The following is a 65,937-nucleotide window of genomic DNA, read 5'->3' as shown; positions in this document are numbered from 1 at the left end:
TATATATATATATATATATATATATATATATATATAGACACACACATGTTTATGTCAATGCACCGTTACTCAAATATTTGTAAGGGTTATTGGAATAGTTTCCTTCTCCAAAATTGTTTGCAGAAACAAATATTAAGAAACACAAAACAAAATAATATATTTTAATGATTCTAACTATCAATTTTGTCATGCTTAAATGTTTTCACTTTTCTTATAAAAAGTGATAAAATTATAGATATAAAAATAAATATAAATAATATTTATAGTTTAATTATAGATAATTTTATTTATTTTGTAAATAATTTTTATTTATTTAATAGATAATTTTATTTATTTAAATTTAAAAGATAATTAAATTAAAAAAACCATTAAATTTAAATAAAACGATAATATGATGTATCTCTTAAGAGTTATCTTTTTTTATTTTATTTTAAAAAGGTTAATATATCACATGGATTTTACACATAGATCCTTTGTTTATTGAACCCTTTCAGAACCTGTCAAATAATAATATTTAAATATAGGTTAAGTAAATACATAAGTCTTTTCAAATTCAAACTAACAACTTTTACTAGTAGATCAAGTTAATAAATGAACAAATTTATATGTTATTTTTAGCTTTTGACCGAGTTGTATTCGGTTTTATATGTTGATTTAGCTTTAAACATGTTGTATTTATGTTGCTTTTAGTTCATGACTAAGTTGTATTCGGGCATTTATATCCTTACACCTTTGAATGCTTAATTTATACTTAAATTTTCATGAGTTAGTCATATTTTTGGACTCATATAGTTACATTTTTTGAATGCTTAATTTATTCTTAGATTTTTTTAATAAGATCATAATTAGATGCTCGTAAGGTACTTGAAGTATTTTCTAAACTTATATGATATTTAAAGTATTTTTAAATAAATTCATAACTACTTGGAATGTATTTCAAATAATTTCATGATCATACACTCTTAAGATACTTGGAATATTTTCTAAGTAAATCCACAATTAGACACTCGTAAAATACTTAGAGTATTTTCCAAGTAACTCTATTGCATTGCTCTTAAAGTATTTTTCTTATAAGAGACCTCTTCCCCTACTTTTCCATAAAATTTTAGCTTCCTCATATGTTTTTGAAGGTCTCTTTTCATATTTTTCATATAAATTTTAACTCGACTATATATTTAACAAACTTAGATCCTTTATTAGGCCTTTTAGGACCTGTAAAATAATAATAATGTAATAGACTGAATAAATAAACAATAGATTATATTTCCTATGTTTTAATATGGACAGAGGTTTTATGGATTATTTAGTTACACTGTAAAAACATTTTTCTATTGACGTCTTTGACGTCTTTAACTACGGAGGTAATGATATTCAAGAGACTTTTAAGCGCCTGTTAAAGAAATAATGTTCTGCTCTATGAATATTTAGAATAATCTAATTTAATTGACTAAAACAATTTATATGTAAATTAGAGTAATTTAATTTAATTTACTAAGATCCCAGTTTAATTATTTAAATTATCGTACAATTTAATTTTTTTTAAATATTTTAGGAGTTTACTTTCATTTTATAATAGTTTAACTCAATATATATGTATTTTATTCATCTACAATTTAAGAGACAAGGAACAGTGAAGTTAATTGACAACAACAAAGATTTCACAAGGGCATTTAAAAGATGTGAAAAGAAAAATATGCAGCGATGAGAATTTATGAAATAAAAATGAAAGTGAAAGGCAAGATTTAAAACCTAGTTTACATTTCTTCTTATATGAAACAATACAACAAGATTCTTTTTACAATTATTCAATAAAAAATAACTGTAAAATAGTTGTTTTAGATAATCTAAATCAGTGTAATGTAGTTAATTTCAATTTGTAAAAACAGCATTGTATTGTGCTTTCACATCAATTATATTTGAATTAATGTAATTAAATTAATGTGAAATAAGAAATACAACATTTTTAAACTATTATTAATATTAAATTGAATAGTGTGATTTTTTTTTTATATTTATGTACTTTATTACCAAAACCAAATATATCCTACCCAAGAAGAGTATACCATCAAGTGAATTTTGAATTTAATATTTATTACATTTAAGTTTCATTTTTCTTTGTTAATGGGTTATAGTAAATAATGTAAGATAAGTCGTGCGACTATAATGGGGGCAAATTTCTCTATTTCTTACATTAAACAGATGCACAAAATGAAAAAGCCAAACAACTCCATGTTGATTGATGAAATGTTCTCCCTAAAGCAATATAAATTTGTCATCTTTATCCTTAAAAGTGATCATACATTTGCATACTCCTAGTTAAATATAGTGAAAATGATGTATGTGATTAATGTCTGTATTGTGTATGTGATTAATGTCTCATAATATGCACATAGGATCTTTTTTATTTATAATAGAATAAATATGAGCTAAGTCCAGAATGTAAATAAAAAATAATAACAAACTAACTAAATATAAAAAATAAATATAAAATAAAGATAATATATCCAACATTCTCCCTTAAGCTAATGCATACAAATCGTATGTACCAAGCTTGTTACTAATATAATCCATAAAGACTCTTCTAACAAATCTGAGAAGTTATTCCATGTAAATCTTTTCTTGCAAATCGTCCTAGGAATGCCACCAATGGATAAAGAGGTAATTGTTGGAGTGTCACCATGGTTATAAATAAACTAACAAAAACCATCTTTTCCATGAAAAAAAAAAGAATATATGGACGGGTCAAACGCAATGATGATAAAAGAAAAGTCAAAAGAGACAGCAGCGGAAGAAGCCATGGATGAATAGGAGAGAGAAATACTAAACAATCTAAGATTCTCCAATCAAGGCACAAGAGCAACCTTGATGCTCCAAATAGCTGCTTGAGAGGAGACGAGACGTGTGGCAATGCACGACGAACCAGAAAGAGGAAAACGAGCAACCTGGATGCTCTGAATTACTATTAAACATGCCACAATGCATGACGAAAAAAGGGAGCAAATCCATAACTTTCAAAGGCGCTAAGAGCGCGTAGGAGCTCCGGCGAAAGCATTGTTGATGGCATCAAAACCATGTAATTGTCAGTCGAAACTAGAACTTTGATAGTGACAGCGGTAGACTATGGCACCACCGGCAGCGGTAGACGATGGCACCGCCAACAGCAGTAGATGACACCTCCAGCGATAGATAACACTATCGCCGACAACAACTAGTATAGTGGTAAAGACAACAAGAAATATTAATCCTCCTTAGATTGAATATGCACATAGAGTCTTTTATTTATAATAAAAAAATATGAGTTATTTATAATTAAAACAAACTAAAATAGAAAATAAATATAAAATAAAGATTATTTATAATTGGTTTTCTAAATACCAATTAAGATAAAAAAAAAAAAAAAAAAAAAAAAAAAAAAAAAAAAAAAAAAAAAAAAAACACAAAATGTAACCAACTTGCTACACAGTTGGGCCCACCACATGTAGCAAAACTGCATGAGTTGCTCTGAATCGTTACAACCTAAACAGAAGTTGTGTGAGCCTTTTGAGTGAGATGGCTAACATCACCCCACATTTTTAAAGTCCAATTATCCTCACCATACAACTCAAAAACAGCGACTGATGTATTGTCTATTTTCCCTGCATAGCTTCCTTTTGCATTCGACCACTTGTACAGTGTTTCGATGCATGCACCATGAGTCACAACCACAACTCGTTTCCCTGCAATTCGTTCATATTACAGAGGGAAAAACAAACAACTTATTTTTAAACAATGTCCCACATGTTAGCAAAACCTTTATGTTTTCTTCCAATTCTGAGCAATGCAGATTTGCAGCGTTCAAACAGTTGAACAAAACTTTCTCCACCACCCTGCATGTGCAAAATCTAAGGCATTCATCATTCTAGTTATGTACTGATAACGCATACATAATCTGAATTTCACCATTTCTCTGCATAATCCAATATACCATTCATGTTTCTGTCAAATCTTTTCTTTATCTGAGGGTAGTTCAATCCAGCTAGAAGTTTCGTTGCATGTAATCAAAGGGTTTTATGCTAACAAAAAGATTTCTGGTGTACTTACAGGGAGTTCTCGCTCATCATCCTTTGACACCAAAGCCTCATAAGCTATGGGATTAGTCTTTGATAATTCACGATAACGAAGGCCTTGAAGATCCCCCATGTGTCTTTCCCGTAGGTCCAAATCCTTCACAACCTATACTTTCAATCAAAGTTAAATCGTGTTAGAACATAGATGGGTGGTATATATACCATGATTTTCGAAGGTGGATTTGGTTTCTATTTGTTGTACAAACGTTACAATGAATTTATTAAATATAAACTTATTTAGATAAAAAAAAACGTTTGAATTATTATGTAAATTAATTTAAAAGTTAATTAGAAATTGATATAGTTCTAATTATAATTTATTTTCATTGAATAGGTTATTTGAACTGGTCATTGAACTATTGTCCAAATTTATTGATCAAGGTTTTTAACAATTTTTATTTTTAAATTCTAATTACCCTCTAATGATTTTAGCGATTAAATTTTAAAATTTAGGGATTATTAATTAAATTTCTATAAATATATATATTTTTTTAGCGAAACATTGATGGTGTTGCATAAGCACAACTTACTGCAACTACTTGTTTTCTTCCAGATTCACTTAATTCAATATCCACTTGTCCCTGTATAAAAGTAAATGACTATTAGTGTGAAAATTGAACATGGTCAAGGCAAGAAAACTTCCATAAGAAGAAAGAATGAATAGGCATAGAAATATTAAGAGTTTAATTGGTATGTATCGTTAATAAGAATTTATGATAATTATAATTCTTAAGAAAATTATTATAAAAGTCAATGTACCATTCATATTAATTGAAAAAAGGATTGGGGATAATAAAAGGTCAACCCTCACATTTCTCACTGTGATAAATGATCCATTCCAAACAAGTTCATACGAAGTACCTGAACTCTTCCTTCAGAATTCCATGCTGTTTTACCATGACGCACGACAAAAATCTCTGCATAATCTGAATCTGGATAGCTATAACCACCAGCAGCAACATCTTACCAATTAGTTTGTGGGCAACAACTAATTAAGGAAACATATATCAAATTCGAAACAGCCTCCGATTATCTTCAAATAAGTTAATTCAATTGCACAAAATGTAGAGATAATTAAATTCATCATATGGTTTTCACCTTCACTTTTCAATTTTCAAACCCACATGCATAATAAGCACGATAAGTAGTGATATGTGAACAAAATTGAGAAAGGAACCTACCTGGGAAGGGAAACGGTGGAGGAAGACATGGCCATTCTGAGCGAAGAAGCAGCTACAAGAATTTGAAGCACAAATTAAGATGAAGAAGGAAGAAAAAGAACGTGGTATATGCGTGAACGTTAATGTGGTTGTTGTGTTTGTACTTTCCTTTCCTCGTTACTTCGCTTATGTTTCAATAGTTGCTTCACTTTTGTCGTTGCTAACATGTGTTAGGTTAGAAAGAACATTATTTTAATATATTTTCATTTTTTCAATTCCTAGTTGCTTCCTTTCTGTTATTGCTCTGTAATATACTATACATTTTGGGTTGACGTCTCACTAGTCACAAAATGTAATGACTATTATTATTGTGGGGCTAACTATTTAGTAGGAACTGGTTACGTAGAAAAATCAATTATTCCTTATGGTTACGTCAAACTCTACGGCAGCATTGTTAAGGATCATCAAGTTCACTCAAAAGCCACAATCATTCCGAGGTGATGAAGTTACTATATAAAAGTACTATAACGTAATGTGACTGCTACAACCGTCCTGGGTAAATTGGTCTGGGCTAAGACGACGCTCGGACGCTGGCCTCATCACGCAGCATGATATGCAATCAAGCAAAATACAAACATAGAAGACAAATGAACCGTCATAAACAATACGCTTCATAGGTATCTCATGAACATGCATAGTACCGACAACAGTCTTAGAAAAACCCAAATGACAGTTTAGTTTCAACATGTAATTGTCGCCACATTATAGTTTTAGCCACTCCCTGCAACCCATAAAAATAGCATTCCAAACCAAAAATGATTGAACATTATGCCCATCCAAGGTTTATCAAGTCAAACGTGGGAACATCAGAGTCATGTACAAAGAACCAGAAGGGAAAGGCAACCACGGAATTATTCTGGAGAATGCAAAAGCAGAGCTAGCCAAGGCAAAGGAAGAGCTCAATAGGGCTAAGGAGAGTTCCATGCAATCCTGGCTTGACTCGGAGCCTCTCATAGACGAACTTGAAAAGCAGAAAGCCAATCTTGCTGATGCTCAACTAAATGAAAATGCATCAAAAACTGCCACTGAGAAGCTGGAATCCCAGCTGGAGACCATCCACAGGAGCATCAAATCCAAAAGAGAGGAGCAACTCCAGACAGAATTGATGATCCAAGAAACCAATCAAACTTTGGACCACATGCGTAACGAAATGGAAAGGCTCAAACTCGAGAGAAACAAAGAAAAGCAAACACTAGCAAAACTGAGGCAAACCCTGCATCTAAGGAAGCAGTCAGTTCAAACTTTGCAGTTCACTCTTCGAGCTGTACTGCTGGAGTTAGATGCCGTGGAAGAATCTTCTGTCAAAGCTCTTCAACAGATCAAGCTTTCAGAAAATCACAGAGACGTTCTCCAGCTTACAAATGAAAAATACTATGCCCTAACAAGAAGAGCCAAAGAAAATATTTCACACACAAATTCACGTATTTCTGTTTACATGGAGCAGAAACATGAAGCTGAGGCTACCCATGATTTAATGTTATCAAGATTGAACAAGATTTATTCCAGTAGGTCATGGAGTATGAACAAAAGAAAAATAATGGGGCTACAGTATACAGAAAGGAGTGCAAAAGGCCAAGATACGATTGTTGAAGAGGAAGTGATGGCAAATGTTTCATCTAAATCCTCTGCTGAGGAATCATTACCAAAGTCTAAAGGGGGAAAACTACATCAGTCCAGAAAATCAGTAAGTAATCATGTTAAAATAATAAGGAAAAAATCATCCATTTTGTATAAGTTAAGAAAATGTCTATATGGAAGTTAAGAAATAAGGTCGATAATTCCATATTTTCTTAAATGGATCAATAAAGCAACCATCCTGTTACATCGAAGGATGAAAAGTTCAATTTTTTTTAAAACTTAAAGAGGAGTTCTACTGATTTGTTGTCTTGATATTAACACGCTGCCAGAAATGCTTCTGGTTGACCATATACCATTGGAGAATAAAAGCAAAGAAAAGCATGGCAAGTGAGTTGTTGGGAAGTCTTGTTATGAGATGTCTCAATCTGCCTTTCTCTTTTACACAAAAATCACCGGTTAGAGGTTGATGATCAAAGAGTTTGACAGAACAAAAAGTAAGATATGGATAGCTCTGTCACAACTTCACAATCTAGAAAGCATAAATTTGAAAGCATACACTATATCAGATTTTTTCAGAGACTACTGACAAGAAAAAACAGAAATTGTTGGCACTGTAATTGGCATTCCCCCAGAGATATTTGATTTTTCAGCCGCATGCACCATTACTTCAGGACCTCTACTTGAACATTTTAGAATAAGCCTTTTTCTCTCTATCACGTCTATCAGCAACCTGTAACCAAAAATTATAATCAGAATAAATTTCATTTGTCACAATGAAATAAACGGCATCATGATAGAAGAAATAAATAGGTGAAATGCCTGACCTTCTTCCTGGCAGTGGCATACTCCTTTTTAATCCCTCCTGAGAAACAGAGTGGCAAGTAGATTAAGCTTAATTAAAAAATACCATAGGCTAACTTCACAATACCAGTAAACTTTAAAAACAAAGACTCATGGTCTAATGATTAGTAGGATCTCTATATTTTTACTTGTTTCATATATAAGATTGAAAATCCTTATTTTTTAAAGCAAAGATTAATTTCATTCTCACAAATATTGTTACTTTCCTTTTAAGAGATTTCAAATTCAGACTCAGGTGATTGCAGAAAACATGTGATTCAGAAGATTTATTTGCTTAAACATGATTTTTTTTAAAATACTGAAAACTGAAAGCTACTAAAGACAAACAAAATGAAATGGAAATAGTAGTTTGCTAGCCAACTACACCATGATCTCATTTTAGTATTGTATCTCATCCTCAAGTACTTCAACCCTGGTATGAATAAAATAAGGTCCTAAATGAGAAAATTCTTCTTAGTCCGAACAAGGTTATCAAGAACCCAGGATGTTCATTCCTCGACAACAAATCCATTGATTTAAGATAACCATTTTTTACAAAGCTGGCATGACATGAGCTGAAGCAGGAATGAAATAAACACTCAACAAATTTAAATAGACAACTACCATCATTAGGCTCCAACTCTAATGCTTTCTTGAAGCTTTCAACAGCAGAATCCAGATCATTGAGTAACATATACGCCTGAGATTAAGCAAGCAAAACATGAACAACAAATTACAAGATATGAAACATGACACAATGATTCACCTAGCACAGTTCAACAATTATTTATCCCCTACGTAGTAGGTAGTGAAAGGTATAACAACTAACATATGCAGACATAATAAGAATGTGAACACAGTCCAGACACCTAATAGCATGGATCTAATCCAAATTAGCCAAAATCAAAACCGAATTGCAATAATTGGGAAGGATTATCTCAAACATAAAAGCAAAATGTAAAATTAAAACATTCTACAGAGCACAATTCACTAGTCCGTATCAATAACTTTCATCATCAGCCTATTATCTTCGTTGGTAGATGTCAACTAACCTGGCCTTTTCGAAACAGAGCTTTTGCATTAGCTCCATCATGCATTGCAAAGTCTGAATCCAGTAGTGCTCCTTGTAGATCACCTATTTTCAATTTACAAGCCTAAGAAATAAAACAACAGGACACAGAGCATTAGTATTAAGGTGACTGAAGAGTACGAGTACATGACATATTTTATGAAGGCCACACATTGGAAAAGTAAATAAAGAGGGTTGAAAGGCTTCTTGTTGATTCTAGCAGACCCGGACCCCCTAAGGTAACAATTTAAATACATTTTCATGGTTATATCTATTATCTCCATTCTCAAATCACCCACCCTTAAAACCTGAGAGTAAGTTTAATATAAAGCGCATGCACACACTAATAAAACAAGCATTCACAAGGCAGTAGCCTGATCCTCGAGTTAACAATAAATCACCACTCAGCCTGTTCTAAGATAATATGCATCATTAATGATTCCCCAAAACTATTAATAAGCAAAAGCTAGAGATATAAATCATTCCTGGGCCTCTAGCTAGATATCTTAAGATTTTTACTGAGCTGGTTCTTGACATTAAATAATATTTTTTAGTTTTACCAGTATTGGTTACTTACAGAACTATTGGTAAAGATTTGAGATTTTGTCTTCCTTAATGAAGCACTGTTCTCTGCATAGTAAAAAGAAAGAGCACAGACGTGAGAGATAGAAAGGATGAAGCAGAGAAGTACCAATATATTTCACTTGCCAGAGCCAAAATGCAGAGACACTGACCTTGGTCAATGTCGTCCTTCTCCCAACACACGTCCAAATAGCGCAACGCTTTGCGATACTTTCTCAATGCCATCTTATAATCTTGCTTCTGTTATGAGAGAAACAGGTAAGTAACAGTAAAACATTAGCTTGATATATAAGAATTATTAGTATAAAAGAAATTTACTGTCATCCAATTATAAAAGTTGTGATTTTCAAGATAAGTTTACAAATTTACCGTACATGTCAAACTGAGATAAGATAACAATAATTTACTTTATCCAGGATTATCTGATAGGAGACTAAAATACAAATGCATATACTTTTCACTCAAATCATTACTACCGTATATCATAACAATTACAGACACGATAAACAAAAGCTTTAACCTTGTACTGCTCATTCCCCAGAGCCTTGATAGAATCCACAGCACTCATCCACCAAGAAAGCTCATCAGGTTTGACATCAAGATCTGCGGGCCAATCCGGATAAGTGTCACCATCCTTAAAGAAGTTAACAACTCCATCATCTTGCCCTTCGGGAATTTCCCCACAATCCTCGATTACGACAGTCTGAGTGGGTCGGTCGTTTTCGCCAGTAACAACGTGTTCTGCTGAGCGAACAACGCCCATTCCTTTAACAACTCTTCCGAACACGACATGTTTACCGTCCAAATGAGGGGTGCGTGTGGTGGTGATGAAGAACTGAGAACCGTTGGTGTTGGGTCCCGCATTGGCCATGGAAAGCATTCCCTTCCTCTCGTGCTTCAGCTCCAAGTTTTCATCCTCGAACTTCAGGCCGTATATAGATTCCCCTCCGGTGCCGTCGCCAGCGGAGATGTCGCCACCTTGGATCATGAACCCCTTGATCACACGGTGAAAACATACTCCCTGCATTAACAGTAGCAGAAAAAGAATAACCTTTCAGAATTGGAACGATAATAAACGAGAAAATAAGTCTAAAGAAGAAAATAAAGGACCTTATAGTGAAGGGGGACATTGGTGTTGGGTCCTATGCCCTTTTCGCCAGTGCAAAGGGCCCTGAAATTCTCCGCGGTTTTGGGAACCACATCGTGAAAAAGTTCGATAACGATTCTACCCTCTAACTCGCCAGCGATACTAATGTCCAAGAAGCATTTAGGGTTCACCATTTTGGGAAGGTGAAGAGGAGAGAAATGAAAGAATGGAAAGAGGAAGATGAAGAAGTCGGTAGGGAAGTTGAGTACAAAACCCTAATCCCGCTTTTTAATTTCAAACTCCTTTGTTTTCGTGCCGGGAACGACAAAACTTATACGGTTAACCATTCCACGTGTCACTGATCGCCTTTTCTTCTCCAGTTTGTCTGCGCAACAATAAGGAAAAGCAGCAAATACACTACTTTAATTACTGATATTTTACTTCTCTTAAAACTAATGTCTTGCATTTGGTTTAGTTCAATTGTAAATTAATATAGAAATGCCAAAAGTGTACATTCATATTCTTAGATTGAAGGAAATGTTGATGAAATTTGAAAAGACATTAGCAACTCATGTCTATATTTCCTCATAAAGGAATGCAATGGAGTTTGCTGGCTTCGAAAGGATTATCTTTGTAAACAAGTTATTATTATTGTTTTGGATACGGAGTAAAACTCATCTTAATAATGTTTAACTTTAAATTGTTGAATTGTCATTAGATAATTTGGAAGGTTACATGCAGATGTTAAAAGTTAATATAAAGATTATCTCATTGACGTTGTATTAAATGTATTTATTTATCCTTTTATCTTCTATTTATATTTATAAATTTTGGAATAGATTTTTATTACTCAAAACCTAATTATGATTTAATCAATAGTAATTACATTTTGTCTTAAACTAGTCAGAATTAACATTAATCTTTTTTTTGTTTGATTGTTTGGTCTTGTTTTTTAATTATACACTCACAAAGGGAGCTTGTGTAAGAAAGTAGATCGTTCGGTCCATATCATCGACCAGACAGTCATATGATACAATTATTAATATTTCATTTTAGATTATTCTTGATAACAATTACATAATATGATTAATCAAGACATACTTGGTAACTTATTTTTAAATTTCTAGTTTTAGAGTTTTATTTTGATCAGGGATGAAAAAACAAATAAAGAAAGGAAAATGGATTAAAAAAAATAAAGAAAAGAAAATATTACCATGAAATTTAAAGAAAAGTATATGAATTATGCAAATTGCCCAATTTATCAAAAAAGAACTTCATAACAAAATGCGATGTGGAGATTGTAACATTGATCGCGTTTAGGCATGGTCGCTCGGTGAACAAGTTGTAGAAAGTGTTAGCCTCCACTAAGAGGTATCTCACTCACAACTCCTTACCGTCTCGCCAAGCTTCGAGCCTCGTCCTCAGGTCTACATACCCACAAGTGTTCATTGTAAGGTGCAATGAGGTTTTCTAACAAATTCACTTTAAGGAATGTCTCATAGTATAAGATGTTGATCGAGCTTCCTTGATCGATCAACACCTTATTGATCTCATAACACGTTATTTTCGCTGTTATCACCATAGGATAATCCTGCTCGGGATCGGGAGCCTAGAAGTCTTCATTCATGAATGAGTGGCATAGACTTGAGAGTTCTATCTACCGGTGGACAGTTTTTATGGTCTGAATATGGTGTTTTTCGGGCTGACGATGAAGATTTGCCGCTTGCGAATCCTCTTGATATTGTATTGGCAAGTCAACGTAATGGACAGTCCTGACTTCTACTTCTGCTCCTGCTTTGGCGTCGAGAGTCCTGAAGCCATTCGACCCTTTAAGGAGTGTTTAAATCGATTTCGCCTCTTGGGACTTCTTCTAGGAGGGGGACTCCTATCCAACCACTCAATCTTGATGTAATTCTGGAGATGACCCACGCATATCAACTCTTCAAACTTGTCACAAAGAGTTGTACACTTTTTCGTTATGTGTCCCATGTTCTGGTGATACCGATAGTGTTTCTTACCGAGACTTCTTTTTCGCTAATGAAAGGAGGTCAATAGAGAGCGACTCTTCCAAGATCTTGGCTTTGGATTCATTGAGAGGAGTATATTGGTGGAAATGTGATCCTCGAGGGAGGTCCTTCATATGTGAACTACTCCTCTTATCATTTCCACTATTCGGTTTCTTTCCTTCTTTCTTATCACTCGTTGCCACCTTCTACTGCTTCTTGCCGAACTCACGTATGTCTTCTACTCTCATGTATTCTACAACTTCTCCCTCAGCCCCTCCATTGTCTTAGTTGGCTGCATATACAAACTATCTGTGAATGGCCCCGGCCTTAAGGTCTTCACCACATGCTGCAATGCAAACTCCTAGTTGAGGTCTTTAATTTACTGCAAAGCTTACCATAGTGGCCCATGAAGGTCCGAAGGGGCTCATCCTTCTCTTTTCAAGGTTTATCAACACAAAGATTGTCAGGTGCTATGATTGGCTTATTGTAAACTACTTGTCAAAAAGCGAGCAGACAATTGTAAAACTATAGACAAAATTGTCCGACAACGAATTGAACCATGTTAAAGCTTCTCCTTTAAGGGGCAAAGAGAAGGCTCTACACAACATTAGATCACTCACAATGTAGAAGGTCATTTGGTTCATGAACATCCTCAAATGCTCTTTAGGGTTAGTTGACCTATCACACTTCTTAAAGGTAGGTGAGATCCATCGTTTTGGGCATAAGTGTCTCCATGCTGATTGAGGTGAAGGGTAACAAGCCAGTCATGTTCATCGTGTGGACCGAGAGGTTGTCTTTGCTTTCTCTAGAACTACTTTCTTAAGTAGTTTTGCACGGGTTCTCCCTCGGCTCGTAAGGGCAAGTTGGCTCAGTGAGTCGGGCATCAACTATTAAGCGGTCTACTCCTTACGGATGGTCGCATTCTTGAGCCTCAGAGGTACAATCTACTCCTCGTGCCTCCTTTACTTCTCCTACATTTGCTTTTGCATTTCTTTGATAATCCATCACATCTTACTAATTGTCTGATTTCTTAGGTGTGATGTTGCTTATGTTCCTGGTGGTCACCATAAGATCGTTGTGTTGAATTCTCAACCCGAAGGTGGGCGCTAAAATATTTTGGATATGGGGGTTAAGGTCAACGATATGGGAATAATGTCCAACTCCAAGTTTTCCAGTTGTCGTTCAGTAAAGTCATTCGATAAGTTGGAAGGTTACCTGTAGAAGGTACTTCAATGTCAAAGTTAATAAAGATTCAATAATTGAAGTATTAATGTTGTATTAAATGCAATAACCTATTTCCTTATTTCTTACTTATATTTATAGATTTTGAAACCAGTTTTTGATTAGTCACAAACGTCTCTTAGCCATATGGTCACAAAGGGAACTTGTGTGGGGAAGTAGATTATGCGGTTCACTTCATGGACCAGATGGTCATACAATACACTATTTAATATTTCATTTTATATTATTCTAGACAACGAGTACATAATATAATTAGTCATGACATACTTCGTAACTTGTTTTAAAATTTTTAGTTTTAAGGTTTTATTTTGATCAAGGATGAAAAAAGAAATGAAAATAGACTAGAAAAACAAAATAAAGAAAGGAAAATGATATAATGAAATTTAAAGAATAGTAGATGGTCAGAGGAGAAAATTGACATCTTCTCGTTACTATTTTTCATTCTCCACCCTTCCATATGCAATCCTCCCATACTTCCTTCTTTTTCTAAATTTCTTTCTCTATTTTCATCCATTTCAGAAATTAAGAGTATTTTGCATCAATCAATAGTTCAAAAAGAATTTTTAGTTACAAGTAACTAAATTATTGAGCGATAAAGTTTATATTCAAACAAGTTGTGTTGATGTAAGGGAATTATTTGAATTGTGATAATTACCTATCTTGCTTCAAGTTATAAGTTTACTTTGATGACATGATTATTTGATGAATATGTTGCTTTTGCTTATGAAGTATGAATTTGTTTGATTGTGGTTTTCTTGTTTATAATTTTTCTTATTTTTCTGTTTTTTGAGTTGTTTTGGTTATATCTCAATTTCATTTGGTCAACTGATAGATCAAGCTAAAAGTTTGATATATAGTTCCTAACACATACATCTTCATTATGAACGTAGGGATTTTTAATTAAACTTTCATATTTATATAAATTAGTTTCGTACTTTAAGGGAGTTGAATGCTACCATATCTCTGATTTTGTGTTATCTCTGTAAATCTTTAAATCTTACTTTGTCAACAATTATATTAGGCTTAAATTTCTATATGCAGTCCCTAAAACATATGTCTTCACTGAGCGTAAAGATAGTTAATTACATGTTTGGATTTAAAGAAATTAGTTTCACTATGTTTAGAGAAAATTCAATCATATTGTCTCGGTAAAATCTATTTTTCCACTTAGTTAACCGTTGGATCGACATGAGATTTAACATACATTTCTCGAACCGTAATTTTCCAATTTGACCAATGGAATTATAATTTAGAGGGTTATGGGTAAAGTAAATCCCTTTCACAATTTTGAGGGCGTTAGATGTCACCTTACTTCTATCTCAACACTATCTCAGTAAAATTAATACTTCTACTTCGTTAACTGTTAGATTGCATTGATATTTTAACAATGAGTCCTACACATATGATTATTTACTTTGACTAGACCGATCGTTGAGTGGAAGTCTTTAGTTTGAGCATTTTTTTTTTTTGCATAAAATTCATATAATTAAGGTTGTTGACAACTTTGATCTTTGTTGTTTGTTTTGTGCATAACATTTTTCGTACTTACACAATTAAGTTTATTCTTTTATTGCATTCTCGATTTGGTTATCTTTATTTTGAATGTAAAAACAAATTTTTGGAGTTTGGTGGTTAAAGAAATAATTTTTATCATGTTGATGTAATTAATAGACAACCATTGAGTTATGACTAATATTTCTATTAACTTAAATTTTATGTAGTGAGTCTGGACAAACAAAAACTTTTATTCTTTTATTTATGTATGGTTAATAATTTTTTAGTCCTTTAACTATTAGGCAATTTTGGTTTTATTTGCCTTTTCAAAATTTGGTTAAGTCCCTATCTTTTCAACGTTCATATAATCAGTCCTCACAACTAATGATGTTAATGTTTTCTTTCATGTGGTAAACGATAATCAACATCATTTGAGACATGTAACAAATTAATTAATTTAAATAATTAAATTAAATTTACAATTCTTCTTCTTTCTCAAGCGAGGCACATATCCCAACTTTCCATGTTCTCCATTTCTAGCATCACCACCTTTCATTCATGATCTACACATAAAACCTTCATCTTCACCCTTCCATTTCTCATGCATAAATCTGGTTTATTTTAACGAAAATATCCATTACACAACAAACATATTTATCTTCTTCCTCAATGAGATCACAATCTTTCTTCTCCTCACACAACAAATAGAACATGAGTTTTAAGGCCATTTTTGTTGGAAAGTTGTGGAAAGTCTCTAGTCTAGAATATACTTGTGTCTTCTGTGATTAGTTTTGATTATAAACTGCTTAGGTAACAAATACTACATCCACTTTTGTACTACATACACCACAACTAGTAATTCCTTCTCATAAGTTGATAAAGATTGCAACTGAACATTCAAGCTTCTACTTATAAAAGTTATAGGATGATGATCTTGCATAAGAACAACTATTACCCTGACGCCCAAAGCATCCACCTCCACCACAAATGATGGAGACTACTTTGAGGATGCTCCTTGAACATAAGATTATCTTCCAAGTGGGTTGATGATGCTTCTTCAAAGGGTGAACTCCATATGAAATTTGATAGTAGTGGAAGCAAATTGTTGAATATAGTGAAAAACTATATTTGGGATTAATCTCCCTTGTGTTAAATACACACATAGGGTTCTCTATTTATAATAGAAGAAATATGGGCTAAGCCCAAAATACAAATAAGAAATAATAACAAACTAACTAAAAAATAAAAGATAAATATAAAATAAAGATAATATATCTAACATTCCCCCTCAAGCTGGTGCATACAAATGTACCAAGCTTGTTACTAAAATAATCCATAAAAACTTAGTGAAAATATCTTCTTCTGCACTCGAGAGACACCAAATTGCTAATGATTTGCAAGACGACATAGAAGACAAAATACCAACTCAAAAGACTTCCCCTGAGCAACAAATTTGGGTGGTTGCTCCGTAATCTCTTCTTGCAAATCGCCCTTGAGGAATGCCATCAATGGATAAAGAGGTAATTGTTGGAGAGCCACCACGGCTATAAATAAACTAACAAAACCATCCTTTCATTGGAAAAAAAAAACATATATGGACAGGTTAAACGCAATGGTGATAAAAGAGAGGATAAAAGAGACAACGGAGGAAAAAGCCATGGATGAACAGAATAGAGAAACTATAAAAATAAAAAATTCTTTAGTAAAGACACCTGAAAAAGGAAAAAAGCAACATCGATGGTCTGAATAACTACCAAACATGCCACAATGCACAACTAAAAAGGGAGCAAATCCATAACTTTAAAAGAAACTCTGATGAAGGCGTCGTTAATGGCATGGTAATCACTTGGCCCAGACTAGGAATGGCAAAAAAATCAGCGCTCGCGGATATCCGCAGATAAAATCCGCAACGGATAGTTGATATCCGCGGATATTTATTACCCGCAACCCGCGGGTAGCGAATATTTTAATACCCACTTATAATCGGGTAGGGTTCGGGTACTACACTATCCGTACCCGCTAAAAAAATTGAAATTACATTTTTACCCTTAGAGTTAAATGAGGTTTTATTTGTTTTCCATTTTGCTTGTTTACTTTTTTAGCTGTCAACAATTTGTGGTGCTCGTGCGTGCTCGTGCTATGCCCTCCCCTTTGTGCCACAATCAAAGATTGGATTTACAACTAGATTGAGATTTGTCTGTGTCACCAACAGTTTAGATTTACAAACTAGAGAAATCGTTGCATACTCTCTAACGTGCACCAAGGTATTGCAAATTTCTTCCCATTACCTCTTTCGGGCTTTTTAGGGTTCGGTACTGCAGATTTTTCTAATCAAAATGTGCTTCATTTTTGTTGATTTCTTGAGTTCTTGAACTTGAAAGCAAGTGTGTGGGGTGATTTGGTGTGTCCCAGACTGTTTTCGCACAAGATTCAGCCTCACATTGCCCCGCGCTGCGTCGTCCCCTGCTTCTCGCGCAACCACTTCGCTGCCTCGCCGTCACGCTCCATCTCATCGTCGTCGGCGTGTTGTAAGAGCAAGAGGTAGGAGGAGTTAAACTTTTTTGTTTTGTGATTATTATGATGTGCAAAGCTTTTATTTTGATTCTGTCTTTTAAGAACGAGAAAATGAATTCATGTGCTTCCACAAAGACTCAATTTAAAGATAGGATTAAATAGCATCAAATTTTGGCTGGAATGGAAGAAAATTTCTTTAATAGTGTAGTCATTAATTGGTGCAAAAGCTCTTTTGAAAAGCTGTTTTTACCCCCATTTTATCTGACGCTTCTATTACATTTATCTATTTCTGTTATGTGGTGAAACTAGTTGCAGTATCTTTCACTTGCAAAAAGCTTGGATAAAACCATAATAAATGTTTGATATTATTATATCATATATTATTAGATTGTAATCATAGTTTATTATCCATGTCACGTTTATTATCATATATTATTAGCTTGGATAAAACCATAATAAATGCTTGAAAATAATTTTCTCGCTGCCATTGATTTTATGTTTATTATCCATGTCACATTTGTTCATAATCAATATGACCAAAACAAAGAGCATCAACTGAGCAAAAGATCATATCAACATGGTTTTTCAGTTTTAACTACCATTTGTCCTTGTTGTATCAATATTTTTTTTTCTTTGGACTATATAATAGGAGGAATTAAATGCATTCATAAATATCATAATATACGTTAGGCCCCAAGTCTAGCCTCAACCGAAGACAAAGTAGGATTTGAATGACAGTTTTTCATGTGTATACATAGCCTGGTGCCAAACATTTTGTTACTTTCATTATATTAGTTTGAATGGTTAGATCAGTCAATACTTTAACATCAAGTTTTTAGAATTCATTGTAAAAGTCCTTGTTCTCCATTTGAAAAGCAGAAAATTTAAGCAAAGTTGAAAGATAGAGACTGAGACGTTTAGGAGAATACATGAAGCAAATACGAAAATTGACAATCAAGTTTATAACAATTCAGATACAAGTTATACTGATACAAGTTATCATATTATACTGATATAAGTTATCATATTATACTGATACAAGTTTATAATAATTAATGCTTCATTGCAGAAAAAGAGGTTAACAGATCCTTGTCCATTTTCCGTTTTGTGGTTCAGGGTAGGTAGACTGAACTTGTAGTGAACAATCATTTCTAAGGGAGACATGTTTTCTCATACTAACTATTTGAATAGGTTAACATGACAGTTGAATATGCAGCTTGCCGCAAAATCTTGGAATTGTAAGTTAAAAATTACACTACAATTGAGTGGATATAAAGTAACTAAGAGGACACTAATTTAGAAGAAAGAGAACTTTATAGTTTCTTCAGTGTTGAGCTTAAGTAAGGTTATCCATTTTACAATAAATTGGTTTACGGTCTTAGAGAATTGTGAACCGTGGCCATTATTTGCTCAACTTTATCTATCATATCTAAGTGATATAAACATACACACAATAAGAAAGGGAAGAGATAAATATGCAAAGTTCAGTAACACAAACTTTTGGATAGTTTAGCACATGGCACATGTTTCTTATGTGTCTTTCTTTATGTAGCTCATGTGTTTTTTTTTCTTTGCTTCGCTGTCTTCCTTTTTTATAAATACTACATTGTTAAGATTACTTTCCATATCGAGTGATACATATTGGTTAAAGATATGAAGTGAGTTAATTGTATGCATCTTTATCAATCTTAATAATTGACTCTTCTTCTTTACAATCCAGCCCATCCCGTGTGCACCTCTCCAATTTCACTTTGGATTATTCTCATTTAACTACTTATTTTGAGGATGTCTACCCAAGAAACATTTTCTCCTATAGATGATGGCCAACAAGGACAATTTATAGAACCTAATACAGGAGATTCAAATCAAAATGATGTTCCTGTATATTCATTTAAATGATTAGTTATGACAAATGAATTTGTTTTCCTTTTTCAGGTTATTCAAAATTGAAAGTGGATAACATGAAGCTTAATACAATAATAGAGGAGATAATTGATGATGATGTTAGTAGTTTTGATTNTGATATTTTAATATAATTTTATTAATGATGTCACTTTGTNATTGGTTGATGACTTTATTTTTATTTATTTGTTTNAGGAATTAAGTGGTNAAAATGAAGATATGGGAGAAGAAACATAAAACTTGGAATGTTATTTTTAGAACAGTTATTTATAAAATTACTTGTATTTGGATGTATGTTTTTTACTATTTATTTGTATCAATTTCAATTTATGTTTTAATTTTTATTTACTTATCTCATTGACTTTATTTGGATATGTTTTAAATATTATTTGCATTTTTTTTGCAATTTAATTTGAATTTCATTTAAAAACTTATAAAATATTTTTTTTAAATATTCGCGGGTTGAAACGGGTATCCAACGGATATCCGCGGGTTAAAAATTTTTTTTAAATATCCGCGGATATTTTTTAAATATTTTTTTATGCGGATATCCGCGCGAGTTTCGGGTCAGGTTGCGGATACAATTTTATCCGTCGGGTCAGGTTGCGAGTAGACACTATCGTGCCCGACCCGACCCGTTGTCATCCCTAGCCCAGACGATCAAAATTATGTGATCGTCGGTCGAAACTTAAACTCCGGTAATGGCAACAATAGACAACAACGGTAAACGATGGCGCCGCCGGTAGCGGTAGATGGCCCCGCCGCCAGCAGTGACAGACGTAGTGGTAGAGGCACAAAAAACTTTTACCTCAGAGGAACCTTAGGCTCTGATACCATTAGGGATGACAACGGGTCGGGTCGGTGTTGAGACTTTGGCAAGTGTACCAAATTGTTTCAAGTAATAAAACCGGTAAGACCAGATATCGTTTCCCAAGAGACTCGTTGCACTAGACAATCGTATAATTTCTAACTAACCTAGACTAAAGAATGCTTCCATAAATTGAGTTTTGGTTCAATTAAAGTAACTATAAAACATAAATGATAAAAGTGATCTTAAGCACTCAAACACTTGGAAATGGTAAGATTAGAGATGATATGGAATGATATTGTTGAGGGTATGATTTCACCTACTTCACTCTTATGTATAGAAAATCACTTCCTCTTCATTAATATGTCAATGTCAATCTACTAGTTTACTCAAACCCCAATCCNTTGGTAGANAGAGNNTAGACTTCCTCATTAGACTCCAATCCCTTGGAAAACCTAACGATTAGTTCCGCATTAAGAAATGATATTTTAAGACAACCAAAGGTCCTAGTTCTATCCCTAGATACTATTTCCTTTAGGTGTTTAACCCAAATCCGGGTTTACCCAACATTTCCCAATATTAAGCAATCCTAAAATCAAGTCATGAGTAGCAATTTCACAACAAGCATTAAGAGAAGAAATCAAACACTAACAATCAATGAAAGAGACATATATTCATTCAAATCAAAATGATTTACATAAGAGTTTAGTGGCTACATCAATCCCCCAACAATAATGGAACTAGCTCTCCATGAATGGAGAGCTCAAGCTTACAACAATAGTGGAAATGGAAGAAAGAAGAAGACCCAAGGGTGAAGATGGACTGTTCCCACAGCTCCAAGCTTGCCTCCAAGAGCTCCCAATGAGAGAAAACGAGTCTGGGTGCCAAAAGATGCAAAGCCCCTCGTATATTAGGTCTAAAAAGACCCAATTTTTCCACATCAGCATTGCCACCGCTCAGCTGTACCCCAGCTGCACCCCAGCTGCAAACTTCCAGAGAGTTGGGCGCTCAGCTATACCCCAGCTGCAGCCTTCCAGAGAGCAGGGCGCTCAGCTGTACCCCAGCTGCACCCCAACTACAGCACTCCAGAGAAGAATGGGGCTCAACTGCACCTCAGTTGTACCCCAGCTGCAACAATTATCTTTACTCAAAATTTTCTCTTTTATATTCATTCAAACTTTGTGATTCTTCCATTCCTCGAATCGGCCAACAAGCTTCATGTATGTGATCTAACAACCAAAAAGTGGGGATTAGTGATGAAATTTAAATTAATTCAACTTAAGGTGTAGCTACTTACAAACTTAACAAATTGAGGCATAAAGAAGGTGCAAAGTTAAGAAAGAGTTGACATTTTTTCTCAATCCAATACTGAAATCATGGTAAAATATGTCCTTATCAGTCGGGCACAAATAGTGCCTATCCGCAACCCGACCCACCGAATAAAAATGTACCCGCCACCCGACCCGCTACCCGTTGGGTACCCGCTTAAAAAATACCCGCGGGTATTTTAAAAATCTGCGGATACCCGCGGGTTCCCGCGGATATCCGCAAAAAATAAAAAAGAAAATATAGTTTATATTTTTTAAAATAAAATTTAAATGAAATTATAAAAAAAAAATATATAATATAAATTAAATTAAATATAAATTAAAATTTAATTTTAATTAATTTTAATCTAATAAAATATAATTTTGTTTTATTTTTTATTAAGTTTAATTAAAAAATATATAAATCATTATTTTTATTTATTTTTTGCGGGTAGCGGGTACCCGTGGGTCAGGTAGTATACTACCCGTACCCGACCCGTTTAGAAGCGGGTATTAAAATACACGCTACCCTTTACCCGCGGGTAGTAACTACCCGCCGCGGGTTTTACCCGCAGATACCCGTGCTCGCAGATTTTTTGCCATCCCTAGATACCATGTTGAATATAGTGAAAAGCTATATTTCGGATTAATCTCCCTTGTGTTAAATACACACATAGGGTTCTCTATTTATAATAGAAGAAATATGGGCTAAGTCCAAAATACAAATAAGAAATAATAACAAACTAAAAGATAAAAGATAAAGCTAAAATATAAATATAAAATAAAGATAATATATCTAACACAAATAAAGATGAAAAGGTGAAGATGTTGGTGCGGTATGATCTTAGTAGATGTCCTTTTAGAAGGCGAGGCCAACTATGAAGGAAAATGTATGAAGAAGTTTAAAGGAAGACATTTCATAAGGTGAGAACTAAGGAAGAGAAGACTTGCAATTTTAGCAAAGTAAATTTACATTCAACTAAGTTCTAAAGAATTACACAAGGTTGTCTCTCCTTTTATAAGTGAAGGAGTAGGCTAGCATTTAATGAACTAAAAAAGGAACTAGAAGCTTCCTATGGTAAGGGGGAGAAATGGGAGCTTTCACCTTTAACTACCGTTCAAGTTCAATGTCTAGGAGCCTTCCTTAATGTTGACATGTTCCAAGACCCATTTAGGCGCACCAATCCTCTACGTCATGTCCTATGGGGCACTAGTTTACTCCAAAAACTACTAATGCTTCTAAACAAAGCTAAACAAAATGTTTTGGACAAATACAAGGCCTAAAGAAACTACTTTACATATTTACAAAGAGATTCAAGATAAAAGAGTAGAAACTTGAAGTCCTATTTTCCTCTTCCATCTTCTTGACCATGAGAGGTCCAATGTCTTTTAAGGCTTAAAGAAAAGTAAGAATAAGCTTGAAAATCCTTCTTCTATTTTCACTCTCCTAGCCTTAGCTTAATTTGACGCTCCTTGAATAGATATCTATTTAGTTCCCTAAATGGATTTCCATCAACAAAAGTCTTTGTAAAATCAGGTAAAGCCAATACAAGCATTTGGCTTAACTGATCCTTAAGACACTAAAATGCCAATTTAGCTTCATTTGATCTAGAAAAACTGCCTTTCTTTAACATATCATTTAGTGGCTTGGCTATGGTGCTATATCTTTGTAAAAAACTTCTATAATACCCCGCCAAACCCAAAAAACTGCTGAAGTTGTCAATTTCTCATTACTTCCACCTTAACAGGTTAGTAGAGACTCATTCTCCTGTGATAAAATGTCCTGAGGACTCCACTTGAGTAACTCCATAGTAGCACTTAGATTTCTTGGCTACCAAGGCATTCACTTGCATGGTAGATAAGATTGTGTGTAAATGATGCAAGTGATCCTCCATGTCCTTCTTGTAAATCAGAATGTCAATAAGAAAACCCAGCAGGAACTTGTAAATCGTAAATCAATTTTGGAAAATACAAATAAAGTTATGTGGCTCATCCAATAGATCATCATCCAAAGTTATATGGAACTTATTCTTTACTGTACTCTTGTTAAGGTCCCTATAATAGCTTCCATTTTTTTTTACCAATTAACACCATCCAATTGTTGTAAGGACTACTGTTGTTTTGGATAACACCACTCTTTAAGTAATCTTGTACCAATTCATCTATTATATCCTATTGTTTAGAATACCATTAAGGTTTTTATTCACAGGGTTAGTTCCTTGCATCAAGGGAATAATGTGATCATGATATGACCTTCGAGGTGGCTAGTGGGGATTGCAAACAAATATTCGTATTGAAGTAGCAACTTATCAATATTGTTGGGAATTGCTATAGATGTAGCATAAGTGGACAGGGAATGCAATAATAATCCTTCTTTAGATTCACATATTTGCAACATACAAATGTGAACTCCTGCAACCAAAGTCTTATGTATATATTGTTTACGAATATTTTTAACTTTTGTAGAAGAATTGCCTCGCAAAACATGTCTTCTTCCTTAAGCAATGAACTCCATGGTTAGCTTGTTGAAGTTCCATGTGACATCCCCTAATGTAAGCAACCATTCTATCCTAAGAACCATATCACAAAAGCCTAAGGGTAACAATAGGATATCTTAAGTGAATGTAGTATTTTGTATAAGCCAAGAAAACCCTTTGACCATAGTATTAAGGCTTAAATGCTTATTTGGTCCCTATGTTAGGAGGAAATTTTCAGTTGATTACCCGATTTTAAAAATGTATACATTGAGTCCTTATGTTTTGCAATTTGTATCAATTTCATCCTATTCATTTAACGGTGTTAAAATAGAAAATGTTAAACTGACTGTACATGTGTGAAGTGGGCGAGAAATGGTCACGTGTAGTTCATGTGGCAGCCACCACTTCAATGTTGTCTCCTATCTTCCTCTACGCAAGGGAGGCAACAGTAAAAATAAAAAAAGGTTTTCGTCTTCAAGGCTATCTCCCATCTTCAAGGTTGTCTCCCATCTCCCATCTTCATTTTGCAGGTTGCCCAAGCGAACTTCACCATCTTCGTTGCCGGCAAACACGAAAAATTCTCGTTGGAGAGGGTTGCCGCCCTCGTCGCCGCTGCTCGCAACCGAAATCGCCACAGCACTACTGCTCCCCCTCCCCTTCCCCATATCATTCAACCCCAAATCAACAATCTCAACCTCTACCAATCACAACAACCAAACTCACCACAGAACATCCCGACAACATTAAGCTCCCAAAGAAAGAAGCAACTTTCAACCCAAACATCGTTACCTTAAGCCCAAATTTCACTCGCCACAAAATTCACACAATGCACGCACAGTCAAATCTCAACTGCCCCTATCACCCAGAACCCTAAAGGGACAAAACACTCCAAAACCAAATTCAATTCAACAAATTGAATGACAAATCAAAACCCTACGTTTGAACCACCATAAAGAGAACCTTACCACACCACTTGCAACAATCTAAAAATCCCTCATTACTTCCCGAAATTCCCAACACTGCACGAACTTTAAGTCCCGTAGAGATCACTGAATTAAAAAAAAATTGAGAAAGACAAACAAAAAGACATGGAAGAAGAAGTTGGGTGATGTCCTTGGGTGATGAAAAGGGAGGAGTGTATCAGTTGGAAAATTAAAGCTTTCCCACAAAACAAAGCTTCTATTGGTCTATTCTCGGTGTGGTACAAATGCAACTCGAAGGGCTTCTCCAACAAAGTCTTGGTGTCTCAAACGTTGTCCGGTGGCATCAGACAACACGAGGTTGTCGTTCTTGAGGAGGGAGAGCGAGGAGCATTTCCCGTTCAATGGAACGTCGCAGTTGGCTGCCATGTTAACGGATTCTAGGTCAATTAAATGCCACGTCTCCATTTTTTTGCACACCTCACATGTACAGTCAATTTAACGTTATCTATTTTAACACCGTTAAACGACTAGGATGAAATTGATACAAATTGTAAAACATGGAAACTCAATGTATACATTTTTAAAACTGGGTACTTAACTGAAAATTCCCTCCTAATATGGGGACCAAATAAGCATTTAAGCCTAGTATTAATCTACATTTTTTCCCTATCCGCCGTAGTGACACTAATAGGATCCGTCTCTTCAATCTTGCACCCTAACTTCTTGACTACATTAATATCCAAGAAATTTTGGATACTATCACTATCAATGAGGATGCGCAGTGGCTTCTTTCTTACATGACCAGTGACTTATATTGTCCGAAACTTGGCTACTTCCGTCAAAGCACTTACCAAAATCAAGGGTTCCGAAATGGTTTCATCAGGAGGCTGTGCACTAGATCGTGAGTCTTCATCCGAGTCAAAATTCTCAGTTATTTCCATAACATGGATTTGAAGTTTCTTGTGGGTTTGGCTATGGGCATGGGTAAAAGTTTCATCACAAAAATAACAGAGACCTTTAGCTATCCTTTAACTCGTATAGGTAGGGGTTAACTGTTTAATGGTTTGTGTCTTAGGTTTTATGGGTTCCAAAGATGTGGAAGGGGTTGTTAAGAGCGGTGACTTTGCGACAGGATTGAATTTGAAGTTTTTGGAGAATGGTTTGGCGTGCATGCTATTAGCATTCTTGACTAAAGAAAAAGCTTTCATAACAGAGGTGGGTTGGAATATTCTCACCATCATTTGAATATCCGTTTACATATTAACAAGAAAACAACTCAATTAATGGTTGTCGGAGAAGTCAATTCTTGAAACAATAACATCAAATTCAGTATGCTAATCGATAAGATTACCTTTCTGTCGCAGCCTCATCAATTCTGCCATTGGAACCTCGCAAACTTTACCAAATCTTTCAATCAAGATTTGAGTGTAGTCATTCCATGAAGGCAATTTATGGAGACCTACATTTTTCACATACGCATTGTTCCACTGGAGAACTTTGCCTTCAAAATGGACCACGACCAATCGTAATTTGTACTTTTCAACATTGAATGATCCAGTTCTTGACATCATCGCCATTGAAGCAGTGAAAATCCAAATGGACGAGAAAAAGAACCAGAACCCGAGAAAGAAGAATGTTAGTGACGTCGAAACATGTCCTCTATCTTGCACTGCAATGTAGTACCAATCTCCATGAATATTTCTTCCATGCGCGTACTGAGAGCTTCTTCCATTTCTCGAAAAAGCGTTTGATACGGAATCCACGAATTAGATGGACACAGAACAGGTATCTTAGTTGAATTATTAGGAATATATATATCAGTTCAGTTACAACTGAAAACTAACGTATATCCTGCATCACCTACGGTCTCGCCTCCTCGATGGCGGAGCCACCACGCCGAGTCCTGCTATTGCTATGGTGTTCCTAGTCTAGGGCTTGGAAGAGAAAGAGAAGAAGGGGAAAGGAAAATCTGAATGAAACAAAGGTGAAAACGGAAAGAGAAGAAGAAGATGAATTGAAAATTTAATTTAATTTTTTAAATTAATTAATATGTTACGTGTTTATGAAGGACCAAAAGAATAACCTGAATTAACGTTAATGACTTATTTCATCAAATTTAAAAGGACATGAACTTAACTAGACCAAATGTTAAAAAAAGATTAAAATCAAAATCGTGGAAAAGAAACATAGTTATCCTTATTTATTTATATTTTTACTAAAATATAATAAACATAATAATTGTTATCTTTTTTAAATCTTCAAATGATATACTTTTAAATAACACATAATTTGTTTTCATAGGAAGTGGTGTGCACTTATATCAAAAACATAACATATGTTGCATGTAATCCTACACAAAATATGTACTAAAGGTTAAAAAATGGTTTGTTTTTCAAATTATTGATTAATTACACAGTAATAGAATATAGTTCTAATAGATATTTAATTTACAGACATTCTTAGAAAATATACAACAGTTTTATATATAACAGTTTTTAAATCTATATTCTTAGAAAATATAAATTTGAATTTAAAATTTAATCTAATTATTAAAATTAGATTTATAAAAATCTAAATTAGTTTTTTTTTTTCTTAAACATTCGATTAAATCCAATCTATATCCACCTCTATTATGGATAATCTTCTTCAGCAGAGTTAGCAGGAAAGAGGGCATCAGATACAACTCTAGAAGGTATCAACAATATTTATTCTTAAGTCCTATGGACATTAACATGTGGCAGCTCCATTGAAAGTACAACTTTTTACAATCCAAAACTGAAGATTTAGAGAGAGTCTTTATTCTAATTACAACATTTCTGGAGTGGATTGACATGTCTACTATAAGCAACCAAATTAGAATCCTCATGAAACAGAGAGGGATGAACACTAAGTCTACATAAATTTGACTTCATCCTAATATAGATAGAGGAAGAAATATGAACCTTTGAGGTTAATTGCTTCATCACTCTAAGTTAGTATGATGATATTATTATTTTCTAGAACTGCTACCGTATTCTCGAGCAGCTTAATTTACAGAAAGAAGAAGCTCTTGACTTTTAACATTGATAAACTAAGCAAAAGAGAACCTATGACGGCAACCGCTGCAAGTCACTGCATGAGCGTCTCTTAAACTATAGTACTACAATGTGGGCCCCTGTCATTGGCATAAATAATCAAAATTTCCTCCAGCTCGACCAATTGAAAAGATAATTTTTTTTTCCTTTTGAAGTCACAGACCAGGTGTGCTGTGGCGGGAAGAAAAAAAGTTCCGTGATACCACTGATATGTGATTATTGTGAGATGATTCCCACTTCAGCAAAGAAAAAGCATGGCGCAGAGAAATTGGGCAATGATCATCGCGTGTTAAAAACAGGATTACGTTATTAGTCCAAGGATGCAGGAAGAATTTCCAACGAAGAAATGAGAAATCCACGCCTGTCAGCTGCTTTAACCTTGGCAATTTTGGCACAGGAGATTGACAACTGATCATGTTTATTATCAAATTGTTTAATGGGACTACGTGGTTTGTCCTGCCAACAAAAGAAAATTTTAATAACAAAAAAATAAAATGGCTCGGCAAATATAAAATGGCACAGCTGTATTCACCATGAAGCCTGTTCCATTATACAACTGAGTGGGAGATGAAACATCAGGCTGTTGAGAGTTTTTCAAAAATCGATGTTCTAGTAAAACTGCAGCTGCTGGCCGCTCTGCTGGATTTCTTATAAAGCAGCACCTCAAGAAATCTTTACCCTCGGGCGACAATGTTTCAGGAATAGGAGGGGTTTCCTTCATAACCTTAAACAGAGCTGCAGCCTGTATAATTAGAAAAAAATTTATTTAACAAGCTAAAAAATAAAGTACCCGTATATATACCAAATCCATAAGCTGAAAACAGAAAAAAGTTGGCTCAGAGATGCCTTAGCTCTTATCATCCGTTACCAAATTTCAGAATCCCATATTCTCATATAAAGCGATATGAAACCATCCATCTTTGAATAAGTAGTTTTGGAAACCATTAGGATTCTGTTACCAATGAGAAATCTTATACTAATACTATATCAGTATGGTATTGAAGTAGCCTGAGAATCACAAAGTTGGAAAGAGGCAAAGTAAAATTTTCTTCAGGTGCTTACTCCTTCATATTCACTCCAAGGAGGCTTCCCTGTGAACATTTCAATGATGGTACAACCCAGACTCCAAATATCAATAGCAAAAGCAAGATCAGGGCTGTTATCCTTTTGCATCACAGCCTGCAAAAGCTGAATGAGAAAAGTGTTAATAAGAATTGCACGAGACATCACAGGATAGTGCAGTGTAATAATATATAATATACCTCTGGAGCCATCCAGTACGGACTTCCCCTCAAAGATAGATTACCTTCGAACCCATTTAGCTGTGACATAAAGGGACCCCGAGTTATAAACTTAATGAAACACCCCATGAACAGATTCAACAGCACAAAATAAGCACCAGAGCCTGAAGATACATATTCAACCAATGAAATTGAAAAACAATACACGAAGCACCTTATTATTATACAATCAAATTCAGAAACATCTGAATCTGCTTTAAGGGGAGACAAGATTGCTCATAACAAGCGAGAGAAAGGAATTTTAAAAGCAATAACTTTGAACTTTTTAACATACGGCCAGTGTTTCTGATTCCAATCTCTTCTTTGGGATTTTTCAACAATAAACAGATAATCTTATTAAATAGAAGAAATACAAAGATTCTACAGAATTACCGAACCACTCTCAGCATGAAAAAGAACTGAAACTAGAAAATGTGAATTAAAGGGGAAGGCTTCTAACTCACATGCTTAGCCATCCCAAAATCAGCAAGCTTAACTACTCCAGCGGAGTCAACAAGCAAGTTTGCCCCTTTGATGTCCCTATATGCATACAAGAAAAATATAAACAGATAAAAAAGTGACAATGGTTCAAATATAAGATAAATTAAAAATTCTAGGAAAAGTCGTTTTCCAACTAGAACAAAGCAGTTGCATGTGAATCAATAAAGTTTTTGAATTCAAGTTGGTATGAGTTGTGAAAGTACCTATGAATTGTTTTTTTGCTATGTAAATAAGCCAATCCTGATAGAATATGTCGAGTGAAATTCCGAATGACAGATTCTGTTATGGCACCACAATGATCACGGACGTATTTATTAATTGAACCAGGATGAACATATTCCAGATAAATATAAAACCGGCCCTCAACCTGCAAACGCATACTCCAAAGATGTTATAAGGTTTGAAGGCTGTAACAAAAAAAAATGAATAATCTTGAGAGGCTAATTATGAAGTAAGAGATTGTTTACTATTTCACTGCCAAAATACTGCACGATGTTTGAATGCTTTAGTTGGCTAAGAACTTTAATTTCCTGGAGAAAGAGAATAAACTAGTAAGAAGGATAAAGAGGATAATAGAGAATAAAATATCTTCATAATTAATGAGGGGAGGGTAAAATATATAGCCAAACCATAAAAACAACAAAGCAACCTCACAAAGTAATTAAGCATAATGGAAACTACAACGAAATTTAGGAGTCATCACTGCAAAATGTATATTGGCCAAGGCTAGGAGAAAACACAGGCAAAATAATAGACCAGTTAATCCGAGCTGGACATCTGTACTGTTCAATGAGAAAAAAAATAATTTCAATTACCATTACAAAGTAGTTGCCTTAGTTATTAAAAGTTTCAAGATAATACATTTCAGAAGTAAATTTGCTAAGCAGAATTTAAAGATGTTATTAATAATGCAGCCGCAGTTCCCAGTACTCGTGTAATAAGAGATCCAAAGTGACTAAAATGTGTCCTTATTCAGGATTGGAAAGAGAACTATTATTCCCAAGAAACTGACTGACATTTACCGCACTGACTTCTTTACTAAAATTCCAAAGTTCTAATAAGAGATATGAACCATAATACAATCAAAGGAGACACATCACTCTATGCGGTTTGTACATTTTACACAGATCACAAATAGGAAGCGATAACAAACAAGTAACGACAACCAACCTGCTCTAACTGTTTAATAGACTCAGCAGATTTTGGATCATCAGGAAACATTTCCACTTCCTTCATTGCACATAATGCACCGGTTTCCCTGTCAAGAAACAACACCTCTTTAAGAGACTCAGAAAATAGATAAAAGATCTTAAAATGCACATGAAACATTATATACCTATTGGTTGCAACATAAACACTTCCAAATGTCCCTCGCCCTATAAGTTTCCCTTTCTGCCATTGGTTTTTCATTGGCAATGATTCTGATCTAGCATTGGAAAATGTACTAGCTGACGATGGAGAGGGCAGGGAAGCCCCAGGAGGCAGGGGCAAGGGGTGAACACTGACAGGAGGGGCAGTACTTTCACGGCGCACCATTGAGATTTCAAGTGATAACTTGGAATGTAAAGGAGATAGAGGTCCACTCAAGGTTCTGGTGTGTTGGCCCGGACTTCTCCTCTGTGGACTTTGATGGGAGGTGGGAGAGGGAGAAGTTTCTGTGCCCAACACGGGTAAATCAAAGAAGGCAGGAGGTAGCAACCCTGTTTCACAGGTAGACATTTCTGGTGCAGACCAGAATTGATTTCCTTTGGGACTCGCATAATAATATGGCACAGATTCACCATTTTTTGTTTTCTGAGGACTCACTATTGAAGGACTTCCAAAGGGAATACCTGAAAAACTGCTCCTACGAGGGATGCTCGCGAAGTTACTATTATTAGTATTACTATTATCTCGAGCACATTCACAACAACTACAGGAATCTTGATGCAGCATTCTCCATGACCTAGTTTCAGCCTGTTCCATATTCTTTCTCGTGTCTTGGCCAGCAAAAACACTGTTACAATACAAAATTCGGTCAAATAGGTCAGCAAACTCACCACTGAGAACTATTCCACAAACGCATGGCAAGTTGCAGTACAAAACTGCAAATGCATAATCAATTCAGCTTGAATAATTTCTCCAAAAACAAAATAACAAATGTAAAATGAATTGATCATTTTCATAAATTTAAATCAAGTCATGCACTGAACTTTTATAGAAAGTACCTGATCCAACTGCTTTAAAATCGAGGTGCATAAATAGATTTTAACTTCTCAAATAAACTCAGATTCATTCAATTTTTTTTTTCTCGTAAGTGTTTAAGGAGAAGCTTATACAGGCAGTGTCATAAAGTTTAATTTCACAAGTACAAAATATACGCATCTCATGATTCAGTCCGAAACAACAACAAACGTGCAACATAAAAATTCATGGAACGATCTCAAGTTTCAATAATCGAATTCATTCAGCAATTAATTACCTAACAAAAATTGAAAAGCCACAGATAAAACTAGCTGAAGGAAAGAAAGGACAAATTAAGAAATCGACCTCCGCATCCGACAGCCGGTGGAGGTGGTGGCTGCAGCAGCATCCTTGGGCGAGGGAAGACGGCATTCGCCGTCTCTACGGAGCACAGCGGAGGAAGCGGCGAGCTCCGGCAGGGGCAAGGGCTGAGGTGTGCCGGGGGAAGGGAAGGGTGGTGAATCGTCATCGTGCCACCTGGCATCGTTTTCGCCATGGCAGGAGCGTTTCTTGGATGAACTACCGAACAGCCACACCTTCCGGCGGTGGTCGGCGGAGGCGGCTGAGGAAGACGAGGAGGAACTGGAAGGCGTGAAGGAAAGCGTGGGTAACCAGCGCATGGCTGCGTGAATCTAGAGAATGAAACAAAGCTTTCGCCTCACAATGCGGATCGAAAAGAGGACATCCTATTGGAAGCGCAATGTAAAGCTTTAACCACAGCCATCGTTCGCTTTGGCACCATAGCGGTTCCAGAAAGAAACGACAACCATAGCCCTTCCACACAAAGTCAATACGTTCCACCTTTTCTTTTTTTCTTCCCTCTAACTAAGTCAAGCTCTCTCTCTCTCTCCAATCTCTTTCTCTCTCTCTCTCTCTCTCTCTCTGTTGCCACAACACAACAGAGAACACGAGACAATATAAATAATTCTTTTCTTTTATTTTTTATTTTTACAACAGAAAGACTGTTCTATTTTAGATAAGGTAGTTATTTGCTATTGCTCTCGCGCCAGGTAACACAACTCAACGTCTCCCTTAATTAACATAACTATCAATTTCTATCTTCATTTTCACCAAATCATTGTGCATTATTAGTGTATACTTATTTTCTCATTACAAAAAAATTTACTCTCTAAATAGAAATAACCTTTACAACTTTCACCAAACTTACTGAATTTTTTATTATACTAATTTTCATCATTATTATTTTAATGTGGTTGGGTCTTGACTTGAGGATATTTGAAGGAGGAATTACGTGAATTTATGGAGTTTGACGATGGTGAGAATTGAGAAGACTATTGCCAAGTAAAAGCATATTTTATTTATAAAATGAAAAAGTAAAACCATATTTTGATTCCATTATTGTTGGATCGGAATGTAAGAGAAGAAGTGACGTTGATTTCGAGAGATGATTTGATCGATGATTGCGCGTTTCTCGATTCTATAGTAATTCGCTTCTAGATAGATTGACATTAATGCAGAGTTGATTTAATAATTAATTCTCATTCTTTGTACTCGCTTTGAGTAATTGACTCAACATACAATGTTTAATAAATCAAATCATAACATATAATTTAATACACACATTAATTGCTTCTATTATCCAACTGTTTCCACTGTTCTAGGTTAGATTTTTTCAGATCCATCCTTTAGAAAATAATTATTTTATTTAGGTTCCATCATTGATTTTAATCTTTTATTTATTGGTTGTATTTTTATTTTTATTTTTTTGGATTTTTCAAAATTTAATTTAAAAAAAGAGTCGAAATGATCTTTCTTAGTTTAGAATTAATTTAAAAGTTACTAATTTAAAATTATTATCAATTACATGTCACACAACTATGTTTATATGTTGTTAGTTAAGTATTTTAATTAATTTTAAGTGATTATTTGATTATAAGTTCAAGTATCTGTTTCCTAAGTTTATCGAAGGTTTTTTTTTTAATAAATTTATCTATGCAGATTTGAATTAGAGAACTCTGCTTTAATTGTTGACTAAAAGTTAAAATGCATTGCTTTTAAGCATTATTGGGGCACCACGTAAACCAAAATGGTAAAAAAAAAAAAAATCATGATTGCTACAAGAACAACATTCCACAAAAGTTATTGAAAGATTTTGATAATTGAAGCAGGAGAAAGCAGAGGAATGGTTGAAGTAGTGATCTGAATTGGTCAAAGGCACCCAACTTGACCAATACCCTTCTTCTATCCTCAATTTCACGAACCTTAACTCCATCTTTTCATGCTTCTGCCTTTTCCGTATTTCGATTCATTCAGGGAAAATAATCAAACAGTGGAACATAAATTGAAAAGGGCACTGTTAAAAAAATATGGTTTTAATAGTAATAGATAATAATCTTTATCATAGATCACAATCAAGATATATTGAAAAATATTTCCATTTTATAAAGAATATTGTAAAAGGAACAGGGTCAGACAGATGAAAGAGGGAAAAGAGCATTTTCAACGTTTGGTATATGAATTAAAAAGGGAAGAGTAGAACTGAGTCCACAAAATTGCATTATATGAAAAAGACAAGAAATTTTTAATACAAGAAAAAGAACATTTTTATCTATTTAATTTTTTGATGGTTTAATGTCTCAATAAGGTCCCTATTTTCGCCCAGAATTTCAAATAGGTCTCTTTATTTTTCGACGTCTCAATTGCCTTTTTGTCAAATTGAGATGATGCCGTTAAGAAGGATATGCTGACAGTGTAGTTTTTTATTACGTGACATTAAAACGTGACTGAATTGTATTTTTTTAATTTTTGAATTAAAAAACGAAATATACATAGTATACTTCATTTTTTAATTCAAAAATTAAAAAAATACAATTCACTCACATTTTCAATAAAAAACTAATTTGAATTTGATTCCATTTTACAAAAATAAAGAGTCAATTGAGACATCGAAAAAAGAAATGATCTATTTGAAATTCTTGATTAAAATAGAAACCTATTTAGACATTAAACTTTTTTTATTTGACATTGTATATATATAATTTTTTTTTCACACAACCAAAGAAGAAAAGTTTTAGCTTTCTTTTCTTCGATTTTTCTTAAAAAATATTATTCCAATGAACAGTTTGTGTTTTGGTCATACTGTTAAGAATAAATATTCTCTAAAATGGAATAGTTAGAAACAAAAATAGAAATAATAATAAAAAAAAGTAGAGGAATAATGATAATAGTTGATTATTGTAAGTGATAATTTTCATCTGCAAATATAAAATCTACAAACTACTTAAAAAAGTTAAAAAATAATAATAATTTATAACCTCGTAACAATTACCTACTTACTTTCTATTTAATTGTTGTTCTTTTCTCTTTCTTTCACAAACTGAACCTATCTTCAAAGACTTTGTCAAATTTATTTTGTTGGTTCCTATCTAAGACTAGTTTGACATCAGCTGCATACTGACCGGAAGAATTTCAACTGCATACTATAAGTGAAAAGGAAAGTCTAAACGAAAGTTATAATAAGTCAAGAAAAAGAAAGTTGAATTCCCAAACAACAGAAAGCCAAGAGACCAATTCTCATGCAGACCGAATATTATCTTCTGAGATTATTAACACATTTATTAATAATAAGAGAAATTCAGGGAATCTATACTTGTGCTTCCAATATACCATTCACAGAGACATGCCACTTGCAAACGGTGCATATAGATGCGTGCTTAAATTACCAAATCCCTGGTCATGTTCAAGAACTTCAATATCAAACTCTTACGAGCAGGAAACCAACAATCCATTAGAAATAAACAGTCACTATATTGAAACGTCAGTTTCGTCAAATAATTCTAATATCTGGTGCTTGTACTCCTTAATCCTAGAAAACATCACCAAACTGATATGTTAGCTCTGCTTATTTGGAAATATCACGTCTTCTCCATTTTTCCAAATGTGCTTGTACTCATCCTCAGTGATCACTCCACCATAGGTTCTCGGTTTCCTAAGCTTGTTGGAACTACTTTACATATGGGCATGTTTTCATTCTTACTGAGAAGTTTCAAGGATGGATGGACCTCAATGTCACGCATGAATATTCTATCTTCAATATCTAGATTGCTCACATCCACAACAACTTTTGAAGGAATGTGCTCAGATGGGCCAAGATATTTTAGACTAGGTCTGATTTTGTTCAAAATTCCTCCTGTAATAGCATAAAAGTGTCAACCATGTTAGCATTATGACATTAGAACCACAACAATTCGTACTGATATTAAATTGGACAAAATTGGCAACCGCCCCTTGCCACCATCCAAAAATAATGATATACAGAGCATTTGGCCTGAATTAAGAAAGTTCATGTCAGAAGTAAGACAGCGGCGTATTTAACAAAACATGGATGTAAGTCAATTGACCAAACATAACAGCAGTCTTCCCAGGGCATAACGCGCAAAAGTCATCGACTATTGAAAGCTGAACACTGATCTTCAATATATACTTCACAAAGAGATGTAATGTAATTAATAACAAGTTATAGTCACCTATTCTTCCTCCAGTTTGTTCCTTGTTTTCTAAAGTGAAATTATTTTTCAGGAAATATTGACCATTCAAAGAAGAAACAGTAAATGCAGGTCAAACAGTGCAATAGCAATCACGTAACCTCTGGGCTTTTATTTTTCTCCGTCCAACACAGGCAAAACAGGAGAGCATGAGAACAAAAAAAAAATACTTAAACATACACATACTTCTTAGGAGGGCTGATTCCTGTATTTTAACCACAAATGTCGAAAATGAAGAATGATCTTCAACTACAATGTTCGCAAAGAAAGAAATTCCCAAAACGAACAAGCAATAATATATATATATATATATATATATATATATATATATATATATATATATATATATATATATATATATATTCCCTGTAACTGCAAGAGACTACAAGCAATGAGTCTATCAACAGGATAGTCCCAGACAAGAAACATTTCATATATTATAAAAAGTTATAACAAACTATCACCATTGGTTATAGATGTTAGAATAATTAAGCAATGTCAAACCAGTTATGTCTTTCGCCCCCATTTTTTACTTGGTGTTAAATTATTTTAATCTAATATTGGCTCATGTAATTTATAGAATAACTTTAATGTAAAAGTTTCTAATGTAAAAGTTTCCTACTTCCTTTGACGACTTTCTTGATGATATAAAATGTGTCTCATAGGATGTTTTTTCAAGTTACTTGCCTTTTATTGTTCAGTAACCTTTTCTTCCATTCACAGAAGAACTGTAAGGAAACTCCTAGGTGTCCTCCTGAAATATTTATTAAAGTACCATAATATCCTTAATGAAGAGAGAAAATTGATTTTAATGACTCTAAAATAATTCCCATAACTTTAATACATTTATAATATAATAATCATCACATTAGAATACTATACATTAAATTTATTCTATATATTATATGAGCCAATATTACATTAAAATAATCGAACAGTTGGAAGCAAGCAAGCCACAAAGTCCTTTGAAATGCTTGTGTTAACAGACATATTGCTTAGCATTATTTTCCTCTGTTAGTTTTACAGTTAGTTAGTTAGTAGTTATTAGCTCTCTGTATCAGATGGTGTGAGCTATGCTTTGTCATCTATACAATGCTACTTGTAATTGATCGATGACAGTAAAGTAAAAGAATGCATTTTCTACTGATATTCTTTTATTCAACTCTCTCGAGTTTTCACAGCATGGGAGGTTAATTCCTAGAGGCTAGCATTTGAAATGCTTGTGAGGATAATCCAAAAGATATCCGAGTGTTCTCTTTGTTTAATCTGGTCCAGAGTGTGTTTATCATGGACATACAAAAGATTATCCCCGTGTATTTTCCAAATGGTATAATCATCAAGGAATCAAAGGTAAAAATTAACATTAAGCTTTAATTTTGGAGGCAAACTTTGAAATAAAAGCTTTTCAATTAAGTAGGAATTTAACAAAATATAAACTTTGCAATTTCTAGTAAGAGATGAGAAATATGACTAAACATATGAAAAAAGGATGAAAAAAATTAATGAGGACGATACACATAGGAAACAGGTGGAATGACAAATAAAGAAAGACATCAAGGGTTATTTCTGATCATAAAGTACTTATCGACTCAAAGGTAAGTTTTACCATATGACTAAGCATTCAAGTGTGCCACACTATAGCAATTGATAGGCTTTAAAGGACGACATTAGAGAACGGTGAGAGTAACAAAATTGAGAACACTAAGATTGATCTGTGACCAGAATACAAAATAATTTATACAAAAAAAAAGTTGGTGAAGCACCGAGTAAGGAAATAATAACAAAAGAATCAGTTGTGGTTTGGAATTTACAAAAAAGGGGCAACAATCATAAGAGTAGATTACATGATTTTAGGCAGACAAAAGGGAGAGGAAGACAAAACAGACATTGGAGAAATTTGTCAAGGGAGGCTTAAGCTAAATAATATTCCAGAAGGTTTGGATTTTAACCGTGACAAATGAAATTAAATGACCCACCACGCATGTAGCCAACATCACCTAGTAGGATAATAATTTGTTGTTGTATCAATATAAATTCACAATCACATCCAGTTTAATGTTTGGCAATATTTTCTACCTTAATTATTGAGGAAAGGAAAATTAGCTTAATTCAAATACAGGGACAGTGTAAAGGATGCTCTATCATCCAATCATCCGTTACCATGTATACTAAGATTGATGGTTTTTGTAATAACTACTTCAAAAGTCACACATAAAATAACTTCTAATCAGATCAAATTATAAAAAAAATTGTACTCAGATGAAAATTAAACTAAAAAACTAAACAGTACGGTAAAGCCACAGTCTCTCTGCTAAGCAATCTCCAAATTATGCATACAAAAGATTATTAGTATTGATTATCGATTATTTCAGCTTAGAGAGCTCCACACAAGGGCCATTTCGTCATGTATTGCACATTTCATCACTCATGAACCAAAAGACCATCTACTAAATGCATAAACTACGAGTTCTACAGCAATAAAATAAAAAAGAGTTACCTTTCTGAATACCAGGACAAACATCTTCCCCTTTGAAAATAACAGGCACATCCACTTTCAATTTCATTCCGTCCTCAGCCCAAACAAACACCAAATTCAGAATCTTCCCACTCTCTTCGTCCCTATGAATCTACATAACCAAAAACTGCAACTCAAAACTCAAACCAAATATAAATATCATAAGAGAAAATAAGAAAGAAGAAAACCTTGATAGGTAAAACGGTTCCCGATTCGACCAAATGAGAGGACCCGGATCCTGCACGGATCTGGAGCGGGAAGCGGGTGGAGCAGAAGGTAGGAGCGTCGACGGAGTCAAGAATGGCCTTAATCTGCTTCTTCTCGACGGTTAGCAAGTACTTCTTCGATTCCGATCGATTGTCGGGATTTTTCTCCAGAAGGTTCTGGAAGAAAAGGACGGCGGGTATTCGACCTTGCACTCGGTCTCTCGCTGAGACTTTGCTGCCTGTGCACTCCCTTGGGATGGCTTGGATCGTATGGTAATGGCTGCACCGGAAATCAGACGACGAACAGCGGCTCGCTGCCATAGTTCGGTAGTTGCCGGCGGCGGAGCGCCACCATTGCGCCATGATTGTTTTGTCTGTGTCCCTCCCTCCCTACGACTCGTAATGGGGTTTAGCGTACAGGGGTTTTGGGTTTCGGGTCTATTTGGACTTTTTCAATAGGGATGATAATTTCTTTCTGCACTCCATACTTTTCACATGCACCCTATTGGAATTGTCAAAAGACCAAATTACCAACCATTGTAGTCTATATCCCCTTGTTATCCAATCAGTCTTCTAGACATATTTGTTATGCAAACGTATTTTTTTTTTATGTAAACATATTGTTGTTATTTTTTTTATGTAAACATATTTTGATATGTAATCTGTAAGTTAAATTTTTTTTAAATGGCATAATATGGAGGTTTATTTTCATACAAAAAATAATTTTTATATTGTAAATTAAAAAGTTATATATTAAGAAAGTGAGAATCTTTAATTTTATTTTTGTACATAAGAAAAATAAAGATGTCAAAGTGAATCATCTCAATTGATAACTTATTATATTCATTTAGAAAAGAGTCAACATACTTACTTGTAAAAACTATTGTAAAAATGTTTTATTTTTCAACTTATTTTATATTTATTGTAGAACACTCATAATAAATTGACTATATTCTTTTTCTTTTTATATTATAATCTTCATTTAATATTACTATAAAAATAGTAATTAAAAATTAAAATGTCACGAACTAACAAATTAAAAAATAAAGAAATTAAATATCTAAATTATCAAATACTTTTTACTAACAATAGATTATTTTTAAAAAATCAGAATGTTAACTTATATAATTAAAAATAATAAATAATTATAATATAAAAACTTATAAAAAATAATATAAATTTATTGTTGGTAGATTTCGTATTAATTTATTTTTAACTTGACTCAAATCCGTTATTAAATCTGTAAGTGAGTCAAATTTAATCTAATCCATATTTAATTTTTTTAAGTCAATCTATCTTAAATTTGTGATGAGTCAAACAATTTTATGAATTTCAACTTATTTTAACATCTCTAAGATATTGAGAAATAAACTCATTTTAATTTAAATTTGTCCAAATAAATACATTTCTACTTTAAATCTAAAACTGGACCGATTAATTATTCACGTATAGAATGTAATTTCTGGTAACTAAATTCTCAATATGAAATATCATCATCCTTTTTTTTAAATTTTTAATAAAATTGAAAAACAAAGAAGGAAAATAAACTTAGTAATACTGTTATTGAATTTTCAATTGAATTTAATTTAATAATTAAAGTAGAAATGGGTTTATTTAGGTAAAATATCTTAAAGTAGGTATGAGAAAATAATTCTAGATGGGCAGGTATATATTTTACTGATGTAAGCATTTTTTTTTTCAAAAGCCAAACATTTTTAAATGTGGTGAAACGATATTCTATTTTTAAATTTACATAAAAGAATTATGGTTGAACTAATTTTAGTTTCTTAATTCGAAAAACATTTGCATTAATATAGTAAATAAAAGAGGAACATATTTATATTTTCTTAAAATGAGATAAAATTGTTTGAAATCTTTTGGTTCAAGCTCCAAGTGAATCTTATAACAAAAAAATACTTAAAAAAAATATTCTCTTGAAAACTTTTAGTCATTTTATATATTTTATATAGCTACAACGTTAATTATGAAAGTTTCAAAATTCTCAAAAATTAATTTCTAGAGAGTAAAAATATCTACGAAATAAAAAATAAATCTTCACTAAATAATAGTTATTTTGTAGTGTATCATTGAGTAGTACATTTTTTCTTTCAAAATGGGAAAGAATAGGATTAATTGTGTGAATGTTTCATATTCTTATACTTGAAACTCAAATGCAAACGAAACATTGCTAAGCAAAAGATCTACCTAGAACAACAAATACATTAATATTTGGATGCAAATTTATTACAATAGTATTACTATTAACATCTCAAACTTTAAAATGGTGCAAAACATTTCCAATTATTATTGTTTAATTCAAAACTATTTCTTAAGTACATCAAGAAATAGAAAAAAGTTATTAAAAAAACCAAAATTCTATGTAGAGTCAAGAGTTAGTAGAAAAGTATTTCAAATAATCGATCAAAATTTAGAAATGACCAAATCCTACACATATAATGTATCTCATTTGTTGTTGTTTTCATACATATTATTCCTTTATTCACCATCTTAATTCATATTTCATCTTTATTGTCTTTATTTTTTTTTCTATCAAAAAAAATATTATCGACAATTAAAATGAATTGGAAACATAAAAAATTTGCCGATAATGATTTCTTTTACAAATGACCGACGATCAAAATTTGTTAGTAATAATACAATCGATAATATTTATCAACCGAATCTTAAATTCGTCGATAATTATTGACGAAAAAAATCATTGAAAAATCCATCAATAAATACAAAAAATAATTGTTGGTAATTATGGACAAAAAATATTGTCGATAAATACAGAAAAATCCATTGGTAATTTTTGACAAAAAAATACATCGATAAGGTCTGCCGGTTCGCGATATGGTTTGTCTTCTTCCTTCTTTCTCCTCTTTTTTTTTTTCTTTTAGGGTTTCATTTTATTTTGTAGTGAAGCACACCATCACAGCGCTAGCGAACCTGCAAAGAAACCTTATCTCGTGTTGACCTATTTTTTTCCGCCATTGTTCGTTCCAGCAACTCCCATAACCATCGCAAAACTATGAGCCACCACAATCATGGCCTCCTCTGCACTGACCACTACACCAACAATATTGGAAAAAAGAAATCACCCAACATCGCACCTGCATCTCCTTCATTGCATCTCCAACCAGAACCACCGCATATCGCGAGTTCGTCCTTGCACCACCACTATGATTTTCGTCACCTTCAAGCCATCATTGTCCTCCATGTTGAACCCTAATCGCGAGCAACATCACAAGATCTCCTTCACAAGACGAACCACTGTGCCTTGTCATATGGAAGAAACAAAAGTTGGGCACCTCCAACGTAGACCACCACGAGAGATCTCTGCGAATGTGAAACTTTCTTTCACTTATGCACCTTTAGGTAGAATTTTTTTTTTATCAACAGATTTACCAATTGATTTTTTGTCGGTAAATAAAATATGACTTATCGACATATTTAATGATAAAAAAATATGTCAATATATAAAATATAAATTATCGACATATTTATTGACGAAAAAAATCCATCAATAATTAAAATTTCAAAACCTATCAATAAAATTTGTTGATAATTCAAATTTACGACAAATATAAATCCATTGATAAAATTATGTTGATAATTTAAGAATTTTTTTGCAGTGTTCAATGTTATTAAAATAAAAAAAAAACAAACAAAAAAAGATAGTTTTGTTAATCGGACAACCTAAAATCTTAATTAAAATTTAAAGTCAAAAAGATATTTAACTTTTTTTTTTGTTTAGGTAAGACTAAGTCACAAAATAAGTAACTTTTAGATTAAATTAATCTTATGTGTAGAAACTTAAAAGAAAACACCATAGTTATATTATAAATAAGTGTTTGTTAGTCCTATGAAAAAAATACTCACATCGAGTTAATTTAATTTAAGTAATACTAATAATATATTGACCGAAACTAAATCCTTGAAAAACACCTTCATAAAACAAGTGGAAGCATTTCAATTTGGTAAGAATATGTTTTTGTGTATTCACTTTTTTGTCTTTTTACACTACAAAATTTTTTGAAATTATTGATGAAATTTTATTGATGAAAATAAATTTATCGATAAATTTAAAATTTTGACGATTTTTGAAATTTTAATGATCAATGGATTTCACTAACAGATTGGTTACCGACGAACATTTTTGTCCATAATACATATTTTATTTACTGATGAACTTTTTCATCGATAAATTCGTTAATAATACATAATTCATTTATCAACGAATTTTTTGTCAACAAAATATGTAAGTAATTATAAATATTAAAATTTATAGATAAAATTCTTCCATGGTGAGGTGTCACAAATCACAGCGTTGGATCTGTGACGATGGCTTAAGTGTCGGATTTGCAACAGTGGCTCGGGTGCAACATGTTGTGATGGTGCATTGGTAAACGAGTCGCGGTGGTTCTCGACAATGCCAATGGTGGTTTGTGACAGTGTTGAAAAGGTATTTCTCTCTTTTGCTTTGGTGATGGCAACGTTTAGGTGTTGCTGTGACTAGTTTTTTGGCATCATTTGTATGGATCGTGAGGAACTCACATTTTTGGATACTAAAGGTTGATCTAGTTTGCAATGGTGCGACTGTTTTTGCCATGGTGGAGGATGCACTCTTGGTGTTGATTCGTTGTCAAGAGGTGAGAAGAGGTAAGAATACTCTCTCGCACAATTGAGTTTTCCTCCTAGTTCCCATTAATGAAAAGCATCTAGTTTAATGTCTTTTTTGTAAGGTAAGGTTGTGTTTGAAGAAAAAGGATAAAAAGTACCCAAATAGTTCACTATCAAATAAAGTTATTCATTACCAAATATATAGAACCTTAAAAGAAAGAAGAAAAGAAAAAGAAAAAAAAAAGATAAACCAAATCATAATATTTTTTAAAAAAATTTATAAAAAATATGAAATTTCGTCAATAAATGTTATCGACTATATTATTATCAATTAATTTTGATCCATCAAAAATTTGTCTAAAAAATATCATTTTTGACAAACTTTTTTAGTTTTCGACGAATTTTAACCATTTACCATACCTAATTTTTCTTATGGTGTTAAGGTTTAGAAATTCTGAATTGTATCCTCAAATCGAGGGTAGAATGTACATTGCCACCTAAACCCAATCGGAAGTAAAAAGTTTTCATGACTTGAAAAAAAAAAAAGTTTGATAATTTGGTTTTCGTTGAGTCCTTGGATCATTCGAGTTTCTATAGAGGTATATATAGGATCCAAAGAAAAATGAGTAATTAGTTTTTAAAATTGGTTAAGAGGTTTGTAGAGTGATGAAATGTTAAAAAAAATTCAATAAATTACCAAAAGTTTGAATCGATTAAGTAATAATTTCAACGCCTAAAACATTTCCTCAATAGATTATTTACATTATATAATCAATAGTTGATGACTTAATCGATTATATAATGAATTTAGTCGATTAAATAGCATATCATTGAACGGTTTCACTCACAATGCGAGAGAGAGTATAATTGATTTTTTTGACAGGGAGAAATTAATAGATATTATTTAAGGACCAGAAAATTCTGTTTATATTTTGTCTAAGTTAATAAATCCTTTCCGTTCTAATCTACAACAAATTAATTAATAATTAATAGTGAAAAGTTGTGAAAATAGTTACGTACCCTATAAGGAGAGAGGGAAATCTTGTGAAGAAAGTATGTTATATATATAAACAACAAAACGAGGAGACGAGGAATGATATAGGATCGTCGAAGAAGGGTTGCTTGTGGCAGTAGCGCTGAAAATTAAAGAAACTACAATCATTTCTTCCTCTTTCATCTTCTTCACATTCCTCCTTTTTTCATTTGCTTTCTACGCCCGAGTCTCCATTTCCCACCTCCGTAAGTTCTATTCTCCTTTCTCCATCGCCTTTTTCGTTCATCAAGAAAAATTTTGAATACCAAATGTCATCATATTTTATTTTCATCACCTGATTATTTTAATAATTTCTTGAATCTGAAATGAAAAACCTATCAATCCTCAATTCATCGTCGTTTATATTATGGTGTTCATCAATTTAACTGCCAGCACGCTATCTTTTTAATAACCTAATCTTGTTATAGGGTAACCGTTTGCTTTTGATCTTCTCTATTCCTTTCACAAATCAATTATGAAGAAATGAATAATCGTTAATGACTCCTATTTTGAGTGTAATTAATAACAATCTCAGAAATTATTGTCCTTATTACCATTATCAAACGAACGATCATAATCATGAATTGACGTGGTTTATTCAGGTGACGGTATTAGGAGATATTTGTATATGTATAAAATCGTTTCTGTTAAAGCAGTTTCTTTTCGGTTTCTCTATTTCTTTTGCATATATACATTTGTAATCTTGATCTTTCGAGTTGAGTTGATCAATAAAGTTTTTCAGTGTTTTCTTCCATGGTTCTTTTATTAGGACTCAGAAACACTAATAGACGGTGAATTTAGGAAGGGAGGTTAGGGAAGATGTCGTCGCTGAATTCGCCGTGCGCCGCGTGCAAGCTTCTGCGCCGGAAGTGCACGCAAGAGTGCGTGTTCGCGCCGTACTTTCCGCCGGACAACCCGCAACGGTTCGAGTGCGTGCACCGCGTGTTCGGCGCCAGCAACGTGTCGAAGCTGCTGAACGAGCTCAGCGTGGCGCAGCGCGACGACGCCGTTAAGTCGCTGGCGTATGAGGCGGAGACGCGATTGCATGACCCCGTGTATGGCTGTGTGGGAGTAATTTCGTTACTACAGCAACGGCTCCGCCAAATCCAGATGGAGCTTCAGAGCGCGAAGAAGGAATTGTCCACTTATGTGAGTCCTCAGACTATGCAGATTCTCTTGGCCAATCCTGGGATGGTGCCATCAGCTGATATTGTCGTGCCTCCTTCGCATCAACCTCTGTTCAATCATGTTGGCAACAACATGGCGCCGCAGCAGATTTTGGTTGGCCATGGCGGTGGCCAGACGGTGGTTCGCGATCCTCAACAGCAGGATTTTCAAGAAGCTCAGCAGATAGCTCTTGCAACTAGGGAGCAGCAACAGATGTTTAGAAACTACGAGCAGAAAGTGTTGGGTGGTTTTGAACCTAGTAATGGTGGATTTGGGGCCCAAGGAGAATTGTTGTCTCCTTTGGCTCTTGGAAATTTTGGTAATGTTGGCGCTTACCAAATGCAGCAGCTAGGGGAACAACATCTCATTGAGTCACAGTTGCTCCTCTCGCCACAGCAGGGACAGCCCCATCAGCAGCAACAGTGTGAAAGTGAGGATACAAAGAATGTGCTTGATTTTTCAATCAAGTAGTTATGGCGTCCATTTCCCACTTTCTTAAAGTTCAACGCTGTTCAAACAAGGTATTTATTTGGTTTTCTCCTTAGATTTTGGGTTTACATATCTCTCACCTCAGAATGAACACAAATTTAAATGTGTTAGTACCAGTTTTCATTAACAAATTTCTTTCTCTCCCTCCCTCTCTTTTATGTTTGCTAAAATAATTAACTTCATAAAAAATCCTTAGATTTCTTGTACTATGGCAACTCTCATATCTACTCCCTTTTTAATGCTTGTCTCTTTGTATCGCAATACATTATTACATATAATCATCTTAATCACATCGTTTTCAATTTTCTTGTTTCTTTCCAAGTTTTAATCCTAATTTTTCTTTATTTTCACGTTTTCTTTGGCTTCCCCTTCCTTCCACGCCAAGAAGAATGCTACCAAAGCTATACCATTTTTAATATATTGTTTGTTATTATAGTTAAGAAGTTATTGTAACTTGTTGGATTTTTTGAAGTGAGAGTCGTACTTAAAACTCATAACATAAGCCATAATAAGTTAAAATATATTTAGAAAACACTGGTATTGGATTGAATGTTCTCTGAGAGGCTAGGCATCCTTTTAATGGTCTTGATAGATGTTTCCACTCAATGAATGTAGGTATGCTTGTGAAGAAAAGGAAAGATTGAAGTTTTTCACAAGTTATCAGCAATTTATAAATGAACTAATATAGAGAAATTCTCTTATGTAATTGATATAATTTTTTATTTTTAATTTACGTATAACTTAATTTTAGTTTGTGAAGATATTTCATTATTATTTTTTCTTAACTTTAGGAGAAGTTCATTTAAAGATACTATACCAAATTTCATTAACAAAAAAATATATAAAAAATAAAATACAAGCTAGATCAACTCTATATAAAATATATAGATAATGAATATTGTTGAGAGAGATCTGTCTATTAATTGAGAGCTAAAAAAATATTAAGGAATATATATAATAAATGCTCTTGATTTTATCAAAAGTGTATACGATTATGTTATTTATCTATCCTGTGTATTAATTTAAATAAATTATTATTTATAAAGTGCATTGCAAGAAGGGATGAGATGAGAGTAGTAAGAAAAATTTACCTTATTTAATACTATATCACTGTCCTCTCTATATATGACTAACTGGTTCGTCTTAATATAGTTAATTCATTAACTTTCCTCTATAATAATAATTTTTAGTGGCAAAAAAAAATCAAATATAGACCTTTTCATAAAAAATAAATAACTTTTAAAAATTAAAGTTATTGCAGAATTGGCAAAACATAGTTAAGTCTATCTTAAACTTCAATAATAAAAAGAAACAAATTTTTGTAAAGAATTTATGACAGATAAAAAATAAACATAAGATATCAAACATTCTACCCCAAAAAAGAAATCAAATGTGTTACCAAGCACTGTGAACATTTCAATGAAGGTTTTTCATTTACAATATGATAAAAGAGGAGAGGTAACTGAAATTTCAGTTTAATTTTTTTCAATATTTCAGCGTCAATGGTGAGTCCTCCTTCACCTAATCAAATTACTATATGCTTTGAGTTGTATCAAAGAGAGTCTAAGAAAATGGCTTGCCAACCGAAAGATGAAATAAAATGCAAAAACACATGTCGGTTCCACAGGTTTTGTCTGCTTCTGTAGCATCCATAGATTTGACTCTCAACGTACGCTCCTTTTGTGTGTTCAATAAAAATTTATGTTAAATTCTTTTAAGATAATGATATTTAGACAATATTTTTTTGACAACATTTAAACATTAATTACGTGTCAATTTGTGATTGATAAAAATTATTTCACAATCAATAATAATAATTATAAATATGATTATGAAATGATTTTTGACCAATCACATATAATTAATGTTCAAATATTGTCAAAAAAATATTACGTAAATATCATTATCCATTCTTTTATACGCTCATGAGTCATTTATAACAATAATAATAATCTAGTTCAAGGTTAATAATGTTGAATTAATTATGTAACTGTTTCACAAATTTCAGTGGCTTTTAGTTTCTGTATTGAAATGAATGAGACTCTGTTTGACCATCTTCTGCTGTTTTTGTTTTTCACAACGATATTTTAACATTTTTTAATAATTTTTTTATAACAGGTTATATGTTTGTATATTTGAAATGGATCAATCACAAATTATTAATTGTAAAAAAATTGTTAATGTTTTTAACTCATATAGCTGGAGGATTCAGATGTGTCTAATGCGTATGTGAAAGATTCATAGTGTAATTTGTATAATTTTTTTCTACACGAAGGTTTTAAAGTGTCCATTTAAAAAATAAAATAAAAATAAGATTTTAAAGATATTCGAAAGCTCATTTCTTTTCTCCCTTTTAGAAGCAATAGTATATATTATCCATCTATTTTTTTTTTTTCTAAAACAAAATTGTAACTCTGAATTTATATAGCTTTCAATTAAGGCTATGATTATTTTTTTTTATCAGCTAAGCTTTTATGATGTTCATCCAATTCGTTTATTCACCTTAGCTTCATCTTATTCATTCTATTATCTTCGTCTCCTATGCACTATTTAAAAAACTTGAAATTACTTCATTGATATTCGTTTAAGAAAGAATGAAATAAGAATATATACCGTAACAAGTTTGCAAATATTAAAATCCCTTTGTATATTTATTATTTTAATTATGTATAAAATAAATATTAGTTTACCCAAAACAAAATGAAATATCTACTTTCTTTATAAATAACAAAACAATCAAGATAGAATATTATTAGTTTGATTTGGTAATGAATATAGGAAGTAGTTGTTGATATGAAATATTCATTTTAAAATTCAAAACTCAATCACACTTTTATTCTTAAAACTAAAATTCGAAACTCAATCATACTTTTATCCTTAAACAATGTATTTTTTTTCTAATAGTAGATTGAAGGGGAAAAAAAAGAAGATGCATAACAATTTCAATGAATTAGTTTATAATATTTAAATTTTATAGTTTTCCAATATTTAATATTCTTTTCAAAAATATAAATGAATTAGTACCGTAAGATTACATATTCAAAACTTGATATATATGATAACAAGAAATATTACATAAACTAAATTTATTTTTAATAACCAGTTATCAAATAAAAGAAGCATTCAAAATTTATTTAAGACTTAATTAAATCTTATTTCCTTCCTTTAAAAATTTAATTACAAATACTTGCATGTACATTAAATAAATAATTTATTAATAGGTTCCAAATTATGGAGAAATGTTGTGTGGAATTTGATTTAAATATATAAATTATGTAAGCATTCATTCGTTGTAGCTTATTACCTTTATTGAGACGTTGAACTTATAATTTTTATTTTAAAAGTAATGTATAAGATGAATTATAATTAATGGACTGTTTAAAAAACTCAACACATAAAATTAATGAAAATTATTAAATTGAATAATGCAATAAATATTTATTTAAAGCTTTTGAATATTAATTGCTTATTTAATTCCATATGCGTGTTCTGAACATTCAATATTTGTATATTCTAATCATGACAAAACTGACAGTCTATACATCACATGAGAATTACTCTATAAGAACACAACGAAGAAGTTGTGAAAATCCTCTTCCTCTTGCTCTAGCCTCCATTTCAAACCACTGTAAGTTCTCTCTTTATTTTACATTTTTCTTTTTTTTCATCTCTTTGCTGTTATCGATTATTTTATGACATTTGCTAGCTTCACTTCTTTTTAAAAGAGGAATAAATTCACAAGTTATAATAATATAAAGTTTTTAAAATACATTTAATTTATAATTTACTTTTTCTAAAATAAATATATGAATGTAAATTAATAATTTTATATGAGATTTGTTTATTTCTTCCTAGAGCAGCGCTGTTGTAGAAGAAGTAGAAGGAATGACCCCGTGCGCCGCATGCAAGTACCAACGGCGGAGGTGCGGATCGGAGTGCGTGATGGCGTCGCATTTCCCGGCTGAGAGCATTCAGCGGTTCGCGTACGTGCACCATGTGTTTGGCGGGGGCAACGTGAGTAACATTTTGAAGTCGACGTCGCCGGATTTGCGGAAGTGGGTGGCGAGGGCGCTGGCGTACCAAGCGGAGGCGCGTGTGAGAGACCCGGTGCACGGATGCGTGGGGTTGATATGGGAGCAGGAGGAGACTCTGGGAATCCTGAAAGAGAAGCTGGAGAAAGCGAAAAGGGAACTGGCCCAATACGTGGGCCCAGATGTTGTGCTAAAGATGATTGAGCAGTGTTCCTCCGATCCGCATGCGAAGACGGTGAACCTTATGGCTCCTCTCTCTGCCCCCGCTGATGATTTTGATCTTTCTTCATGGGATCCTTTTCCGGCTTGGGAATCTTCTTCCTCACGCCGCCTGCCATCTCAAGCTGACGCTAAGGGTAAGACTATTGCTCCTCCTTCTTGAACAAAATTCATACCTATCCTCCACCAAGCCATTATGTCGTTTCGGCTGGATTTTAGGTTTTTATTCAATCTGCTACATCCTTCCTTTTTTATCCTTTAGTTGTTATTGATCCAAGAAGAAGAAGTAGACAGAGATAATTAGTAATGGTGTCTATTTTGTCATTATAATATATTTTTAACATTAATTTGATAGTTCTTCTTCAAAGTGTATTGGAATATTGCGACATGAATGTTTGATGATATTTGAAACTATCGGTCTATTGAATGCATAATCATTTGAGACAGTTTGTTGGTAATATTATTAGGCCATGGCAAAGCAGTTCCGTTTACAGGAGAAATAGAAAAGTAAGAATAGGGGAATTCAAAGTAGACTAGATTTTTCTTAAGAAAACGCTCTGGATGCTTGAATTTCCTGAAAACCTAATTAGTCTCGTTATTCTCTCACTTCCTAAAACAAATGTTTCTTTAATGTGGAATGGTGGAAAATTGAAAAGGATTGAGGCTATAATTCTAAGCTCGCTGTTGTCGTCTCCATTGATAGTCATGCTCACCGTTTGTGTTCTCCTTGCTATAACCCTATTGCTTTGTCAATGCACCTACTACCACCCGTCACGCTTGCCACCGCCAATTTGTGCTTGCCGCCGCTCCTACCACCACGTCTACCATCGTTGCGCCTTGCTCCTGCCTTCCTGCCACCGTTATTACTATTGTTTCATGACGAAGACATCACACCATCACATTGTTATTAAATGAAGTTACGACGGTTGTGGATAAAGTTGTCTTCATAACCTCTTTTAACAACTTCGGTGAAACCATTGTTGAATTATATAACTTATAACAATCTCTTTATCGACAAAGAGATAAAACCATTTTTAAAATTCCTTTTAAATCGTTGTTGAAAGACTTGTTTACAATAATGACTTGCTAGAGGAAGTTGGCATGTGAAGACTTGTGTACTAGGCTAGCACAATACGAAGTTGTAGAGAATATATAGAATGCCATACAAATTGTGTATGCACTTCCATATTTGCATATAATTGATTAATGAAAGGAAGCTTTAGATATGCATATGAATTCGAAGATCTAGCTAACATTTAGCTATCTATATGGAAAGAGTGTCATTTGGCACACTAGTGTAAAAATACGATTTAAGTTTGCTTTAGTAAGCTTCAATTTCAAGAAAAAATAAAGTATTTTAAAGTGGAATGACATTTTCTAAATTATTCACACAACTATAGACTTAGAATATAAAATAATTGAAGTCTACTCTTTTATCTATAGTTAAATTTTTAAGAAAGTTACTTCTCTATTGCATTATTGTACCATTGTAGTTTTTATTGCAACTGCAAAAATACACACTCTATTTTCTCCATTGTTGGTCTCCTCCTTCTCCATTGTAAAGCATCTTTCTCATCTCCTCTTCCAATGAAGCACCTTGTTCTCATCTCCTCTCCTAGTGAAACACCTTGTTCTCATCTCCTCTCTTAGTGAAGCATCTTATTCTCTTACTCGCCACAAACCATCTTTTGTTACTAAGGGTCAAAAAATACAAGGAACCAAAATCACTTACTCTCCATCTAATAAGAAAAGCATAAAAAGAAAATATCAAATAAAATTAATGGTAAAATGAATATGGTTCTCCTTACATGTACGCAAAGAAAGAGTCTAAATATCAAATCTCAACTTCCTACATTTGTAATTTTTATTATCTAATTTGAAATTTTTTTTTTTAAAAAAGTAAAATTTAAGTCTAACCCAACCTTAAAAAATTGATTTGTAAGATGAAAGTTATATTGACAACACATGCAAAATTTTATGCTTTGCTTAGAGAGTTGAAGCTATGTATAGAGAAAGGTTTTTAAAAGTCATGCTACATTAGGAACTTATCAAACTTGTAGGGGAAGGAGTCTTTAGGTATAGTAAATATGGTAATGTGATTTAGAGATTGAAATAGTGATGAACATTGATGGAAAATGCATCATTAATCATGTGTGAAAAAAAGAAAACAAGGAAGTTACGGTGATTGAAAAGAAGGGTAAGAGTCTTTCACATCGGGTTTGGATCCACATATGTACTATGGAAAAAGAACAGGGAATAGAAAGGTCATCCACTCTTTACACTTGGATATAGGGGTTTTAGTAAAAAGTTGATTTAAGAAGAAGAATATCTTAGTTTAAATAAAAAAGAAAAGAAATTTTTTATGATGATAGTTTATCAAGAAAAAGATGGAATCATAAAAATAGCTTGTAACCAAAAATCTTATTGAAGACTTATGAAAATTCTTTTAAAGTCTTCTGAATGAAATTTTTAAGTTTCTAAAGTAAGAAAAAGGTTGAATGGTAAGGGGACAACTTTTGTTGTACAAAAACATCATTATCACCTTGAAGACTTTTGAACTTCTCATAAAAATGTTTTTTTACTTTGATAATTGATTAACACTTTTAATATCTAATTAAAAACATTTTTTTCTGAATTGAGTCCTAATTTAACTCAGTTTTCATATTATCTTTGAAATAATTGATTATTATAAATAATATAATCAAATATCCTAAATGTTTTATGAAACGAGAATTTTCTGAAATGGACCAAAACACATTTTTTATATAAATTGGCATAACACCGAGTTTCAAAATATAAAAATAGTTCAATTTAGAAATTATTCTCAATAAGTCTGCACTCCACTTATATTAATGGGTGGTCCGATAACGACCTAATAGCGGGTAGAACAATGCCCAACAAATCATTAGGATAGGCTCTAACCTGACTCTGATACCATGTTAGAAGTAGGTTTTAGGCCTAACTCAACCCCACTAAACTAGTTTGTAAGGTGAGGTCTGCACCCCACTTATATATTATAAATTGACCTTATCTCTAGTCGATGTGGGACTTCCAACAGTGTTTTTCATTTCTTGTGATATGTTAATAAAGGTATTTTTTTTGTCTCTTGTGCTTTCAAGATAGATGTTTTTCATTTCTTGTGGTTTGTTATCTTTTGTGGTCTTAAGAGATCTGTTGTAACATTCTTTATAGGTTTTGTAAAGCAGGTGTGTATTTGTTTATTATCTTAAGTGTGATTTTACATATTTCATTTTGTATTTGTGGTTGTAATATCATTTATAAGATAATAATTTGTAATCATTCTTTTTGAGATAATTAACCATTAGATATAATAATTTTGTTGATTTCAACTGTAATAAAATTTTTGTGTCACTTTTCCTATTTCTTATTCTTTTTATTTCGGTATTGCTTTGCAAGTTAATCTTTTTCTACAAACTGAAAAAGTTATAACATAATGATATTTGCAATCCAGGCTGAAATTAAATATTAAAATTTATTAAAATTATTTTTTGAAAATCCAAAAAAGTTTTAAAAATCAAATCTGTAAACTTGGAATCAATTTTTCCCTCTTAGTTTTGTTCAACCGCACCTTTTGTTCTTACATAAAAGAATTAAAAAGAAAAAAGTGACGAGACGTGTGAAAGAGAAAGGTGAAGAAATATGAAATACATTATTAGTATTCTACCCTTTTATTTCTGTGTACAATTTGAAATTTATGTTCTTGTGCATGAGAGCATTTACCACGAGATGATTATACTTTTCAACAAAAAATTTAAGAAAAAGTGATAAAAAAAAGACTAAAATTGATTATCCTTTTGAACATAATTGATTATGACTTTCAACATAATTATACTTATATGGTGAGGTATTAAAAGAATATGAAAATTTCTTTTTGCAAAAATCACATCTCGTGAATGTTCTTATTCATATCATTTTGATCACAGGATGCTAGTGTAATATGGATATTCAAGACTATCTCGTTTTCACATAAAATAGTGCATCTGAAACTAAATCGGCTTTCACATAATAATAACATAATCATAAAACGGTGTCTTAAAACCATAGTGGTCCGAGATCATCTTGACCCTAACATGCATAATAATTTATGCACATTTTCAACCACTTAGATATGTCACCTAATATATCACCATCTACCAGTTATCACATCACATCAATTTACAAAGGATGATATCATGTTAGTTTCATCTTAATCGAGATTATCTCGACTTAATTATCTTTTACCAAAGACAAAATTAAAGAAAGTTAAAGCATTTTTACTATCATTATGAAGTAAATTAATCATAGTAATTATCTTTATAGATTATCTTTTACCATAAACCTAGTATTTACTATAAATAACATTGTTTACTAAGTAATTAATATGTTCGTTATTATCACATTTATTGTTATTTGACATATTTGATTAACTTAGATGTCAATGTGTCTTCTACATACACATTCCACTTTTTGACTAGGAAAAACAAATATTTGAGACATCTCAACTTAAAAATACGTTTGAAGTGCAAGTAAAGAATTGCAAAATATTTTTACAAAATATATTTGATTTTGTAAAAGCAGTTATAAATTATATAATATTGTCTTAAACTTAAATCTAATATTTCAAATTTCAAATCTTCCATAAATATATTTTTTTTAAACTTAACTTTAACAGAATAAATCTAAAAATATTTTAATAATTAATTAAACCACGTGATTTTTTTTCCAATTACATCAAGTACATATTTCAAGTACACAGTACACATTGATGTCATTTTATATCTATGTTCATAAGAAAATATAGTTTTCTTTACTAAACAAGAAAATTTATCTATAGAAACAACACTAAATGAAAATTTAAAATTATTCTGTTAAAACTGATGTGGTGACAAAAAGCGCAACTACAACCAAGTGATGAAAACCACGTGTCTACATATGACTTTGAGGTTTGTGAGTCGATAATGACGCGTTTTTCTCGCAATACACGACACGACGACGGAAGCAGACTGTTAAATCTCTATCATAAGTCAAACAGACATAATCTTCCCCTCCAATCTCATCTACAAATTAAACACGTCTCAACACCTGGAATTTTTGTCAACCAAACAACTATATATATTTTTTAAATTACTTAAAATTATGTATACTGAATTATTTACAGTTTTAATATAAATATTTTTTTCTCACATGATTTTTAATTTAAGTTTTTACCACGTGTTTTATATTATACTATCACGTGAGAAAATAATAATAATAATACTAAAGAATATTTCAAAGGGATTCAATTATATTTGTAACTTCACTTTTTAGACAAATTTTATAATCAGAAGAGAAATAAGAATAAATAAATGTTATAATAAAAAATACAGTGAAAAATATGAAATAAAAATATACATTTGTGTAAAATTCGACAATGAAAACCTACAAATAAAGGCGGAGCCACCCAACTACCGGATTGGGATTCAGCCAATGGCTTTTCTACACATGTGATAATCGTAACAAAATATCTTGAAATTCAGGTAGATTCTTTTATTCATTACTGTTCTTAAATTAGAATTTCAATTCCATCTATTTATTCATTTTTCATAATTGACATTTCACACACAGGACCAAGTAAAATATGACAAGATTCAATAGAAAGAGGTAAATCTGAGTTGATAGAAGTGTATGCGTTTTGTATTTTACACCTAATGCAGGAAGTTTGGAAGGTAGTAAACTGAGGAAATTTATTGAATAAAATTACTCTGAAACAGTGTAAAATCTCTGCCTCTCTCACTCTACAAGTCTCATAATTCGAACATCGATTGGATTGGGTCCCTTGTATGTGTTAGATCTGTTATTTTCATGGTTTAGAAGGTCATAGAAGTTCAGCTTCTGGTTGGTGGTGAAGAGCACCTTTCCAATTGTGGCAATCTGATTGTTCATCTTCTTCTGTGTCCATGCTGTTGCGTCCAGACCCTCCTAAGAAAAGAGGACCTTGTGGAGAGCCAGATTGTGATAATAAGTTCCCTTTTGATTTATTATTATCCTTTACCATAAGGCATAACCCACCATTAGCTACCTCAACCGAACAAACTTGAGGTCTTCTAAAATGAAGTCTGTACTTCTGATTCAACCACAATATTGCATCAGTCATTCACAATCAAAAAAACAATTTTACTCATTAACATAATCTAAATAAAACACTCACCTGCAAATGGCTTTTCACTTCATCATTTGTGAGGCCTACCACCTGCATCACTTCTCTAATCTGCTTTGGAGTGGCCACTACAGTAAGCAAACCAGTTATAGAGATAAGACTAACTTTTTTCAATTCCAGATGGAAGATTCTGAATTCAATAGAGAAATAAAATAAAATCAACCACCATTGATTATGCAGATAAGGTCAAGAATTTGTGAGCCCACCCTAATTTGCAAAAGAAGGAATCATTCACTCCCTCTTAATTATGTTTAAATAATGCTAACTTTAATCTACCTTGTGGTCCCCCTAATTGTTGAAGGGCATCGACAAATCGCCTATGAAGTTCTGGTGACCAGCATCGCCTTTGTTTCCTCGGATTCTGCTGAGGTTGTGCTTGACCCTTTATCTCTAATGATCTTGTTGCAATCAAGGACGACCCATGTTCATTACTACTTTCTGCTTTTCTATCATTCAATTCAAACACTGGTCTCATCAAACCAACGCTGGGAACCTGTGACACCCCCTTCTCTTCACTCATCACTGTTTTTAAGACACAATTGTTTCCATTTAATGCTGCTCCTCTACTCTTGTTGGTCTCATTCTGTGGTTGATTTGGATTGTCGGGGACACATCGATCGTCCTCTTCTGTCCTCTGTACGTTACCAAATAAAAATAATTAAACTTCTGTTCTTAATTCTGTAGAAACTGCTATAGGATAACTACGGTCTAAAAGCTATCATAGCATAGGATAGGATAACACAGTCATCTCAATCTTCAACACGTAATTGAATATTATGAATGCCTTTATAAACAAAAAATCATAATCGTATATATCATGTGGTAATTGATTTGACCATGAACATGTGAAATATATAATAATTTCTGAAATAAAAATTTACCGGTTTGGATTCAACGTTCCATAGCCGAACAGAGTTCATCCAATTCTTCATGTTACTGCGTTCCTTACCCATGTTTAAAGTCTCACTTCCTTCAGAATTGGTTTTCAAAACCACGGGTTCTTCTTGCATTCTCACACCTCCGTTTATCTCCTCTTTCAATTTAGTAATAGCTTCACGCAGATTGCAGACCCCCAAAGAATATTAATCATCAATACACCAAAACATGCGCAATAATGACATAAAAAATGTTAACTTTGACAATTCTATAAAAAAACCCACCATCGTTGACGAGGAGCATGCAAAGAGGAAGTTCACGTTTGAAAGACTCGATCTTTCTCTTCTCATCTTCCAACTTTTGGAGAAAATCCTCAAGCGTGGCCATTCTCTGAGACCCATCTTCGTTCTGAGCAACCTGGCCAAGAATCTGACGAACGGTTCTTCCGGGGACAAAGGCCAAGCTCAAATCCAAGCTCAGTTCCATCTTCGGGAGTAAGTACAAAACAGAAAAATGTTAACTAATAATATCACAGTTTCAGTTTCAGGTGCGAAACCATTGTTATTAGAAAGAGAGAGGGAGAAGGGGATAGAGATTCATTTATTTATATTATCGTGATTCCGGACAGAAAGATTCAGTGATCGCATTCGTGTCGTCGCGTAACCCCATTAGTGTAAATGTGGCCAACGGTTGTTAATAATTTGCGAACAATATTTTCTTTTTTTCTTTTGGAAAAGAATAACAAGAAAAACAAATGGTGTGGTTGAGATGAGAATCTTTTGATTCCACAATATCACGGCTTATGCAATAATATGGTTGGATGAAATTAAATAGTTTTGAATAGCTATGGTTTCTGGGAGATTCTTTGCTTACTATAGGCTTGTAACCTATATGTATAAGTTGAGCAAACACATGTAGAATGGTTCAGCCAAAGTTTTTAAATATTTCTTTTTATAATTTATGTGTCTTTAATTCAAACCTCTAATTTCATGAATTATTACATAGTAGTATAATAACACTTTGTATTATCACGGTCAAGTTGAATTTCGTAGAAAGTGTTTGAAAAACGCATCACGCAACCTCGACCAAGACCAATTAATGAATTTCTCTCTCGTGTTTGGCATGTTATTTTCCTTCCTTCGACAACCGACCACGGTTTTTTTCTTTCACCCGGTCTTGTATTTGATGAGCAATGTTAGCAAGAGATTTTTAATTATGACTTTGTCTACATCTTAATAATACCTATAAAATAATTATTATGAAATTTAATGAGAATGACTGTATAACAATATTTATGTAAATAGTGAATTTTAATTGAATTTATTACTTGTGCTAAATTGCAGAAAGATGATAGCCCTCAAAGACATATTTGGTGAAACCGTCGTTGTAGAAAATGCGAGGTGAACCATAAGCATCGTCGTAGGTAAAAGATAATGATGAGTGCGGAAAGAAGTACTGAAGTAGATCTGCCTATGATTTTAACTATATGGGTATTCTCATATTTTTCGTTTATCAAATTTATTTCATATTTTCAATAAGATTGCATTGGAACATTGTATTATAGGTTAAGTGTACACTTTTGAGTATCATATTATAATTTTACTAGTGCAAAAACGCTGTTTAGCGTCACTCATCAGATGTCGGTTTCATGAAAAACCGACGTCTATTATTGCACGGTGGCATTATCGTAAATATATTGGTTAGACGTCAGTTTTGATGTTAGACGACGTCTATGACATCATAGACGTCGCACCTGCCTCAAACCGACGTCAAATTGTCTGAGGTATGTGATAAGACAGACAATTTGACGTCGTCTAGAAAATGACACCGACGTTCCAGTCTCTGACCGGAAATCAAACGTCAAACGGTTCATCTCTAAACGTGGAATAGACGTCGGATCCCCTGAACAAGCGACGTCGATTGGGCTACAATTAATGTTGTTCACCAAATTCCCATGCGCTTAGATGTCACGTAGTCAAACGACGACATCTAAGGCCTACCTAGAAGGCGGGAAGACAAAAATCCTTCAATTTAGACGTCGGTTCTGAACGTAAGCGACGTCTACGTTCTTGTAATTGATTATTTTCACCAAATTCGAGGGTTTTAGACGTCGGCTAGGAGGGGCACTGACGTGAACTACCCTGACAGGAAATCAAGCATAAATCTTTTCAGCTTCTTTAAGAAGAATAGACGTCGGATCCCAATCAAACACTGACGTCTATAGACGTCGGTTTCTGGCGCAACCGACACCCAATTTCATTTTAAATAAACCGCAGACCCTTCTAACCACTCAGTTTCTGATCGCGTCTTCATCTCTTCTCCTTTTTCTCTGCTTCTCCTCTTCTTTTACTCCTTTGCGCACCTCTTCTTTTTATCTCTTCCAACATTGCATTGTATTTTCTCATAACGTCATTGTCTTCGTCCTCTCCTTTTTCTCTCTTCATCCCATGTGCGTGGTTTTTCTTATGCTTACCGTTTAAACTTTCTTTAGTTTTTTATCGATTATNTTGTCGTTCANCTGATTAAAATTGGCCTTTTTTGTGTTGTGTTTTAGTGCAGTTTTGATCCACTCTTTGGGTAACATAGTGCAATATTCTCCCTTTGCTAGTTTCCTCACTAAAAGAGTGGCGATCTTTTGAGTTTTCTAGTTCTTCCGACCCAAAATGGAACTTGGGTCCTTGTCTACTTCTCGACACCGTAATTTTTTTCTATTGCAGTTGAATAATTAGAAGTAGCCATGGACCTAGGTTCGGTTTTGGGTTGAAAGCACTAGAAGATTCAAAAGACGCAAGCTTTTTTTGTAGGGAAACTAGCGAGAGGAGAGTGTTACACAATGCTACCGAAAGCCTGGATCAAAACTGCACTAAAACACAAAGTCGTTGTTAGACGTCGGTTAAAGCCATGTCCGACGTCTATAACAACATAGACGTTGGTTAATGTCATTTTAAACCTCTTTATATATTCATGTTGACGTCGGTTTAATCATAGGTGGACGTCTATATAGAGTAATTAGACGTCGGTGTGAGTATAAGCAGACGTTTATATAGATGTCGGTAGATTTCGTTAACTGACGTTTATATGGACGTTAGTTCTGACGAATTTCGACGTCCCATAGACATCACCCGTATAGACGTCAGTTGTGAAAGTGACGTTAAAAGTCCAAATTAACCGACGTTAAACAACGTTTTTGCACTAGTGTCTCAAATTAAATTTCAATTAATTCCAAGAGAAAAACAATTTGAAAAAGTTTTCTATAAAACATTTTGTAGTCTATTTTGTCTAATTTGACATTATGACCTTTTCTAAGCAAATGTATTTAGACTAAGTCAAGGATTTTGATTAATTTAAATAATTAGAATTTTCACTTTTTTTTTACATTTATTTAAATCAAGGATAATGATACTTTAACAACATTTTTTATAATATTTTAATATCTTATTGGTTAGTTTATGATTATTATTATTAATTGTGGAGTAATTTTGGACCAATCACATAATGACACGTAGATGATATTAAAATATTGTCAAAAAAATGTTATCAAAGTATCATTATCCTTAAATCAATCATAACATTTGATTTTCATATCACTATTCAAAGAAAAAATATTAAAAAGACACAATATTAATAAAATATGAGTCTAATCTACATAAAAATTGATATTATCCTAACTTAAACTTTAAAGTAATAAATTTATATGTTATATGATACTTAACTTTTTATTTTTATTTAATACGAACCTTAAATTCATTTAGATTTTCAAAAAATGACATACATCAATACATAAAAGAATGACTTAAGAGATTACGCAATAGTTAGTAACATTGTGTAAATAGAAGAGAAGTAAAATAAATTCAAACTTGGAATGTAACATCCTATCATTCTAAGTTTGCTTAGAAATGAAAGAGATGTAACCTTTAACATTTGATAGTGATGGAGTCCTTGCTGATGACACTTAAACTTATCAAAATCTATACAAATGTTGAAAGTTCATTAATCTTATATAACAAGATTGAGCAACATTGAGATGATTGGGTGATGGCAAAAATCATTTTAAGTGATGTTTCGGATGTGGACCCGAGACAAGACTCAAGACGATCAGTCTTCTTTCCTAGAACGCCTGAACGGGTGGTGACCTGCAGGTTAGCACTCCAACGCCCAAGTCAGCCAAGTCACCATTAAATTCAGGGTCAAAAGTAGAAAAGATCAAAAGTCCTTTACCTCTCCCCTAACACTTGTATTTATAGGCCTCAACTTTACNTGTGGGCAGCCCATTACCTGTAACCGCCGAATCGTGACTCCGAATATCTCGCTGATTCGCGTAACTGTCGCTCCTCACTTCCGAGATCTTCGCTCCCATCATCCTGTCCGTTACGATANACACCTTAACTCCCTGGATCCTAGCCTGTTACCACGTGCCTACCCTCGTGCAGTAATCTTCTCCTTTTCACTTCCTTCCCGATCCGCTTCTCACTCTACCCGATCCCTTTCTCTATCTACCCGATCCACTATACACCTCATTTCCCCATGTGTCACATGCCTTCCCCACTTCCATTGACCACCCTCTTCTCTCAAGTCGTCTGCCCCTCACCCTCACTAATCTATCCCCGATCATTTTCTCTCTCCACCCGATCCCTTTCTCCCTCCACCCGATCTTCCTCTCTCCTCTAAGAACTCCCTACGCAATTCAAATGGTCTATTTCTCCTCCCTACCAACCTGTCCTCCACCCCAGCTGAGCCCTACCGATCATTTTCTCCCTCCACCCGATCCGTTTCTCCCTCCACCCGATCNACCTCTTACCCCCGCTAACTCCCTACGCAATTCAAATGGTCTATTTCTCCTCCCTANCAACCTGTCCTCCACCCCAGNTGAGCCCTACCGATCATTTTCTCCCTCCACCCGATCCGTTTCTCCCTCCACCCGATCCACCCCTTACTCTCAATACCTCCATACACTACATAAGCCCCCCAAGCCCCGAGGCATGAAAATGCCAAAGGGGTTTAAGCAAAGAAATTATGAAAATGTGGGGGACTGAGAACCCTACGATTAATGTGGGAATCAACGATGCAGATNTGATAATCTGACCGTTAACAGAGAAGTTGAAGAGATAGCTCATCCTGGCCCTTCAATCCTTATATCATCAACGGTGGAGATTGGAGAATGGAACCGTTTTTGTCGGCTATAAATAGAGGGTCACTTTCCACCTCATTCACTCCTAACCAGCGTGTTCNATCTCGCCTAGCCCGATCCTGTTCCTGTGTACACCGATCAATACTTTCCAGGTAATGTCTTCCTCTCCTAACTCTTCCCGTGCGTCCGTAGACGAAGGNAGGGGGTACGACGANGAGGGTGCGGCATCCCCTGCCTCGTCTTCNTCNCGGTCGTCCCTTTCCAGTTCATCNTCATCGTCCGGCCTAGAGTTTCACTATGACAACTCGCGAGCCTGGACTTCCATAATTGCCCATCCGATCGTCCAAGGATACGATTGGGCCCCTCATGAAGTTAAACATTATATTCCTTATTTTGCTTCTACCGCTAGTATTAGGCATTTATTAGAAAAGGTAAATATCTTAGCCGATCTGAACGACGTAGACGACTATACCTTTGTAGTATGCCGTTCAAATGAACGGGCTTGTCATGGCCGCGAAGGATACGATCTGGATTTTTTCTATGTATATACCACTTTGTTTCGCGATCTAGGTTTTAAGCTTCCATTTTCTGACTTCGAGATGGGTGTTCTGCGAGTGTTAAACATTTGCCCCACACAATTGCACCCGAACGGTTGGGCTTATATACAAGCCTTTAACATACTATGCCAAGGACTTGATCTAACCCCCACCCCTAAATCGTTTTTATACTTCTTTCGCGTCTTCCCTAACTTTAACCGGTCTTGGGTCTCTTTACTACCTGCTAAGGATAAGCAATTATTTACCACCTTCAACTCCTCATACAAAGAATTTAAAGCTTATTTCTGCAAGATTGCCCTCAGGCCCTCCGGTCGGCCCAAATATTTTTTCAATGATGGCCGTCCGAAATTTCCTCTATATTGGACCGAGTTCCCCAGTCGAATAGATTCCTGGCCAGAAAATGACATGACCAATGATGAACTTGATATTATAGCCCAGATCNATCAACTCCCTCGGAAGACTCCTTGTCGTCATTTGATCGAACTGCTTAAGACTGATAACCTTAAAGAAAAGGTTCTGGGTAAGTATCTTTCTCCCGATCATTAATATAAGTCGATATTGACTTATCTTGAATTCTCTTCTATGATGCAGAGTACTTCGGAGGAATGGAGAGACATCAAGCCTTCCTGAAGATGATGGCTCGCAAGAAAGGACTTAGCACAATAGAGGAGGGAAGTTCAACTCCCTCCACCCCGACGGAAGGAACCAATACTAAGAGTCCCCTCCGAGTAAATCCTCTCCAGACCATAACTGATTCTACTATACCCCTTCCCGATCCCAAGCTCAAGGGAACTACCTCTTCGAAAGGTAAAACAAAGAAGAGAGGTAACCAAGATAAAACACCCTCTCCTACCAAGAAAAGGAAAATCAATTCTCCCGTAATGACCAGTGTGTTGGACCTGAATGTTCACGTATCCGATCGGTTGCAATTTAATCTCAGCGTCGAAGAAAAGAAACCGTTCAAAGGAATGACTCCGATCGAATCCTTGAACATGGCATATGAACTGATCGCCCGGGCAAGCGTATGCTTGAACTATACTGCAGGAACGACCAAACCCATGCTGGTTGTGGAACTAGAAAATACAGCTGCTGAGTTGAGTAAAGTCAAGAAAGATAACGTTGCACTGACCGTCCGCGCCGAAAAACTACAAAAGGTGTTGGAAGACGAGCGCGTTGCTGCCGAAGATAAGCTGAAGAAAAGTCAAGGCAAAGTATCTTCTCTCCAACGTTCGGTGGATGATCTGAAGCTCAACCTACAAAAAATGACTTCTCAACATGATGAAGTAGTTAAGCAGAGAGATCTGATTACCGCTGAACGGGACAAACTCGCTGCTGAGAACATCGCTATGGGAGATGAGATTTGTCAAGAACGTCAATTGGGATTCGAACAAGGTATCGGTCAGTGCCATTATTTTTTCCAGACCCCACTCAATCACCCAGAATTTGACCTTATGAAGGTATTGGTAGATGGCAAACTGGTGGACCTTACCACCCAAATGGGGGTTGTTACCGATCCTCCACCTACTTCAACTGATCCTCCTACCGATCCTGCCGCCGCTATCACGGAACCCGCCCCCACCGAAGTTTGAAGTTAGAATTTAAATATTCAGATTCTGAATGGACCGCTCCGGTGGATCGAACGATTACTTTTGATGGTTGTGTAATTCCTGACTTCGTTTGCTGTTTCTATCGTTTTCTGCTTTACAAGACATTTTCACGTTTTATCTTGATATTGAGCGTATGACTCTTTTTTGCGCCAATTCATTCTCGCGTTTTATCTTGATATTTAGTATGTGATTCTTCTTGCGCCAATTCATTCGCACCAAATAGTCGTTTTCTAGTGCCGTTCGATAATATGGCGCCACCTGCTAACCTCAAGCACCATTCGGTTACAAGTAGAGCTAATAACATAATGGCTTCCCCCTTTATACATCATTCGATTAATAATCTGAATATAGAATATCAACCCTATGCATCGGTAGGTAAGACGAATATAAAATATCGTCCCTACGCGTCGATCAATACAAGGTTCCATCCTTATGCTCCGATCCACAACGTATATAATATTCCATCCTTATGCACCGATCAACCTTATAAATATCAGGTTCCACCCTTATACATCCAATGTTATAAATATCAGATTCCACCCTTATGCACCG

At 33.7% G+C, this 65,937-nt stretch overlaps 7 protein-coding genes across 14 annotated transcripts; 2 read left to right on the top strand and 5 right to left on the bottom strand.

Annotated features, from left to right (window-relative positions):
• Nucleotides 1–3,449: 3,449 nt before the first annotated feature.
• On the bottom strand, nucleotides 3,450–5,400 carry LOC106767854 (phosphoglycerate mutase-like protein 4). Of its 2 annotated transcripts, XM_014652810.2 has the most exons (6): nucleotides 5,288–5,400; nucleotides 4,968–5,046; nucleotides 4,637–4,687; nucleotides 4,081–4,212; nucleotides 3,791–3,866; nucleotides 3,450–3,716 (listed from the first exon to the last, which is right to left on the bottom strand). In XM_014652810.2, the coding sequence occupies exons 1-6, from the start codon at nucleotides 5,320–5,322 to the stop codon at nucleotides 3,517–3,519; spliced, it is 573 nt and encodes a 190-aa protein (XP_014508296.1). In that variant the 5' UTR covers nucleotides 5,323–5,400; the 3' UTR covers nucleotides 3,450–3,516. The 2 variants fall into 2 exon arrangements, with proteins under 2 accessions (XP_014508296.1, XP_022639045.1); XM_022783324.1 differs by lacking the exon at nucleotides 4,637–4,687.
• A 1,915-nt stretch (nucleotides 5,401–7,315) lies between these two features.
• On the bottom strand, nucleotides 7,316–10,856 carry LOC106769228 (peptidyl-prolyl cis-trans isomerase CYP40). The gene is made up of 8 exons (XM_014654756.2): nucleotides 10,506–10,856; nucleotides 9,916–10,416; nucleotides 9,548–9,635; nucleotides 9,391–9,443; nucleotides 8,797–8,898; nucleotides 8,369–8,444; nucleotides 7,729–7,766; nucleotides 7,316–7,634 (listed from the first exon to the last, which is right to left on the bottom strand). The coding sequence occupies exons 1-8, from the start codon at nucleotides 10,674–10,676 to the stop codon at nucleotides 7,581–7,583; spliced, it is 1,083 nt and encodes a 360-aa protein (XP_014510242.1). The 5' UTR covers nucleotides 10,677–10,856; the 3' UTR covers nucleotides 7,316–7,580.
• Nucleotides 10,857–27,843: 16,987 nt separating this feature from the next.
• On the bottom strand, nucleotides 27,844–33,129 carry LOC106769543 (mitogen-activated protein kinase kinase kinase 5). Of its 2 annotated transcripts, none has more exons than XM_014655204.2 (10): nucleotides 32,540–33,129; nucleotides 31,347–32,006; nucleotides 31,181–31,268; nucleotides 30,478–30,540; nucleotides 30,214–30,377; nucleotides 29,974–30,049; nucleotides 29,492–29,551; nucleotides 29,292–29,408; nucleotides 28,762–28,971; nucleotides 27,844–28,685 (listed from the first exon to the last, which is right to left on the bottom strand). In XM_014655204.2, the coding sequence occupies exons 1-10, from the start codon at nucleotides 32,851–32,853 to the stop codon at nucleotides 28,539–28,541; spliced, it is 1,899 nt and encodes a 632-aa protein (XP_014510690.1). In that variant the 5' UTR covers nucleotides 32,854–33,129; the 3' UTR covers nucleotides 27,844–28,538. The 2 variants fall into 2 exon arrangements, with proteins under 2 accessions (XP_014510690.1, XP_014510689.1); XM_014655203.2 differs by having other exon boundaries at nucleotides 29,292–29,417; nucleotides 32,540–33,128.
• A 2,698-nt stretch (nucleotides 33,130–35,827) lies between these two features.
• LOC106766892 (50S ribosomal protein L25) lies at nucleotides 35,828–39,887 on the bottom strand. The gene is made up of 3 exons (XM_014651672.2): nucleotides 39,442–39,887; nucleotides 39,236–39,365; nucleotides 35,828–36,383 (listed from the first exon to the last, which is right to left on the bottom strand). Exons 1-3 carry the CDS (start codon nucleotides 39,820–39,822, stop codon nucleotides 36,157–36,159), a joined length of 738 nt encoding a protein of 245 aa, XP_014507158.1. The 5' UTR covers nucleotides 39,823–39,887; the 3' UTR covers nucleotides 35,828–36,156.
• Nucleotides 39,888–45,155: 5,268 nt separating this feature from the next.
• Nucleotides 45,156–47,443, top strand: LOC106767584 (LOB domain-containing protein 4). Of its 5 annotated transcripts, XR_001376170.2 has the most exons (3): nucleotides 45,156–45,321; nucleotides 45,885–46,803; nucleotides 47,387–47,443. XR_001376170.2 is itself a non-coding variant. In XM_014652508.2 (2 exons), exon 2 carries the CDS (start codon nucleotides 45,935–45,937, stop codon nucleotides 46,751–46,753), a length of 819 nt encoding a protein of 272 aa, XP_014507994.1. In that variant the 5' UTR covers nucleotides 45,156–45,321; nucleotides 45,917–45,934; the 3' UTR covers nucleotides 46,754–47,083. The 5 variants fall into 5 exon arrangements, 4 of the variants coding, with proteins under 4 accessions (XP_014507994.1, XP_022640206.1, XP_014507993.1 ...); XM_014652508.2 differs by lacking the exon at nucleotides 47,387–47,443 and having other exon boundaries at nucleotides 45,917–47,083; XM_022784485.1 differs by lacking the exon at nucleotides 47,387–47,443 and having other exon boundaries at nucleotides 45,892–47,083.
• Nucleotides 47,444–50,385: 2,942 nt separating this feature from the next.
• LOC106766248 (LOB domain-containing protein 25-like) lies at nucleotides 50,386–51,415 on the top strand. Its single transcript, XM_014650992.2, has 2 exons — nucleotides 50,386–50,399; nucleotides 50,627–51,415. The coding sequence occupies exon 2, from the start codon at nucleotides 50,657–50,659 to the stop codon at nucleotides 51,182–51,184; it is 528 nt and encodes a 175-aa protein (XP_014506478.2). The 5' UTR covers nucleotides 50,386–50,399; nucleotides 50,627–50,656; the 3' UTR covers nucleotides 51,185–51,415.
• Nucleotides 51,416–56,629: 5,214 nt separating this feature from the next.
• Nucleotides 56,630–58,901, bottom strand: LOC106766958 (transcription factor HHO5). Of its 2 annotated transcripts, none has more exons than XM_014651760.2 (5): nucleotides 58,378–58,901; nucleotides 58,099–58,268; nucleotides 57,494–57,851; nucleotides 57,209–57,285; nucleotides 56,630–57,121 (listed from the first exon to the last, which is right to left on the bottom strand). In XM_014651760.2, the coding sequence occupies exons 1-5, from the start codon at nucleotides 58,577–58,579 to the stop codon at nucleotides 56,876–56,878; spliced, it is 1,053 nt and encodes a 350-aa protein (XP_014507246.1). In that variant the 5' UTR covers nucleotides 58,580–58,901; the 3' UTR covers nucleotides 56,630–56,875. The 2 variants fall into 2 exon arrangements, with proteins under 2 accessions (XP_014507246.1, XP_014507245.1); XM_014651759.2 differs by having other exon boundaries at nucleotides 56,630–57,124; nucleotides 58,378–58,896.
• Between the last annotated feature and the right edge of the window lie 7,036 nt (nucleotides 58,902–65,937).

The sequence above is a fragment of the Vigna radiata genome, chromosome 7 (assembly GCF_000741045.1).
Source record: "Vigna radiata var. radiata cultivar VC1973A chromosome 7, Vradiata_ver6, whole genome shotgun sequence".
In the NCBI taxonomy this organism is placed as follows: Eukaryota; Viridiplantae; Streptophyta; class Magnoliopsida; order Fabales; family Fabaceae; genus Vigna; species Vigna radiata.
This window is presented reverse-complemented; position numbering and strand designations above follow the sequence as displayed.

Coding starts and splice junctions, on each gene's coding strand:
- LOC106767854 (XM_014652810.2), bottom strand. CDS start 5,322: ATGGCCATGTCTTCCTCCACCGTTTCCCTTCCCAG. Junction 4,213..4,636: donor GAAGAAAACAAGTAGTTGCA/GTAAGTTGTGCT, acceptor TTGAAAGTATAG/GTTGTGAAGGATTTGGACCT. Junction 3,717..3,790: donor AATTGGAAGAAAACATAAAG/GTTTTGCTAACA, acceptor AACGAATTGCAG/GGAAACGAGTTGTGGTTGTG.
- LOC106769228 (XM_014654756.2), bottom strand. CDS start 10,676: ATGGTGAACCCTAAATGCTTCTTGGACATTAGTATCGCTGGCGAGTTA. Junction 9,444..9,547: donor GAAGGACGACATTGACCAAG/GTCAGTGTCTCT, acceptor TTTACTATGCAG/AGAACAGTGCTTCATTAAGG. Junction 7,635..7,728: donor ATGCCACTGCCAGGAAGAAG/GTCAGGCATTTC, acceptor TTTTGGTTACAG/GTTGCTGATAGACGTGATAG.
- LOC106769543 (XM_014655203.2), bottom strand. CDS start 32,853: ATGCGCTGGTTACCCACGCTTTCCTTCACGCCTTCCAGTTCCTCCTCG. Junction 32,007..32,539: donor ACCGGCTGTCGGATGCGGAG/GTCGATTTCTTA, acceptor GTATTGTAACAG/TGTTTTTGCTGGCCAAGACA. Junction 29,418..29,491: donor CGTACTGGATGGCTCCAGAG/GTATATTATATA, acceptor TTTCTCATTCAG/CTTTTGCAGGCTGTGATGCA.
- LOC106766892 (XM_014651672.2), bottom strand. CDS start 39,822: ATGGCGCAATGGTGGCGCTCCGCCGCCGGCAACTACCGAACTATGGCA. Junction 39,366..39,441: donor GAACCGTTTTACCTATCAAG/GTTTTCTTCTTT, acceptor TTGGTTATGTAG/ATTCATAGGGACGAAGAGAG. Junction 36,384..39,235: donor TTGTCCTGGTATTCAGAAAG/GTAACTCTTTTT, acceptor ATGCTATTACAG/GAGGAATTTTGAACAAAATC.
- LOC106767584 (XM_014652508.2), top strand. CDS start 45,935: ATGTCGTCGCTGAATTCGCCGTGCGCCGCGTGCAAGCTTCTGCGCCGG.
- LOC106766248 (XM_014650992.2), top strand. CDS start 50,657: ATGACCCCGTGCGCCGCATGCAAGTACCAACGGCGGAGGTGCGGATCG.
- LOC106766958 (XM_014651759.2), bottom strand. CDS start 58,579: ATGGAACTGAGCTTGGATTTGAGCTTGGCCTTTGTCCCCGGAAGAACC. Junction 58,269..58,377: donor CATGCTCCTCGTCAACGATG/GTGGGTTTTTTT, acceptor ATCTGCGTGAAG/CTATTACTAAATTGAAAGAG. Junction 57,852..58,098: donor GGAACGTTGAATCCAAACCG/GTAAATTTTTAT, acceptor GGTAACGTACAG/AGGACAGAAGAGGACGATCG.